At 35.8% G+C, this 71,231-nt stretch overlaps 2 protein-coding genes across 6 annotated transcripts; one reads left to right on the top strand and one right to left on the bottom strand.

The window, feature by feature from the left end:
• Positions 1 to 9,160: 9,160 nt before the first annotated feature.
• Positions 9,161 to 14,887, top strand: LOC123553146 (uncharacterized). 2 transcript variants are annotated; one of them, XM_045342893.2, is made up of 4 exons: positions 9,161 to 10,215; positions 11,188 to 11,270; positions 11,744 to 11,831; positions 12,592 to 14,887. In XM_045342893.2, the coding sequence occupies exons 1-4, from the start codon at positions 9,813 to 9,815 to the stop codon at positions 12,819 to 12,821; spliced, it is 804 nt and encodes a 267-aa protein (XP_045198828.2). In that variant the 5' UTR covers positions 9,161 to 9,812; the 3' UTR covers positions 12,822 to 14,887. The 2 variants fall into 2 exon arrangements, with proteins under 2 accessions (XP_045198828.2, XP_045198827.2); XM_045342892.2 differs by having other exon boundaries at positions 12,580 to 14,885.
• Positions 14,888 to 19,374: 4,487 nt separating this feature from the next.
• On the bottom strand, positions 19,375 to 60,683 carry LOC123552608 (WD repeat-containing protein 3-like). Of its 4 annotated transcripts, none has more exons than XM_053540162.1 (25): positions 60,586 to 60,683; positions 52,322 to 52,511; positions 51,350 to 51,559; positions 50,551 to 50,669; positions 49,962 to 50,040; positions 48,700 to 48,798; positions 47,629 to 47,709; positions 46,771 to 46,872; positions 46,114 to 46,211; positions 42,393 to 42,525; positions 41,287 to 41,477; positions 39,662 to 39,755; positions 38,957 to 39,058; positions 38,230 to 38,315; positions 37,189 to 37,330; positions 34,250 to 34,407; positions 32,242 to 32,353; positions 30,667 to 30,801; positions 30,193 to 30,243; positions 28,634 to 28,699; positions 26,369 to 26,461; positions 24,475 to 24,569; positions 20,680 to 20,808; positions 19,938 to 20,031; positions 19,375 to 19,563 (listed from the first exon to the last, which is right to left on the bottom strand). In XM_053540162.1, exons 2-25 carry the CDS (start codon positions 52,490 to 52,492, stop codon positions 19,411 to 19,413), a joined length of 2,793 nt encoding a protein of 930 aa, XP_053396137.1. In that variant the 5' UTR covers positions 52,493 to 52,511; positions 60,586 to 60,683; the 3' UTR covers positions 19,375 to 19,410. The 4 variants fall into 4 exon arrangements, with proteins under 4 accessions (XP_053396137.1, XP_053396138.1, XP_053396135.1 ...); XM_053540163.1 differs by having other exon boundaries at positions 60,622 to 60,683; XM_053540160.1 differs by having other exon boundaries at positions 60,541 to 60,678.
• Positions 60,684 to 71,231: the final 10,548 nt, after the last annotated feature.

Here is a 71,231-nt window from a genome sequence, read left to right as displayed (position 1 = left end):
CGAAAACCCCGTTTTTATACATAGTTGTTTAAAACTTAGGGAAAATGCGTTACCATGGAAACACGAGCCCCGCGACATATACATTTTAAGCTTATATTAGACAGCTAACGCGCATACTAGTAAAAGTATCAATTATGCAGACTTCTACGGATATCAATGAAACCAAAATGTTAAATATCCGTATTTTCCTTCTTCTTTCAATATAAAATACCTTTGGAGGGTCCTGTTCTTCAAACCTGGATAAAAATTGAACTTGAAGGGACAGAGATAAACGAAATTGAGATTGTAGCTGTTAAAACATCATATTACACGAAATACAAAAAATGCTGCGGTTCAACTAATTTGAATTTACCCTGGTAACAAGGTAACCTACCCCCTTAAGTAGTCGTGCACATTTCAATTTACGCCGAAAAGGTCTATTTATCATTACACCATGAATGTATTGGGAGAAATTCCCATGTCGTGCGATAGTCACAATATAATGCATTTGTTTATAATGCCACTGTCACATTTGGCTTATGAATATTAAAGGTAGTTCCAGTTTTTCCGATATTTTTTCAAAGTTTAAATATTAATTAATAGACCTTTTTACCCAAGCTTCGGTAACTATGCAAATTACACGGATGTTTTGATTTTAACGCGCATGCGCTCTTTACGTGTGGCAAAAGAAACAAACTCTCAATGATAAGAAAACCTACACAAAATCATCATTTTATTACGAATTGTTTTGCCACTATAAGGTTGATTTCAATCAAGTAATTTATTATACAGTATGCTTTGATTAAAGCTAGAACAACTGATACGGGGACTGGAATGCGACATTTATCTTATCTTATGCTGTCGTCCAATCGAAGCGTATGCCGTATGTTATTCTGCTAGCTATTACCAACACACTTACGCCTTACAGTTTAACTCGTCCTTTCAATGAAAATCTGGGAAAGCATTTGTTGAATTTTTTGTTGAAAACAAAAGTTCTGCCATGAAATTATTGCCTGCATCTGTTTTTAAATGGAAACTATCTACATTAATGTTACTTTTCGCTCTGTGAAAATGGCTAAATCTAGGCTTGTCTTACCCAGAGAGAAAGATGTCCTTTTTACATGATATTTGCCTTGTTGATTCAGAGTATTTTGAACAATAAAATTAGGACATATTTTAATGAAAATAGCAAGTCGAAACTTTAAATTGTTGCCTGAAAATATTTGTTTATGATATTGCTTTGTTCTTCATCATTTAAATGCGTGTTAAACCTAGATGGTTTTCTGCAGTTTTATCTAAAAGTTCGGAATACTAAATGTAACTTCGTTGTCGGCCTTTTAAAAAAAAAATCATTGTTATTTTAATTTTAAATACATTGTATTTTGCACACATCAGTTTTAAGATTAAATTGATTAAACTAATTTTTGGAGTTTAAACAACAATTTCGTTTGAAACATTTTCTGCGTTCAAGAAGAATGTTTCTTTCTGTATGTAGAAATCTGACATTATAAACAATAATTATAATTATGGCTCTACAAGATTAAGAAAAGTGTCAGCTTTCTGTTTTCTTACATTTTATTTATTCAAATCCAACAGAAATCGGTCCTTTGATAAAGGTTTGAAGTTACGTGGTAAACTATTTCTTCAGGGAAGTGAGCTCGAGTTAATTCATAATAATTAAGCATGTCACCACATGCCGTCGCATTCTGTTTTTCCTTCAGAATCCCTTTAGATCAATCTCTGATCATCTAATTATCGCCACTTAAAGGCCTAGATTTTGGCAGTGGGCCAAGGGATTTCTGTCTTCACCAGCACAATTGGGGGCTAATGACCATCACAGTATGGTTCCAATAAACAAGGGTCATTGTTTATTGGAGAGACAGTCTACCTTACAAGTGTATGAATTAGTGAGAAGGGAAACAATGTAATTTATTTTAAATTAATGAATAATTTATACATTTAAAGTTATGCTATTTTTTGCATTTTTATGTAAAGAAAAATATTGTTGATCAAACACAATAATAAAATTATCAGAAACTTATTTTCACAATAATGAAATAACGAGAAACTTACTTAAAGAAATATGCAAGTTTTTATTTTTTCAAATTATGTCTGGAGAATTGTGATATTTCAGAAAAATGTAACTTTTACTCATTTAAAGCTTGCAGAGTACTGTAAATAACATTTGTCTAAAATTGAAAACAGAATGTGCATTTCAAAGTTACAAAGCAAAGCATGAAAAAAAGTCACTTTTGGCAACATACTGAAAATGAAAATCAAGTATAGATGGAACACATTGATTTTATATTATATGGTTTGTCAGCACAAAGAAGTTTTCACTATACTTGTGTTTTATGATCATTATTATTTTCAGTATTATTACTGTATCTTTTATCATCCTATATGTAATATAATAATAATGATAATAATAATAATAACAATAATTGTGATTATTTTTTATTATTATTATAATCATTACTATAACATTAAAGTAATAGTTATTATCATCTATATAATATCAAAATAATAATTATTTTTATTATCATTCCACATTCACTGAAGAAAAATTAATTTCTTTCAACTCCACTGCACACATCTTCATGGTCTAGTTGGGGTCCCTGCTGTGCTAATTGCCCTCTAATCTGTTACTGTTACATAATCGCTGATAAGCAGCAGATAAGATGGGAGTTGTATATTGGATTTGGGGGGGGGGGGGGGGGGGGGGGACACTTATATAGTAGTGAATCTAGGCCTTTAACATGTGACTGGTAAACCCTTTGAACAAAAAGTGTTATAGCTCCATGATTAACATGAGGTAATATGCTAATTACACGCTAATCGATAGTGGCGAAAACAAAATATCGATCGCTAACGACTGGTCGATATTTACAGGTATGGACGACAGCTACCTAGTCCATTTCCACACATCGTACTAATATAAGACTTGTTCCTTACATTTAAAAATGTCATATTTTTCATTATTATACCTCACATAAATGTCCAATGCAAATTTCCGCTTAGTTTAACTTGAATAATATATCATATTCTCCAGTAATTTTATATCTCATGCGCAAAGTCGTCATTTTCAGTTTCTGCGCATGTGATATGATCAATAATTTCATATCACCTGCGCAAAGGCGCTATTTTGTTTTACTGCGCATGTGATATTATTTTTTCATATCTCCCGTTGAGAGATTGATACTTTTGCACTGAGTAAAAGACTGAGACGTTAACTTTTCAGAAGATGTGCAAAAAATTTCGAAAACAACTTTTCATCAAATGTTGAATCGAAACTATTTTCATCGGATTGGAAATGATCTACTGACTAAGAAATTAAGTGCTCTGTAGGACCACATTCGTCACAGATCGCATTTGTAACAGGTGTTACAAATGCGATCGCATATGTAACAGGTGTTACAAATGGGATCACATATGTAACAGAAATCAAGCACATTTGTAACAATTTTTGAGACAAATGTGATCGATGCCGACTTTTGATGTGACATCTGATCACATTTGTCACATGTCATTTTCAATCGGAAAAATGAACAAAAAAGTGCATTTTTACATCTGAAACACATTTGTAACATGTTTTAGCTCACATGTACGAAGTGACAAAGTGAGCTATTGTGATCATCCTTTGTACGTCGTCCTTCGTCGACCGTCCGTCCATTCACATTTTTCTGTGAATACGTAGAGACAACATTTATTATTTGATTTTGACAAAACTTGCACAGAACGTGTATATATCTATGATATCTCGGTTCCTTTCAAAAACAAGCCATATAACCTTATTCGTCTTGGGGTTATTGCCCCAGAGATGGCAATAAATACTGATTTTAGCCTTGTGGACGTGATAGAGACCACATTTTTTGTTTTATTTTTACTAAACTTGCACACAACTTATATAGCTATAAGATCTCGGTTCCTTTCAAAAACAACCGTATTGCACCATTTTACTTGGAGTTACGGCCCCTGAATTGGCAAAAAATGCTGATTTTATCCTTGTCAACACAAACATAAACTTGGAAAGAATACCGTTATCATGACTGGTCTGTTCATAGTAGCATGGTGCTACATGTACATGTCACTTATGAATTTCCCATATCGGTTTTGGTTTGTAAGGTTTCATTTTTACTGAATGCATGAATATATGAATATGTATGATTAAAGGGGAAGATGCACACCACATGCAATCCCTGTTCAACTTTTATAGGTTGTATTGCTTCAACAACAAATAAACTGCACTAAAAACAAGATCAAGGCAGTCTCAACATAGAAAGTCCTGTAAAAGCTTGTTTTCGTAATACACCGGGTATATGTACATTTATGTATACTTTTAAATAGTGACTAGCTTGACTATTCGAAGACTGCTCAATGTTATTGTTCTGATCCTGATGTCGTCGACGTGCCCGGGTTCGCTGCAAGATAGGTTTTTCGTTTTCGTTTTGTTTATCTTTGTCAATTCGCATTGCTTTGAACATCAAAAATAAAAAAAAACTTATACTGACGGCAATGGATACATCAGATGAAATATGTCCTATTCAAAACCCCGACGTGAACTTTATTGGATTATATTTACTAAGAGAGTTTTCTTGCCTGGCCTGGTGTCTGCATTCGTTTGGAAACACTCTTATTTTGTATCTCTATAGGAGCCGCACAAGTAACTCCATCGGTAAGGGTGGTGCAGTGGACAGTATTGCAGATTACGAAACCGGCGGAGCCTGTTGAATTCCCAGTCAGGGCCGGAACTTCCAGAGATATTGTGTCTCTCATCCACCCAGTTAAGACTTTACGTATATCGGTGCGTTTTACCAGACCCGTAAACGATTGTATGTGTGTAAACTCGTATATAAGCCTGGGTATAATTTCAGTTAATATTAATTGGAGCAACTAACCATCGACTAGAGTGTCGAGGGATACACGTTCGAGACCGGGTGATAACTACACGTATCTGTTGTGATTTCCGCATATCGGTTGTACTGATTTTGATATTTTTGACATTTTTATCATCATAATCATCATCATCATCATCATCATCACATAATCATCATCATTATCTTGGACTGGTCCGTTGTAGGATCAATGGTAAGATTAACTGCCCTAAACTGTATTACCTAAATACTGTTGAAAACAGGCGCTCTGAATCCAACAAACAAACATAATATTCATCAAAACCATTCTACAGACTGCCAAAATTTTAGTCGTTTGCAGTAATAGGTGTAATATGATCACTACATATTGTCAATCAATGACAGTTATTTGTACCAAGATATTTGGAAATCTGACTAAAGCGAGTTATGATCCGGACACAAACGTATATATTACAGCAAAATAACAAAACAAATCTAAATTCAAAGCTGTGACCATGATCTTGGATATAGCAACATGGATCATGATCGCAACAAACCTTCTATCCTTGCTGATCATTTGTACCAAATAATTTGAAAATCTGACAATGCATGGTCAAGTTATACCAAGGACAAGAACCTATATATAACTGCAAGAACGCACAAACTCCGCTGTTTCACGGCGGGATTATAATAAACGAAGTCCAATTTCCTTACAAGCGAGCTTAGCGGGGGTGAGGGTAATAAAAGGTGTATTTTTTTTAAAATCTCATAGACATTAGTTCGCAGCATGCACAAAGTCGGGCCCTCCTAGACTTCAGGTTAACGACTCCGTCCATGACAAATTGTATATAATTTGTCCCACGACATAGCAACTTCCTGTTTGTCACCCAACTTGAGACAGCTCTGGATAACGAAAGATAGCTACAAATGTATGTCGCCACCGGGTTCAAACCAGTGACCTAAGCATGTGGGTCTACATTTCAGCTAGTCGAGGTAACAGTAGAAGTAGCTGAAGTTGTAATCATATTATAGTGGTAGTAGCAGTGGATGCAGAAATGATAATAAAAATTGAGCCAAGTCACGGGAAAATTGCCATTCGGACATTTTGTGAATTTCCGGAAACTGTATATTAAGGCCGACCTGAATAAGGGTCAGAAAACTTAATATTCAGGTAGAATAAGCCTACTTTGAAATAACAGCGAACGGTGTGGGCTATGATCAGACTGCGCAGATGCACAGGCTGATCTGGACCAACACTGGTTGCAAAGCCTCGAAGATTCGACGACGACGCTAACTTGTGATGGTGCTTATGGTAGTCATTTAATGATGTTGCGATAACAACCAACCGATTGAACATTTGCAGTATAAAACTCAACATGATACATATGTGCCTCTCATGTCAACCCCCATGTTGGACAAACACATTCGTAACACATTTTCTCTGTTACGAATGAGATCGCATACGTACGAAATCTGATACAAATGCGATCTGTTACGAATGTGGTCCTACAGTGCTCACACGTTTAGAAATAATCAAGTTATCGCCGTTTTTCGAATGTTACTGCTAACGATTTCAGCAGTGTCACAATGTTGAAATATGCACATAAATATAGGGGTCAGCGATATGCAAACGCTTTGACTAAACCTATCAAAAATGTCTTATTACACAGCAGAGTTTCCACCTGAGTAATCACTCCTTAATTCTGTTTTCATTATTTGGTAAGTAATTACTTTTTAACATAAGATAAATCATTTAAATCATTATGCTGATTTTCCAGTAAATGGGTTGATCTTATGTCATTTCGGTATAACAAAATAAATATTGCATTCCTGAGAGGGTGAATAGGAAAAATGTTCACCCCTCGAAATATGAATATAGACCTCGGCTGGCGCCTCGGTCGATATTCATATTTATTACATGACTGTATTTTACTGTTTCTCTGATTGGCTGAAAACGGTTCGAAAAGTAATAAGTACATATCATATCAACTTATCTTGGGTTATAAATAGTACGAAAATAAAAACAGCTCGGTGAATATAACTATTTTCGGGTTGATAAATCCTGATATCAACCTATGAAAAAGTCGATAATTGTATAATCTCATGGTGAACATTTTTCATATCACCCTCTCATGAATGCAATATTTATATATTATATCTATTTTCCCCACAACTTCAAATAGTTGTTGTATATATTTTTCTCCGACCTGAATGATATCTACACATTGGGGGTCGCGGCTCCATGTCACTGAGGTTGCTGTTTTAAAGGCCTAGATTCACTACTATATAAGTGTCCCCCACCTCCAAAAAATCCAATATACAACTCCCATCTTATCTGCTGCTTATCAGCGATTATGTAACAGTAACTGATTAGAGGGCAATTAGCACAGCAGTGACCCCAACTAGACCATGAAGATGTGTGCAGTGGAGTTGAAAGAAATTATTTTTTCTTCAGTGAATGTGGAATGATAATAATAATTATTATTATTTTGATATTATATAGATGATAATAACTATTACTTTAATGTTATAATAAAATAATAATAATCATAATCACTATTATTAATATTATATTACATATAGGATGATAAAAGATACAGTAATAATATTGATTTCAATTCTAGACAAATGTTATTTACAGTATTCTGCAAGCTTTAGATGAGAGAAAGTCACATTTTTCTAAAATATCACAATTCTCCAGACAGAATTTGAAAAAATAAAAATTTGCATATTTCTTTTAGTAAGTTTCTCATTATTTCATTGTGAACATAAGTTTCTGATTATTTTATTATTGTGTTTTATCATAGAAATGCAAAAAAAAAATCTAGTATAACTTTAAAAGTTATCATTTATTCATTAATTTAAAATAAATTACATTGTTTCCCCTTCTCACTAATTGATACACTTGAAAGGTAGACTGTCTCTCCAATAAACAATGACCCTTGTTTATTGGAGCCATACTGTGATGGTCATTAGCCCCCAACTGTGCTGGTGAAGACAGAAATCCCTTGGCCCACTGCCAAAATCTAGGCCTTTAAGTGATCTACATGAAATCGTTACGTAACTATTATGCAAATGACATGATAAAACATAGGACACCGTGGTAATAAAGATCCTTTCAGGGGTCTCCCCTAATTAGAGCGGATCATAAAATTTACTGAAGCATATAAGATGGCTTTGATGTGATGTACTTTAATGCATTCGGTCATCAATGCCATAATATAAGAACGCACTCGGATTAATATATCACGTGGCGAAGCAGTTTTGTGAATCAAAAATAAACATTTAACGAGGTAACTAGTATTTTAAGTTCTATAAGAGTATATTTTGGAACTTTAATGGACATTTTCATTTAAAACTATAAAAGTGCTAGTTACAAAATATCTAAATTCGTAAGACATGAATCAAATCCAGGACTATATAACTACACACTGAAGGAAAACACCTAATATAAATCTCTATTTTATTTCTTATGTTTACATGCTAGATCATTTTCATATCGAAAATGTATCGTGAGCAGAAGTCGTTATCCGTAATTTGATAGAATAGTTCTGATAAACTTGAATACCGCAAAAAATAGAACAGATAAAGAATGTAAATGTAGAACATCCCTCCCCGCTACACGCACCCTCTCTATTAAATCTGACCGCGTCCGAACTAATTCGATAGTGTCATATAAAAACTTTCAAATTCGAAGAATCAATAGAAATAAAAAATAACAGTTTTAAAATGATTATTATTATATTTATGATTTTTATTTATTCATTTTATTTTTTTCTTTGAATTCGGAATGAATTGATCAGTATGATTGGATAAAAAAATCAAAGGCTGAACTTTGTTATTTTCAACTGCGACATTTAATTATATTTTAAGTATCATGTAAGCTAACTGCGACAGGTTGTAAGTTATGTGAGATTATGTTAGGAAATAGAACAAAAACTTTATTAATTCATGAAAAAATACCTTTTTTCATTTTTCTTAACCTGAATTTGTCGAGAACAACCTTGCTGAAAAAATGTTTATTAATCCAAAAACATCAAAGATAATGCGCATTAGTTAAACTATATCAGCTGTGGGTTTGCAAAGTTCTACATATATTTTCCTTTGTCTTTCAGTGGATATTTACTATAAAACAAACTCATTATTGATCGAATATATTGAAATACAGTATAACTCTAACGTAATTTATATTGTGCAGTCATGTCGTTTTGCCCTACCTAGAGTGCGCATGCGCGAAAATTGTTTCCCGTTGCTAGGTTACATTTTACCAATTCAATAACTTATTTATTTCATATTAATAACAAAACATTCAGACCTCATTTTCAGCACTTTAGAGCATTTCAATGATATGAAAACCAGATATGGTCATTTAGTATATCATGTCTTCTTATCAAAAATAGAAAAATATTGACATGTTATGTTGAATATAAGAAAAATAATCTGTTCTGAGAAACATCACCCTCTAAAAATGCCCCCATGAAAACAGCCGTTTAACAGTTACACGTAGGTAGACATTTTTCGCAAAGAATAAAACTTATTCCAAGAAATTTACAATGAAAATGGTCTAGATCTATTCTCAATACTATAAGCAATAAACATAAGCCAAAAATTTAACTGTCACCTCCTCATGTCACTTATTATACCAGATTTCATCCATAGCATGGAACTACATTTTGGACTACTTCACATGTAACACTGAGTAGTCACTTCCGGTTTGGTGTAATCCGTCCTGCTAAGGAATTAGCACGGAGTAAAAAGGTCTATAGACTAGTAGTTGAAAGTATTGTTGAATCCACGAGATATGGTTACCTCCTTTTATGGTTCCAACTGTATAATTTATGAGCAGAATTGACATTAAGTGTTTCTCTAACCATGTGAAGTCTAATTTATATCTCTGTTTAACTCAAAAGTTTCTAAGGACATAAATTATCAAATGGAAGTGAATCAATTCGAACACTGCACATTGAATCATGCGTTGCTATGAAGCCTTATGTTTACAGTTTACGGTTGACAAGCGCGCTCTCATCAATCTGTTTCCATTCCAGTTCTAGGCACCAGACTCACAGGATCAACATGAAAACAACGCGATTATTTCTCATATTCGTGTTAGTAATATTTGTAAACTTTCTTCAAGGACTAAATGATATCAGTTACAGTCGTGTTCATGTTCTTGATGGAAACTATTGTCCTGACGGTAATGTGATCAAGGAAATCAAGTTCGCGTACAGGATGCAATGTTTGGTTCTTTGCTCGGAACAATCCACATGTAATGGCGTGTTTCTTCATCTTGATGAGACAAAATGTGTGGCTTGTTCAGCAAAGTATTTCGTAAAAAACGACACGCACAACTCGAACATTGGTTCTACATTCTACAAGCGCGGTGGTAAGTCGGGTTACACCTTTTTCAAATTTCATTTCTATTTTTAAGGGCAGAAGAAAAGACGTGCATTCTGTTTACATTTTTTATTTGTGTAAGAAAATAGTTCTAAAAATTTATAATGCTAGACTTTATTTTAACGTTCTAAAAATAGGATAATTCTCAACGAATGAATATTGTTGTAAACGGGGGTTACTTTACTTACATACAGAAACTTGTTCAGCGTCTATTTTACTGAAAGCGTGCCACAAGATATATCAGGCTAATGTGACTGTCATACATATAATGTCTATGTGACTGTCACACATATAAAGTCTATGTCACTGCTAAATATAAAATGTCTGTGTGTATGTCTCATATACTACCTCTATGTCACCGTAACAAAGATCAGATCTATGTCACTGTTGCATATATCATATATTTATCACTGTCGCACATATCAGTTCTATGTCACTGTCACCCGCGTTATGTATTTGTCACTATCATCCACGTTAAGCATTATGTCACTGTCACACATGTTAAATCTGTATCACCTTCACGGGCCATTATTGCAAGAGGTGTGCTATACTGACCAGAAGGCACGCCACAACCGTTTATTATCCTCTTAGTATGATGTGGAAAGAAACGAATATATGTATGCAAGTGCTCCCATTTCTTACATTCATTTTCTTTAACATATGTCAGTAATGTCGATTTAGATATTTTTCTGTAATGTCCAATTTGATTTTATTCTTTTTATACAACGCATCGTATAATACTAAGAAAGCCTACCACATATATTTACAGATAGTGTCAGGCACTTGATTTTTAAGACTGATTTGACAACAGAAGGTCCTCAAAGAGAGAGAACTTTATCTATTTTAATAAGCATATACACGTTCGCAGAAAATGCATCTATTATCAAATGTGCTATTAATTGATTCCTTAGAAATAATTGTATGGCTATCATAATCTATATCTTTATTGTCATCCTGACAGAAAAGTCGACTGAAACCGGAGACACTGGGCGGGTATCAGTGTTTTGGTTGATAAAGCAGGGCATGACCTGGGACGAAGCAAAGGTAACACGGATAGAAAGTTTTGTATATTCTCTGTTTATATGTTGATAGCATTCGTGTATAACGGGACGTAATTGAATATTTTTTCGCACCTTACAACGACAGTGCATAATTAGTTTTGATAACGTTAATTCCAACAAATATCAATAACGCTTATCTATAGGTTCGTCTTCTATTCCACTTTAGTTATGAATTATTTACTTTAAACTGTCTAATGAATAAGGTTGTCTGAAATCATTCTGGTAGCAACTAATGCAATTGCAAGCATGAAAGCATTCTATTCAAGAATTGCTTATGCATCAATAAAATGCTTTAGCATTGTAGTAAAAAGCTAATTCCTGTTAGAATAAAGTCAGTTGGCACAAAAGCGGGACTCTCTTATTTATGACAGAACTATGATTACAATAATTTAGAGTTCCTTTTAAAAGAAATAGCTTTACAGTTTTATAATTTATTTGATATTTACTTTTTATCAGAAGTCATGCGAGGAGCTAGGCGGCCAGTTGGCAACAGTAAAATCAAAAGAGGAGAACGATTACATAGCGCAAAATGTTCTTGCTGGATGTAAGTACTATTCATCAGAACAGATTTATGTCCCCCTAAAAAAGTAACAGGACGAAAGAACATGGTGCAAAATGCTATAGCTCGTTGCAAGAACTATACCCCTGAAACGATGTAGGTTATATATGTGTGAGCACTATTCACCGGAAAGGTTACATATGCCTGAAGGGAAATGGGGTAAAAGAACATAGTGAAAAAATGTTCATGTGTAAATACTATACATTTTACACGTCTAAAAAGCTAATACGATGAAAGACCATAATGCAAAATATTCTTACTAGTTGAAAGTACTAATAACCGGCAAATATTGTTTGTACTGTTAAAGCTAATACTGTGCAACAAATGTATTAGTCTTCATTTTATATAAACTAAAATCAAAAGAAATGGACACATGCAGTTCTAGGTTCAGTTCGTTACATTGAATTTATAGTGTTAACGTATTGCATTGTCTGCTTATGTAGTGGAGAGGATAACAATATTTTTGACCACTCATCTATTGATCCTAATATATAATTAGTGTCATTCTTTTAATGTTTAACAGCAACAAAATCATAAAACTTATTCTTATTCAATATTTTCTTTATGTTCCGACATGCTGCGTAAAAGCTTGAACATGAAAACTGAGTTTCCGTGTACTGTAAATTGACGTGTATCCAGTCAGATAATGAAACACTACAAAGTATATAAGAATTTAGAATTTAATTCTTCAACGCCTAAACTATTAATAAAAGTCTTTACCTTTTTCCTTTAGATGTATATTCAGGTGATGTCGAAGTGTGGACTAGTGGTACAGGACTTGGTGGAACAGAAAGCACGTTTAAGTGGTTGGATGGAACAAATGTATCAGTCGGATACACAAACTGGAAACCTGGTCAACCATACCATTCTATGGGACAAGTACCCGTATGTATCAAAATGGTACCAACGTCGAACTGCCAATGGAACGATGATGATTGCAATGATGAATTCTATAGCCTGTGTGAATTGGAATAAAATGAATACAATTTTTATTTCAACAAATTTTCAACGACCATTCAGACCTGATAAAAGTATATGTTTGGTTTGCCTTACTGTTTTCGAAAGCGTTGCTTAACATTAACTTATCATAGAATGTCTAAACGCTGGTGAAGTTATATGAAACGTTTTTGCACTAATTGTTTCGGTGTCAGGCGTAATACTTAATTATTTACCGATGGAAAAAGATCTACATCATACTTGTTTGCACCAAAATCATTTCAAAACCTCATCAATTGCTTAAAAGGTAACAAACATTGTCATCTTAAAAAACATCATCTCTATGATAAAACGTTCGATGGAAAATACGTAACAAAATAACAACGATGCAAAAATTATAAATGAAAACAAGTATTATGTAACACTATGTATTTTGTCAAAGAATTAATCGTTCGACAATTTGAAAAGAGAGAATACATGATTAATCGCACGTGTTGTAAAAAATGTTTTTAACATTGTTTTACTTATATTTCTATATTGACATTATAAATTCTAAGCTTATTAATATATCTCCTTTCCAACGTCAAGAAAAAATGAATGTATTTATTTATTTATTTAGGTTTTACGGCGCACCAACACAGTATGGGTTATATGGCGCTAAACAGGACTACAAAGTTTGGTTTCACATCTCATTTACATCGAAATAAAAACATGAGGTATGGAATCAAAATTTGCATAACTGCTGGAATCACAGTTACAGCAAAACCAAGTGTTGAGACCCTATTAGTCGCCTCTTACGATCGTGCAAGGGTAAGGCAGTGGTTCCAATTATTTTCATACATAGATCGTCCCAGAACCACATGGGCCAAAAAAAAAATAGTAATGGTTTGCTTATACTCATGTACACAGACCAAAAAAGACATTGCATTCATTATACTGAACTAGATATTGAATTTGAAAAAGAAAACTTAATAAAAGGTACTAGCGGTACTGAAAATGAAAATCTATAGATGTGCAAAGAGTAAATATCTTATAGAATTATGATAAAAAATCCAAAGACAACTACATGCTGATACGTGGTCCCCTATGCTCCTCCATTTATTATGCATATTACGAAGTTTAACATCTTTTATTTACAGCATTTTACGATATCTAATAATGTAAAGTCTAAAAATTACCAGGGCCATAGTTGTTCATGTGTGCTGCGTTCAACGAACAGAAAGTCTGCAATAATATACATGTTGTATTGATAAATCTCGTTTATATGCTTCCAAGAGTCGTCTAGAATTGATTACATAGCACAGAAAATATCCTATTCTAGTTCGATATCGAATTATATAGCCCTTGTGTGTTATTTGCTGAAATAAAGAGATTATCTTACTGATCTGTTCCATTATTCCCTTATAAGACATACTGCACATCTGAAACAGATCCACCATGCAGGATGTTGAAAACAAGTGGGTGTAACAAAGAGATAATTGGACATTTGATAAATTATGTAGAGATTTTGCAAAAACCAACTGAAATATATAAATTTTTGAGACAGACGCCACAGTAGTGTTCGGTCATCTGTTTTTCGATTTTCAAGTGCTACAAACAATTCGCTCAGTCCAGACTTGCTAAAAGTCAACGATGGTCGAGGAAAAACAAAATATCCGTGATTTGACGTTAACGTCAATCTATGACGCCGAGGAAAAGGACCAACTACTCAATGTGCAAACTTAATAAAAGCATTTCGCAAACAACTTTGAGACGTTGTTAACGTCGTTGAAATATTACCACCGTGTGCCGCGTTCGTGAAAGTTACTGTTTTCAAGGAGGCATAACTTCTGACTATATGATATAATCATGTCAAATTTGCAGAGAAATTAGTAGAAAGACAGCGAATTGTGATGGTGTATTCCTTGTTATACTTCATTAAAGTATCTAAATATATGATACAAAGTCTACGAATTTTTTAACAGCCCTCGTACAAATGAAATCTTGAAGTCTGTGAATAAATGTACTTGGTTTCGTGAATCATAATCTCAGATATTCATTTTTTATTTCAATTTATTTTATTTACTAGTTGATTTTTGAAAAAGTTTCATTTATTAATAATCTATTTCAAGGACAGCAAAATGTCCATTAGGCTACTGGAAAGTTGCAATATCAAATAAGTAAACTATATCTGAACGGTAAATTATCTAAATTGCCTTTAGAAAGGATACTTTAATTTTGTAATAGATGTAATAAATATTATACAGTGTTTTCTTTTTTCAGTAAAAATATTAAAACAATAAAACAGTTAAAGAAATGAACATGTACAAAAATTCAGTGTAAGTATGAAACATACTAACAGAATTACATCTAGACATGTTATCGTTCATGAAACTCGTACATAAAGGTCCATAAAGCACATTCGGATATTACAACTGCAACAGTTTGTTGAAGCATCTAATTTATTGAATATTTCACTATCGGAGAGAGGAGAGAAAAAATATTTTGTGTAGAAATTCCAAATATAATTAAATGAGGTAATATTGCTTCTTGAAGTCTACGTACAATACAGAGTTTTGCCTTGAAAAAATGTCTCATAATTTCTGAAAGATTTATTTTAGCACGTCTTCGACAGTGTCGGGTTCGACGCACTTCAGAAGCTCGCACCAGTGACCAAGTGCTTGAACATCAAACGGATAACTGGGGTACTTAGACATGCATTTTGTATAAGGAAAAGAACCTGGATACAAGAGTTTGATGCCGAAATCTGCTTTTCTCTCTTCAAACTCATCAAAAAATAATTTATCAGTATTATGCATCCGACTTCAGATTGTTATATATCACGTTAATATGTAAACCAAAAGACAAGTCTTTAAATTAGGTAACTAAGACCATCACCTTCTTTATTTCTTTGTTATGTATTTCTTAAAGACTATTAATTGCGCATTTTTCTCAGGTATTTCTTCAGTTTCTACATAGACGTGAAGAGTCAAGACTGAAGTTTTAATGAGGAGAAATTTTCCTTATATTGTTAATTTTTTTCTTGACTTCCAAACGACTTTAACTTATTTACTTTCTTTCTCCAAATATATTCATTGTTATAACCATGGCAGATTTCATAAAACTCATAAAATAGTGTATCAGTATTATGCATCCGACTTCAGATTGTTAAATATCACGCTAATGTGTAAACCAAACGACAAGTCTTTAAATTGAGTAAATTAAGACCAACACGGGTAATGTATTTCTCGAAACTAACGATCTGTTCTTATCGCTTAAAAACTACGTTATTAATTGCACATTTTTTTTCAGGTATTTCTTTAATTTCTACACAGACGTGAAGAATACTAAAGTTTTAACGAGGAGAACTTTTCCTTTTATAGTTCATTTGCTTGACTTCCAAATTTAAAGACACGACTTTAACTTATTTCCTTTCTTTCTTCAAATATCTTCATTGTCGATGTTATAACCATGGCAGATTTCAAGAGTTTTAACATAACTTTTTGTCCAATTCATTTCAATGTATTTCTGGTTTTCATTTATCAAATTACCGATACAACGCCCCGAAATTCTCTCATTTATTGAACTTAGCACCAGAGGCCTTAAGCTTTCCATAAAACTTTAATCATGAGGTCTCAGCAAATTTTTGGGTAGCATCAACGAACTGATGATTCATTTTTTCGACTACGATATTCAGTGGATCACCGAGATTTGTCTGATATTCCTCATTTTACAAGTCATTGATTCTGCTTGTATTATGTAAAGAAAATGAGCATATGGACATCCTTGTTGGATTGATCTTGATATGTAAAATACCTTACAGAAAAGCCATTTGTTTGAATAGAAACCATTGAGTGCTTAAGTAACATTTGATCACCACCTCTTAACTTGGTGCTGAAACCAAACCTATCTAGACAGAGGTCGATCCTATTCCATTCAATCGATTGATTTAACTTCAGTTTGCCTCCTTTATGTTCTTCCCTCTACATTACAACCGTCTAACCGGTGCGAATTAGGTAAGGTAATACGGGCTTTAAATGAGTAGACAAACATTTTGCCAAAACTTATAATTTACACTTAACAAGTTGATCCGTTTCAAGTTCAGTCGTTCATGCTCACCGTTTTTATACATTAAGGAAATAACATATTTTATTTGTAAAACATGAACACCTATTCTGTTTGGCATCTTGTTTTAACCATGATGAGAAGTGACCTAGATTTAAAACGTATATGTCAGTAAGAGTGGCCTGTCGCTTCATGTATCATGAAATAAGTAGCTAAATTGTATAGAAACAAAATGTTCAACGCTATGGTTCTGAAGCTATCACTATAAGCACATAATAAAAATATACAATGCGAGGAGAATGCAAAGTGCTAGCCAATTCCATCTACAGAAAATCATATCTAAATGCACAACACTTTTTAAACATAATGGATGACGACTTAAAAGGAAAACAAAATATGAATCCAGTGCAAAAGCCGTAGAATACAAATTTTAAATTTTACCTGCAAAAATAACAGCTGTATTTCATATATTGATATGTTTGATCCTTAATTGTAATACTTGTATAACGGACTCGGTTGCTAGGTTTTGATCGTTCAACTTGTGCCATGCAGTGGTTAACCATCAAAGAAAATGACTACACTAATCTGCACACTCAAAATAAAAACAAGAGTGCCGCCAAGCGGGGCAATATACGCCCAAAGGGTTACACCAGAGGATGGGATCAAAATTTAAACTTGACTGTTGAAGCCCAAAAGACAGGAACATCAAAAAGAAGAAATTCCAAAAAAATTCTTATCAGGTAAAGTTATGTCAAAATACATCTAAAAATTGGATGTACCATCCATGTTGTACCACAGAAAAGTGGTCTCGGTTTTTCCCTACGGCCAATAATAAAAAAGTTTCAAAATAAGCTATTTATAGTAACAAAAAAGGGAAGTAATACAAAAAAAATATTGTAAGAGAACAATAAAGGGATCTGCCAAATAAAAACAAGAGCACTGCAATGCAGAGCAATATACACAAAGCAAATCATATATGACCTTTGACCCTTAAGTGTGACCTTGACCTTGAAGCGAGTCATCCAAATCATGTGCTCTGCATGTCGCCTCAGTGTGGTGAACATTTGTACCAAGTTTTTTTGAAATCCTTCAAGCAGTTCAAGAGTTACAGAGCAGACACAGAAAAGTCATATATGACCTTTCACTCCTAAGTGTGACCTTGACCTTGAAGCTAGTCATCCGAAACAAGCGTTTTGCACGTCGTCTTAGTGTGATGAACATTTGTGCCAAGTTTCTTTGAAATCCTTCAAGCAGTTCAAGAGCGGACACAGCAAAGTCATATATGACCTTTCACTCCTAAGTGTGACCTTGACCTTGAAGCTAGTCATCCGAAACAAGCGCTCTGCACGTCGTCTCAGTGTGGTGAACATTTGTGCCAAGTTTCTTTGAAATCCTTCAAGCAGTTCAAGAGTTACAGAGCGGACACCAAACACACTCATATGACCTTTGACCCCCAAGTGTGACCTTGACCTTGAAGTTATTCATCCGAAACAAGCGCTCTGCATGTCGTCTGCCTTTGGTGAACATTTGTGTCAGGTTTCTTTGAAATCTTTCAAGGGGTTCAAGAGTTACAGAGCGGACACGAAATTGCTAACGGACGAACGGACAGCGCAGATGTGTCTGTGTTGAACATTTCAAGGTAATGCTTTTTGTAGTAAAAATATATTCAGGCACGTGTTTGTTGAGTTTTCATATCTCGTCTTTGAGGGAATGCAAGTTTAATCTGACTTTTATCAGTTTCAAACATCAACAAGAGCTGTTGCAAGCACCTCCATGCTGAGTTGTCCCATTTTCAGTTTCGTGATCCATGTGACCCTGACCTACTAACCTACAAGACATTAAGGATAATCTTCTTCATAAGTCCCATGTTGCTATTGTTTAAAAATACCGAGTCAAATGGTTCTCAAGTTAAGACCTGAAATGGTTTTCAAGATTCAGGCCCCTGTGAACTTAACCTTCGACCTACTGACCCAAAATCAATGGGGTTCATCTATTTCGTAAGCAAATCAAGCTATCAAGTTTGAAGGTTCCGTGTCTAGTGAGTCTAAAAGTATTGAATGGAGACCGTTTTCATGTTTCAGATTCCTTTTTACCGTGACCTTTGACCTACTGACCCCAGAAACAGTTGGGTCATCTACTTCAAAAGCCGTAAAGTTTTTCAATCAATTGGTTCTCAAGTTATTCAGAAGAAACCGTTTACAAGGTTCAGGCACCTTTGACTTACTGACCCAAAACAATAGTTTTCTACCACTTCATATATTAAACCATGCTACCAAGTTATGTTCTGAGTCAAGTGATTCTCATCTTATTGGGATGGAATTGTTTACTCTACCGACAGAAGGACTGATGACTCGACCGATGGGTGAAAAGCAATATTGCCCCTCTTCATCGAATGGGGCATAATAATCTTACATAACTTAAGTCAAGAAGTGGTTATGCTTCTAAAAAAAATTCACAGTATTTTCTAAAACATTTCATGCCTAACAAAGATGTTTCACTCCCAAACGGGTTTTCCTTACATACTGCTTCATGTCAGAAACACAAGTCGTTGCATTTTAGCTTTATTGTTAAACATTTTGATACATTAAGTTTTAATTGTCAGTATAGCCTTTTTCTTCTTTTTCTTCTTCTTTTCTTTAAATCTATCTGTTGCATCCATGAAAAACATTGTTTCCTCGGATTGTTCAATGTCACGCTGAAGAAACTGAAGTCCTGTCAGGTTGAATCCCACACGGTCCTGAAAAATTTAAAACGAATGCCATACAATCTAAATAAAGGAAGAGCTGTTTGTTAAACAAATATGACTTCCCCGCCCCAAGACAGCTTTTCATGTTATTTTTTGTACTAAGCATTCTGTGACCTTCACAAAGATCGTCTACTGTACATCAACAAGCCTAATCGTTTTCCAGTTTATGATCATAACACTGTAACACTGACTTTAAAGCTACTGACATAAACATTTAGGGTCAACTAGTAACCACAGACAATCATCCTATGAAGTTTTACAGCAGACTGGCATGACATTAAAGGAATGCATAAAAACAGTTCACGATCATTTCTGTTGGGATCATTTATGTTTCAAAGTCCTTTGTAGCACTAACAGATACATACCCTAAGAGTAGTCAGTTTCTCTACAGTAATCTTTCGTAATCTATCAACCACTGGCAGTAATTCTTGGCACGCTGTTATCTGACCATGATGTACTCTGGAAAAGTCATACAATATACAACTGAAATTAAACTTGTGTATCTTTTACTCTTTTCATCATATAAATTTCTATATCCATCTTAGAAACATGCTAAACAATAGATGCCCACGGGCAACATGTCGAGCCCGCCCTTTGACCCCAAACTGTGACCTTGACCTTTGAGATAGGAACCTGGAGTTTGCACATGACATTTTGTCTGATAGAGTTAAACATGCATGTCAAAGTTACGGTCCGGACAAACAAATCCGGACAGACACCCTCACAGATGCATGCACATAAACTGAACCGCCATTGTGACAACTATGTCAAGCACACTGCCAGCGCGTTACTTATTTCACAGATAAATGTGTGAATATTATGGTTTACTTTATGGAAAAATGTTACATTTCTGAATTGCTATGAAACGTAAAATACTGCCTTCTGCATGATGATGGTTCCCTTTCAGCAGCATATGCAATAGATTGTTTTAATCTAAACTCCAATATTTCACTTTCTTTAAATCATGTTTCTTTTGAGACAAGTTAAGAAACAATGTCATTTAGAACAGCAAAAAGATTGGACCAAAAATCATGTTCAAATATTCCATTATAAAACCTACAACCCTTGCAGTTTAGCAAATGTCATGCATAAACTAAGCACACTTACCTAAGTAGAAAGAACAGGCATCTACAATTCAGTTCAATATCCCAACCATTAGTGATGAACTCATCTAGCAGTTTCAGTAAGTCTATCACATACTGGAACGGTAGTACTAACAGTGCTTCTTCTAACTCACTTAAATACAAAACAAATGAGGCAACATGCACCTGAATCAATGTAATAATTGGTTACATTTACTAGATATCTGGTAACTGTGGCAAGGTGCACCTTAATTCATGTAACAATCGCTTACATTTACTAGATATCTGGTAAATGTGGCAAGGTGCACCTGAATCAATGTAACAATCACTTACATTTACTAGATACCTGGTAAATCTGGATGTGTGCACCTGAATCAATGTAATAACTACTGATATTAACTAGATACCTTGTAAATGTGGATATATGCACCTGAATCAATGTAACAATTGGTTATATTTACTCCATACTTAGTAAATGTGGCAATATGCACCTGAATCAATGTAATAACTACTGATATTAACTAGATACCTTGTAAATGTGGATATATGCACCTGAATCAATGTAACAATTGTTTACATTTACTAGATATCCAGTAAATTTGACAGAATGCACCTGAATCAATGTAACAACTGCTGATATTAACGAGATATCTGGTAAATGTGAAAATGTTTACCTGAATCAATGTAGCAATAACATACATCTACACCATAAAATTTATCATGATCGATCACAAACAGAAACCTTATTAAAGTCAATACTGACTACTTTAAAAGCCTTGCGTTTACATTTTAGGGCCACTTGAATATCTGAAGATGTCTTATCCAATTTAGACTAACTTACATTGCAGAGATGTAACTTTACAAAAGGTGCCAAGGTCACAAAAAACAAGTTTTAGCAAATTTCAAGTAAGACAACTTCATTTTACCCACAGAAATTGAGAATGAATTCTCTATAATAAACTGAGATTTTCCCAAAATAAAATCTGGGTGATGGTCGAATATGTTTATATGTAGGAGTCCTCAATGTAATTTTTAAAAGAAAGACATCAGCTGCCTGATAACTTTTGAGATGGGTTGTTGTGATCAATTGATTAAAGTAATTTGATTTGTTAAACTGAAACACTGTAATATTTCATTAAGAGTGCCAAACTGTCACAAAATAATTATGCAGTTTACAGCAAATCACTTTTTGACTCCAACTCACTGAGCAGACTGATTGTCAACTTTCAGAGTTCAACTTATTCAAGGGCCACAACTCCTTAACAACAAAGACTATCCTGCTCATTACTGAATTTGGTCAAGAAAATATGCTAAAAACATTCTGACAAAGTTCAAGCTTAAGTTATTAATCAGAAACTGATTTGTCATAATTTTATAGTGATTCAGGGGCCATGACTCAAAACTGACATGGACTATCCAGTTGGTTATTTAACTTGTCAGAGATATTTTGCCCATTAATATTGTGATGAAGTTTAGTGAACATATGAAAAATAACTACTCAGATTAGAGTGCTGAGACTGTCAATTTTGCAATGTGGTTAATTCAAGGGCAATAACTCTGGAGATATTGATCTAAACAGGCTGGTAATCTAATTTGACCAAGATTGTAGAGATACAAATTTTGTGTAAATTACATTTAGTTCTGAGAAAAATTACTCTGGAAATCAAGCAGACACTGTCAATTTGAACCAATTAAAACAGACGTATATAAGTAGTGACAACTTTCTTATTTCTAGATGAAACATATCCTGTAAATACTCATTTTCCTAGCTTGATCATTTGTAATTTGATGAGCATTTACTTCATAATCTGTTTAAAATGGTTTCTAATTTTTTTTTTTTGCAGACAGCAAATCAGTAAAAATAAGTCGAAGCTGAAGCATGTTTACTTGGAAATACAAAGAATGAATTATTTTTTCTGGTGGTCAAGTATGTATAAGCCTCTGCCTTTAATGCACACATTTAGCAATGTGTCTGTTGTCCACCACGGTTTTCACAATCACGAACACCAGAAGAAAAATGATTTAATCCTATTATGAATATATTATGATCTCAATTCTGTGAAAAGCTATGGGGAACAGTGATCATCCACATCTAAGGCATGCTGATTTCAGAGTCATACCAGAGTCATACCAGAGTCATACCAACAAGACCTGTTACAAAACAACTATACCACATTTTACCTCATCTAATTTGTACAAATTATACAAATTTACAGAAAATAACATGTGATACTAGAATGAATTAGAAAATGCTTTTGTAAAAAAGCGCATGTCTCCCCCAATGCAAAGTCCTATAGGCACGAAGTCAATAGGGGTCAGGAGCGAAAGTCAAAGAGACACTGATGGTTGGCTGCAATAGGGATCATCTACTTAATTGGCATGTCCAGTCATCCCGCTAAATTTCAACACTAGTGGCCTAGTGGTTCTCAAGTCACTGTTCAGGCTCCTGTGACCTTGACCTTTGGTCAAGTGACCTCAAAATAAATAGGGGTCATCTACTCTGCATGTCCAATCATCCTATTAAGTTTCAACATTGTAGGTCAAGTGGTTCTCAAGTTATTTCCAAAAAATGATTTTACATGAACAGGCCACTGTGTCCTTGACCTTTATTAGACTGACCCCAAAATCAATAGGGGTCATCTACTCTGCATGTTCAATCACCCTATGAAGTTTCAACATTCTGGGTCAAGTGGTTCTCAAGTTATTGATCGGAACTGGTTATCAATGTTCAGGCCCCTATGACCTTGACCTTTAACGGAGTGACCCCAAAAACAATAAGGGTCATTTACTCTGCATGAACAATCATCCTATGAAGTTTCAACATTCTGGGTCGAGAGGTTCTCAAGTTATTGATTGGAAATGGTTTTCCATGTTCAGGCCCCTGTGGCCTTGACCTTTAACAGAGTGACCCTAAAATCGTTAGGGTTCATCTACTCTGCATGACCAATCATCCTATGAAGTTTCATCATTCTGGGTCAAGTGGTTCTCAAGTTACTGACCGGAAATGGTTTTCAATGTTCTGGCCCGTGACCTTGACCTTTTACAGAGTGACCCCAAAATCGTTAGGGGTCATCTACTCTTTATGACCAAATATCCTATTAAGTTTCAACATTCTGGGTCAAGTGGTTCTCAAGTTACCGACCGGAAATGTTCAGGCCCCTGTGACCTTGACCTTTAATGGAGTGACCCCAAAATTGATAGGGGTCATCTACTTTGCATGTACAATCATCCTATGAAGTTTCAACATTCTGGGTCAAGTGGTTCTCTAGTTATTGATCAGAAATGGTTTTCAATGTTCAGGCCCCTGTGACCTTGACCTTTGACGGAGTGACCCCAAAAACAATAGGGGTCGTCTATTCTTTCTGACCAATCATCCTATGAAGTTTCAACATTCTGGGTCAAGTGGTTCTCTAGTTATTGATCGGAAATGGTTTTCAATGTTCAGGCCCCTGTGACCTTGACCTTTGACGGAGTGACCCCAAAAACAATAGGGGTCATCTACTCTTCATGACTAATCATCCTATGAAGTTTCAACATTCTCGGTCAATTGGTTCTAGTTATTGATCGGAAATGGTTTTCAATGTTCAGGCCCCTGTGACCTTGACCTTTGATGGAGTGACCCCAAAAACAATAGGGGTCGTCTACTCCAGCAGCCCTACAGCCCTATGAAGTTTGAAGGTTCTAGGTCAAATGGTTCTCCAGTTATTGCTCGGAAATGAAGTGTGACGTACATACGGACGGACGGACGGAGGGACGGACGGACGGACGGACAGGGCAAAAACAATATGTCTCCTGGGGGAGACATAAATATAAAACATACCTGGATTTGACTTTTTTAATTACTGTTTGCACATATTTTTCAGGTGTGTTCACACTGAAGGCAACCATTAGTGGATGGGGTTCTGGTTCTCGTTTCTGAAATGTTCAGTTTTCTGTTTAATATATAAATTTGCAGTTTTTAGACCAACACCATGACAGATTATTTTTTGTAGACTACATTCTGCAACCACACTTCCCCCCTACAAAAATCAAGAGGGCCATGAAGGCACTGTACCGCTCACCTGACCTATTGACCAAAAGATCATCAAGATAGTTTCATTAAGATATGGTCATAAATGTGGCCTCTAAAGTGTTAACTAACTTTTCCTCTGATTTGACCTGGTGACCTAGTTTTTAAACCCATATGACTCAGATTCGAACTTGACCTAAAGATCATTAAGATTAACATTCTGACTAAGTTTCATGAAGATACAGTCATAAATGTGGCCTCTAGAGTGTTAACTAACTTTTCCTTTGATTTGACCTGATGACCTAGTTTTTAACCCCATATGACTCAGATTCGAACTTGACCTAAAGATCAACAAGATTAACATTCTGACTAAGTTTCATTAAAATATAGTCAAAAATGTGGCCTCTAGAGTGTTAACAAGCTTTTCCTTTGATTTGATCTGGTGACCTAGTTTTTGATCCCACATGACCCAGATTCAAACTTGACCTAAAGATCAACAAGGTTAACATTCTAAGTTTCATGAAGATATAGTCATAAATGTGGCCTCTATAGAGTGTTAACAAGCTTTTCCTTTGATTTCACCCAGTGACCTAGTTTTTGACCCCACCTGACCCAGATTTGAACATGACCTATAGATCATCAAGATTAACATTTTGACGAAGTTTCATTAAGATATGGTCATGAATGTGGCCTCTAGAGTGTTAACTAGCTTTTTCTTTGATTTGACCTGGTGACCTAGTTTTTTACCCTACATGACCAAGATTCAAACTGGACATTAAGATCACCATGAGTAACATTCTGACCAAGTTTCATGAAGATACATTCATAATGTGGCCTCTACAGTGTTAACAAGCTTTTCCTTTGATTTGACCTGGTGACCTAGTTTTTGATCCCAGATGACCAAATATCAAACTCATCCAAGATTTTATTGAGGGTAACATTCTGACCAAGTTTCATTAAGATTGGGCCAAAATTGTGACCTCTACAGTGATAACAAGCTTTTTCTTTGATTTGACCTGGTGACCTAGTTTTTAACCCCAGATGACCCAATACCAAACTTGTCCAAGATTTTATTGAGGGTAACATTCTGACCAAGTTTCATTAACATTGGGTCAAAATTGTGACCTCTAGAGTGTTAACAAGCTTTTCCTTTGATTTGACCTAGTGACCTAGTTTTTGACCCCAGATAACACAATATCGAACTCATCCAAGATTTTATTTAGGGTAACATTCTGACCAAGTTTCATTTAGATTGGGCCAAAATTGTGACCTCTAGAGTGTTAACAAGCTTTTTCTTTGATTTTACCTGGTGACCTAGTTTTTGACCCCAGATGACCCAATATCAAAATCGTCCAAGATTTTTATGAGGGTAACATTCTGACCAAGTTTAATTAAGATTAGGTAAAAATTGTGACCTCTAGAGCGTTAACAGTCAAATTGTTGACGACGGACGACGGACACAGGGCGATCACAAAAGCTCACCTTGAGCACTTTGTGCTCAGGTGAGCTAAAAATCATGCAGGCCACTTCAAAAGTATATCAAAAGCATCCGAGGTTTGAGGTTTAAGGAAAATCAATTTTCAAAACAACAGAAACTGGACAAGGTATGCCTTAAATAACATACTGTCTTCCCTTTCAAATAATTTTATCATATCTGATTTTGAAAACAGGGAAGGATGCATGTGTATCTTTTATACAAAAGTACCTGTTTCTTTGACTGCTGGCATTCCAATCTATAAATAGACCATTTGTACTTTTCTTCCCTATATAGTTCTATAGCTTCCATAATCCTTTCAGCCTGAAATATACAAGTTTTGCTAAGAATCATTACTCTTATACAGTACAAAAGATTCTAAGGTTCCAAGGCATGTCTAAATGTTAGGTTATGAAAAGCTGTACACTTGCCTTTTTTTCAGATAAGATTACAAGTGATTTATAATAAGAGCTGTCACAGGAGACAGCGCGCTTGACTATTTTGATGCTGGATAGTGAAACTGGGCACATCTGAGGAAGATGGAGCTGTCACTGGAGTGTTTAATGACTCCAATGGTGGGTGGAGATATCAAATCCATTTAGTAATTTGTTTTAATCAAATTCATTAAGTAATGACAAAGATATAGTGAAAATGCATCAAAATTAACCTTAGATTCTAAGTAAAAGGAGGCATAATTCATGAAAAATTGATGCTAGAGTTATGCATCTTGTGTCATATGATGTGGGTGATAAGGTGGAACAACTATTTTAAGTTTGAATCAAATCCATTTAGTAATAACTGAGATAGAGTGAAAGTGCACCAAAACTTTAACCTGAAATACTAACTAAAAAAGGGAGATAATTCATAAAATATTGGTGCAAGAGTTAAGGCTCTTGTGTCATATGATGTGAGTGATGATGAGGAATAAGTATTTTAAGTTTCAATCCAATCCATTTAGTAATAATAAAGATAAGAGTGAAAGTGCATCAAAACTTGAAACCTGAAATTCTAAGTAAAAAGGGGGGGATAAGTCATGAAATATTGGTGTGAGAGTTATGGCCCTTGTGCTATATGATGTGGCTGATGATGAGGAATAACTATTTTAAGTTTTAAACAAATCCATCAAGCAATTACAGAGATAAGGAGAAAAAAGAGAAAGTGTAAAAAAAACTTTAACCAAGGTGGGGACGCGGAAGGACGCCGACGCCGGGTTGAGTAGGATAGCTCTCCATAAACTTTGTATAGTTGAGCTAAAAATCAAGGGACCTCCCTGGCCAAGTGGTTAAGGTTGCTGACTTTGAATCACTTGCCCTCCCTGATGTGGGTTTGAGTCTCTCTTGGGGTTGAATTCTTCATGCCACGATGTCATCCAACTGGCTTACCAAAGGTCTGTAATTCTACCCAGCTGCCCGCTTGTGTTGAAATAATACACTTCATGCAAAGAAGATATTTAAAAGTATTTCTAATTCTAGCTCTAGCAATGCTTCATTAATATTCAATGAAATTTTGTTGTGGACCTTAATATAATAATATTGAAACAAATCAACTTTCATGAATCCATCATTTGTAGAGGACCTTAAAATACAAAACAAATTGATGAAGATATATCAAGCAATTCATCAAAAAGAGCCATTTTAGGGCATTTTATTCCTAGCACTAGCCACCCCTTACACATGCACGATTTGGGAGAGGACCTTATCATGAGGTTACAGACCAACTTTGACGGAGATACATCCAGAGGTTCATGAGAAGAAGTTGTTTACAGGTACTCCTATTTTTAGCTTTAATGGCCTTTAAAAGGGGCCTATCATCCCCATTGAACAAATTCATGACAGGTCCTTATAATATTGCTGCACAACAAATTTGATGAAGATCCATCAAATGTTTCATGAGAAGAAGTTTTTTAAAGGTTTCCTATTTTTACCTGTAGCCATCCCTGAAAGGACCAGACATCCCAATTTAAACAAATGTGGGAGATCTTGTATGAAGCTACATACCAAGTTTGATATACAGTAGATACAGCCAGCAATTCATGAGAAGAAGTCATTTAAAGGCATTTCTAGTTTTAGCTCTAGTGGCCCCTAATGTGTGGGCAAAAAAGTATACTGATTAGTGTAGTTTTACTGTGTTCTTCGGTTACTGCACGGTGAATATTTTCAGTTTCAATGTCACTGTGACCTTGACATTTGTTCTGCTTATCTACAAAACTTTAAGGGTAATCTACTGATAGGCAATCATCCTACCAGGTTCAACCACAGTAAGCCAAAGTGTGCTCTGTTTTTATAGGAAACAAATGGTCTACTGACCAACCCACTGACAAACTGACTGACCAAGTGACCAAACTGACTGATACGAGAAAAACAACTACCCACCTTTATTGAAGATGAGCATGACAAGTGATCCATGGGTTTACAATCTACACCTCATTTTAGATGCACACAGACCTGATAATCAAGCCTATTTGATATACATTGTTTGAAGGACAGACAAACTTACAGCTTTAACAGTTTCCACAGACTTCTTCCCAGCTAAACCTGTCTCTGTGTTCGTCTCTCCTGGTACCTACAACATTGAAATTGTTTTACATTCAGAAAGAAATATTCACCTAAACAAAGTTTGTCTCTATAAACAGCTGTCTTTAGATGTCAAATACACCTGACTACATTTTTTCTTAACTGACCCTCACATTCTTTTTACACTGAAATCTTGAAAACTTTTTTAATTTTTCAATTCTTAAGGAAATTAATGCAATATTTTTTAGTTGGCTGAATCAGATATAAACAACATTTCAAATAAATTCTTATACTTAAGAAAATAATACTGTCATTTTTTTGTATATCATGCAACAAACACCTACAAATGAGCCGCATCATGAGAAAACCAACATAGTGCTTTTGCAACCAGCATGGATCCATGTCAGCCTGCGCATCTGTGCAGTCTGGTCAGGATCCATGCTGTTCGCTAACTGTTCTCTAATTGCAATAGGCTTTGAAAGCGAACAGCATGGATCCTGACCAGACTGTGCTGATGCACAGGTTGGTCTAGATCCGTGCTGGTCACAAATGCACTATGTTGGTTTTCTCATGGTGTGGCTGATTAATGATTTACACTCTACAATGAATGATATTATTCAATTTCAGTTAACATAATGGAAACTGAACAATTATTCCATTATCTTCATACAGCTAAGGTGATTTTGTTTGTTTGTTTTGGGTTTAACGCCGTTTTTCACCAGTATTTCAGTCAAGTAATGGTGGGCAGTTAACCTAACCAGTGTTTCTGGATTCTGTACCAGTACGAACCTGTTCTCTGCAAGTAACTGCCAACTTCCCCACATGAATTGTCAGAGGTGGAGGACGAATGATTTCAGACACAAGCTCTTTTATCAAATCGTCACGGAGAACACACGCCTCGCCCAGGGATCGAACTCACGACCCCGCGGTCCGTAGACCAAGGCTCTCCCTACTGAGCTCAGTGGACGGGCTTGCCAAGGTGATACAATGATATGCATCTAAATGACTAAAGAAACTTGAATCAAATATCAAATCACTGTTCATTTTGGGATATATTATTTCTATTCTATCACAACATCTGAAAAAATGACTGTTTTGCTTCCTATTCATTGCCAGCACACCACTTCCTTGTTTGACATTCTTACATTATTTACCGTGATGTACAAACAATGATTTTATCCTACCTTCATGCAAAATAAAGGCAAAAATCAAATAAATTTTGCTTTATCAGGTCAGTGACTTGATAAAGCTTGGCGGACTACTTTTTAAATTTTGTTTACAACAACACCATCTTGTTTTTGTGAATAACTGCTATGCAGTGCTGAAAATCAAATTAATGCAATTATTTTTATAAACGTGCCTCCCTCGACTTTTATATTTTCCTCGACTCACTTAATAAATTTAAATTTATAAGACAGTAACCTAATATTCTCTATTTATTGCATAAGAATGTCATACTTACTTTATTTTATAGGAAAAACAAACATGGTCTTGTTAGAATTTTACTAAACAGTTGTCCACAAATGATGCTACAGAACTTACCACAGCTTCTCCTCCCTGGCCAACAGAATCCTCAAACTCTTTTTCCCTCTCCTGAATGAAACAAATATATATTTACCGGTATATACATAATGAATACCATATATGTACTGTGAAATCAATGAACCTTGTGGGCATAGCATTTTATGGTATCTACTTAAACAGTTTTTTCACAATGATTAAAAGTAGTGATAAAATAAGTAGAAATATTATTTGTTTTGGCAATTTAATTTTGTGGATTGACACAACCCTTAAAATTAGTCACTCGTCAAAAATAACAATTTCATATTATCTTAATGTAATGAGTGCTTATATATAACAGACTTTTTCTTTAGAGTGAAATCCTACACCCACTTCTCATACTTATGATAATATATTTCTTAAAACAGCTGATGCTGATAAATTAATTAAATGTACAAATTTATTTCTTTGAAATAACCATAAGAAAATCAGAATAATTATGTTTGTGTGACTAACCATTTCTCGTTCTTCCTGAAGTACCAAGGGCTCATGTGTTTTCTGCCAGAGTCTGAGAGACTTATCGTGTGATCCTGTGGCAAGAATATTACCACTTGGGCTGACACTCAAACACCAGACCTCTGCATGGTGACTCTGAAACATGATCATGTAAAAATATCATCTTTATCCTTTACCCTGCAAAATTTCTAAAATAGACTGGTCTATCAATTCAATATGTACAGTACCAATTATTATCTTAAAGGTTGTTCACTGAAAATTTACTAACTGAATAGCAAAAACAGTGCAGACCAAGATCAGCCTGAACCGCTTGATTAGCATTGGTTGAAAGGGCAGAATCACTTGCCACCAGGAAGCTAAAGATTCCAACTTCCAACTTTACTTCAAAGACTCCATCTGTTTCAAATTATTTGGTACTTCAAATAGGCTTTAATACAGTTATCCAACAAACAAAGGTATTTTAAATACATAATTCTTTTTACTAGTGTGAATGTACACGTATATTGTACACAGTAACTTATCTACATGATATTGAGTGAATCAAATTTTTATAATCATGCAAAGGCTACATGTCCTCAAAAGAGTTTTTGAACAAAATGCCTGTATGCATATCTTAAGCAATTTAAAGTCAATGTCACCATGCTAGAATGCTAGTTCATATTAAAATTGTTTGTGCAACCTTTTCTTGGTTGTTGTAAAAAGTAGCATTAAAACTTATTGTTGCTAGGCACTGCTTCTGTGTCTATAAAAGTTGGATTCTACGTTCTGGTAAAAATAATTATTGAATCACCCAAGTTACATAATGATTTCCCTTTAAAAAGTTAAAAAGTAACCCTACAAATTCATGGTTGCATGCACATTTAATTAAGAAATAGTAAGTTCCCAAACGTGGTTTATCGTAGAATAACCCGAGTTTTGAGTTCTTATGTGTAAGAATATACCACGAAGGCTACGCATAAGAACTCAAAACTCGGGTTATTCTACGATAAATCACACTTGGGAACTTATTATTTCGATTCTAACACGACATACTAGTATCAAAAATGTTAGAAAAAAGTGGTAACTACTTTTTACGGCCGTACTACGCACCTGGATCCGATGACGTCATTGCACGCGAGTGGTATACTGCAGAATAACCAGAGATAGATTTTGCTCTATATGTATATAGGTTATTTGCTGATCGTGTTAGAATCAATATTAAGACAAGCATATATCAATTTATCAACTGACCTCTTTTGTGATTATCAGAATATGTCAGCTGATCTCTAATGTGTACAACAGCATATTTCAATTGACCTCTTGTGATTATCAGCATATTTCAGTTGATGTTTTATGTGATTATCAGCAGATTTCAACTGACCTCAAATGTGATAATTAGTACATGTAAACTTACATCTATTATATCTGACCTTTGACATGATTATCAGCATATTTAAACTGACCTCTTGTAATTATCTGCATATTTCAGTCAGTGTCTAATGTGATTATAAACATATTTCAACTTACCTCAAAAGTAATAATCAGCATATTTCAACTTACCTCAAATATGATAATCAGCACATTTTGTTAACTTACCTCTAATGTGACTATATGCTCGAAGTTGTCAGCATCCCATTGTTTAATCTTCCTGTCTTTACCACCAGTGAAGAACATGTGGGTTTTAGCAATAAACTGTATACACATTATACTGGAAAACAAATCAAGACTATCTTGGTTATTCCTAGTGGTAACATGGCGCATCATGTATATTTCAATTAATCTATCTCTGTACACCCGTATGCTAAAATCATTACAATTTCAAACATTCTCATAAAAAACGAAAACAGCTTAAATCAAACAAGTGAATGAATTATTGACATGCAATATACAGAGTTCCCCATCAAAAGGGGACTAATTATCTAAACTGCAGTATAACGTAATTATCTGATATGTGTCAGCAATGTATAATACAATATTATGCAATATACACAATACTATACTACACAAAATGTTTGGTGTTGAATTTCTATGTTTGAAAATCTATAACTGTTAATTAATTATAAACATTAATCAATAAAAATAAATATATCTAGTTGCACATATAATTTTTCAATTGGTGGGAAATCCAGGAAAAAAGAGGACAGCAATACTAGACAATTCAAAAGTCTTGTCACTATATAAAATGAGTCAAACAAGAGCTGTCCATAAGACAGTGCACTCGACTTTTCTCAGTGCTTGACTCTGAATTAGAGCTTTGCCAGTAAAACAAATCCAAGTTAAAAAGGAACACAATTCTGTCAAAATTCAAATCAGAGTTATGGGAATTGTGTCTCCTGGTGTAGACTTTGATAGCAAATAACTATTTTGAGTTTCAAGTCGAAAGCTTTAATAGTAACAGAGATATTTGACTTTATCAACATTTTTTAAAAAACATTCCAAGTTAAAAAGGGGCATAATTCTGTCAAAATTCAATCAGAGTTATGGGAATTGTGTCTCCTGGTGTAGACTTTAATTGTAAATAACTATTTTGAGTTTCAAGTCAAAAGCTTTAATAGTAACAGAGATATTTGACTTTATCAAAAATTTTAACAAAAAATTCTAAGTTAAAAAGGGGCATAATTCTGTCAAAATTCAAATCAGAGTTATGGGGATTGTTTCTCCTGGTGTAGACTTTGATGGTAAATAAGTATTTTAAGTTTCAAGTCAAAAGCTTTGATAGTAACAGAGATATTTGACTTTATCAAAATTTGAACAAAAAATTCTAAGTTAAAAAGGGGCATAATTCTGTCAAAATTCAATCAGAGTTGTGGGGATTGTTTCTTCTGGTGTAGACTTTGATGGTAAATAAGTATTTTAAGTTTCAAGTCAATAGCTTTGACAGTAACAGAGATAGATGACATTATCAAAAACTTTAACCAAAAATACTAAGTTAAAAAGGGGCATAATTCTGTCAAAATTCAAACCAGAGTTATGGGGATTGTTTCTCCTGGTGTAGACTTTGATAGTAAATATCTATTTTAAGTTTCAAGTCAATAGCATTGATAGTAACAAAGATATTTGACTTTATCAAAAACTTTAACCAACTCCGACGCCGACGCCAACGCTGGGGCGAGTGCAATAGCTCTACATTTTCTTCGAAAAGTCGAGCTAAAAAGGAACATAAAGCTTGACACATTGTCTCAGTATGGCCAATACTGGTACCAAGTATTATCAAAAGCTTTTGAAGGATGGCAGAGTTCTTGAGCACACTCAAAATAGACTCAATTAGTACTGTGATAACCTTTGACTTCCAAGTGTAACACTGGCTGTGCTTGATATATTATCTTGTAAAGAAGAACACCTGTGCCAAGTATTGTTAAAATCCCTTGATAGATGGCAGATTTATGAAACATAATGCAGACACGGTTAATATGATGTAAGCCTCTGACCTCAATGTGCGACTTTGACTTTCCAGTTAGGATTCTGGAACTTGCATGTTGTGTAAAGTTGTCAATAACCTATACTTCGTCTTTACAAAATGTACCTAATATCTCTTAATCAAGCCAGAAACCAGGAAATTATTTCTGTTTGTTTTAGTGAGAAGGAAATGAGCTGGTTCCCTTACCTGTCATCATGAGCAAAGATGGATTTGTGGCAGTCACCAAAGTCTAAACCCCAGATCTTAACATTTCTGTCAGCCGAGCCGGAAACAAGTAGTGTACTGTCAGCCGAAATATCCATACACAAGACAGGCAGCTTGTGGCCATACAGTGACAGGAAAAACTGAAATGTGATACAAAATATTGCCGACAAATCTGTTTTGTTTTTTGCTGGGTTTAATGCCACAACCGACACAATTATAGGTCATAAGGCGACTTTCCAACTTTGGATGGTGGAGGAAGAACCCAGGTGCTCCTCCGTGCATTGTTTCGTCATGGCAGGGCACCTTTGTTGAACCAAGACCTTCCATAAGCCAGCTGGGTGGCTCCCTCACATGAAGAATTCAACTCCCCAATCAAGACTCCAACCCAGATGTGTGAGGGGCAAGTGATGTGAAGTCAACAACCTTAACCACCCAGCTATGTAGACGCAAAATAAATCTGTGGAAAATGTTTAGATTCAGTTGTAGATAGATAATAAACTTTACAATATGATGTCATCTAAGCAGGGACAGGTTATAAAACTAAATTTGGAAACAACTCATAAACACCAAACATGTGATTGGATGTTTCTAATCACCTGCTTCACTTTAAGGATATTAATATAAGAATATAACAAACGTTGTCAGGCACTTTCACACTGCAAAACCTTGACATAAAACTTAAAACAGGTATCTATAAAATCATACTGATGAGATCTGAAAGTCTTGTAAGAACACTGAGCCAAACCTTGCCAAATCCTGTGACAACCAACTGATTTAATTCATCAATGAAGGTGTTTTCCTTGCACTTCAACTGATCAGTATCTTGGTATCATTGTATATTAACACACAAGTTCATGAGAAAATGGCCAATTATGATTCAGTTGCTAGTTACTTCATTGTTTTACCAAACACTATTACAATATCAGGTGTCAGTGACCTTGACCTTTGGGGAACCTGACAACAAGAGGACCATGATGGTCCTGAATCGCTCACCTGTCCCCACATGACCCAGTTTTGAACTGAGTATGATGTCGTTTTTTTCTATTATTTGACATAGTGACCTAGTATTTGAGCTCATGTGACCCAGTTTTGAACTTGACCTAGATGTCGAGATAAAAATTCTGACCAAGTTTCATGAAGATCCATTGAAAAATATGGCCTCTAGAGAGGTCACAAGGTTTTTCTATTATCTGACCTAACGACCTAGTTTTTGAAGGCACTTGACCCAGTTTCGAACTTGACCTAGATACCATCAAGGTGAACATTCTCACCAATTTTCATGAAGATCTCATGAAAAGTACGGCCTCTAGAGAGGTCACAAGGTTTTTCTATTAATTGACCTAATGACCTAGTTTTTAAAGGCACATGACCCAGTTTCGAACTTGGTCTAGATATCATCAAGGTGAACATTCTGACCAATTTTCATGAAGATCCATTGAAAAATATGGCCTCTAGAGAGGTCACAAGGTTTTTCTATTTTTAGACCAAATGACCTAGTTTTTGACCATACGTCATCCACTTTCGAACTTGACCAAGATATCATCAAGGTGAACATTCTGACTAATTTTCATGAAGATCCATTGAAAATTAAGGCCTCTAGAGAGGTCACAAGGTTTTTCTATTTTTAGACCTAATGACCTAGTTTTGGACCGCACGTGACCCAGTTTCAAACTCACCTAGATATCATCAAGGTGAACATTCTCACTAATTTTCATGAAGATCCATTGAAAAATATGGCCTCTAGAGAGGTCACAAGGTTTTTCTATTTTTTGACCTACTGACCTAGTTTTTAAAAGCACGTGACCCAGTTTCAAACTTGACCTAGATATCATCAAGATGAACATTCTAACTAATTTTCATGAAGATCCATTTAAAAATATGGCCTCTAGGGAGGTCACAAGGTTTTTCTATTTTTAGACCTACTGACCTAGTTTTTGATCGCACGTGACCCACTTTCGAACATGACCTAGATATCACCAAGATAAACATTCTGACTAATTTTCATGAAGATCCATTGAAAAATATGGCCTCTAGGGAGGTCACAAGGTTTTTCTATTTTTAGACCTAATGACCTAGTTTTGGACCGTACGTGACCCAGTTTCAAACTCGACCTAGATATCATCAAGATGAACATTCTGAGCAATTTTCATGAAGATCCATTGAAAAATATGGCCTCTAGAGAGGTCACAAGGTTTTTCTATTTTTAGACCTACTGACCTAGTTTTGGATAGCACGTGACCCAGTTTCGAACTTGACCTAGATATCATCAAGATGAACATTCAGACCAACTTTCATACAGATCCCATGAAAACTATGGCCTCTAGAGAGGTCACAAGGTTTTGCTATTATTTGACCTACTGACCTAGTTTTTGATGGCACGTGACCCAGTTTCAAACTTGACCTAGATATCATCAAGGTGAACAACCTGACCAATTTTCATGAAGATCTTGTGAAAAATATGGCCTCTAGAGAGGTCACAAGGTTTTTCTATTTTTCGATCTACTGACCTAGTTTTTGACTGCACGTGACCCAGTTTCGAACTTGACCTAGATATCATCAAGATGAACATTCTGACCAATTTTCAGAAAGACCCCATGAAAAATGTGACCTCTAGAGTGGTTACAAGCAAAAGTTTACGCCCGGATGACGGACGCTGCGCGATCACAAAAGCTCACCTTGTCACTTTGTGACTGGTGAGCTAAAAAAACAAAGGATGTCTACATTTCTCCAAGACAAAATAATGCTGCCAGGCATGCTCAAATTATGGACATTAGTTCAGAAAATAATAGTGAAACTGGGAAGCATACTAAAAATCTTTAACTTGAAATCAATGGCACTGAGGCCAGTACTCCTTATTCTTCAAACTGATGAGCTAAACAAGGAATGATTATTAACATTTCTCAAAGCCCAATGAAACTCACCTTTAATGTATCCATGAAGAAAACCTTGACAGTACTATCTAATAATGAGACTGCAAGAAGTCTCTGGTCTGGACTACACTTTACACATAAAACATCTTCATCCATCTGTAAGGTACGTACATGCTGCAATGTCAACTGTTTGCTGAAAAAACACAAGTAAACAATATAATATCAGAGTGTTATTTTGTGCTAATTCAAGTCTGTTCAATTTCAAATGAAGGAATTTGTAATCATGACTAGATTTAAACCTATTCTCAGACAAATATAGCAAACATGTAGCTTGTTTTCTTCAGGTGCATGACAACTCTAAATTACCAACAGATGACAAACATTCATTCTATTTTCAGATGAAACATTACACTTCTTAGCTCAAGGTTACAAAGCAGATTTAAAACTGCAACATCTGACTGGTCTCCAACTTAAGCCAGTCTGGCAATCTGAGACTGGTCTCTAAACTGAGTTTTACCATCTTGGAGCTCAGTCTGGCAATCTGAGACTGGTCTCCAAACTGAGTTTTACCATCTTGGAGCTCAGTCTGACAATCTGAGACTGGTCTCCAAACTGAGTTTTACCATCTTGGAGCTCAGTCTGGCAATCTGAGACTGGTCTCCAAACTGAGTTTTACCATCTTGGAGCCTAGTCTGGCAATCTGAGACTGGTCTCCAAACTGAGTTTTACCATCTTGGAGCTCAGTCTGGCAATCTGAGCCTGGTCTCCAAACTGAGTTTTACCATCTTGGAGCCTAGTCTGGCAATCTGAGACTGGTCTCCAAACTGAGTTTTACCATCTTGGAGCCTAGTCTGGAAATCTGAGACTGGTCTCCAAACTGAGTTTTACCATCTTGGAGCCTTGTCTGGCAATCTGAGACTGGTCTCCAAACTGAATTTTACCATCTTGGAGCTCAGTCTGGCAATCTGAGACTGGTCTCCAAACTGAGTTTTGCCATTTCAAAGCCCGGCCTGGCAATCTGAGACTGGTCTCCAAACTGAGTTTTGCCATTTCAAAGCCCGGCCTGGCAATCTGGAAGATTCCAATTCTTACCTACTCTCTGGATTCTGTTCATCTGCAACCAGTTCAAAGTTCCAGAATTTGACCAACTTGTCTGCACCTCCAGAGACTATACCTCTCTGAAAGAAGATTCTGATGCTTTTATTTTACAGCCAATACTTTCTGACAATAAGGACATCACAACATCTAACACTGGTTAAAATCATTTATAATCAAGGCAGACTATATGTAGAGGACATTTGTTAGTTCAGTATAAGACTAAGATATAACCAAGTGACCACCAGATAATATAGAAGATATTTGTTTGTTCTGAGTGTGAATATTTCATAGAGAAGTGAGACAATTTTCCCATGTTCACTCCCACATATTCCATATTCACTCAAAACTAACAGTTTCTTTTGTTTTATGCTTATTTGAGTTGAAATACACATTTTGCAACAAATTTTAATCTTAATGGGGGAAACGAAAATGACCTCAGATGTCTTGTAATGTAACAAAAACAAAAAATCATTTTATTTTATCATTTGCATCATAATGTTTTGAAATTCTCATGAAATAATGTTATTTCAATCAAGAAATATACAAAAAAGAACAAAGAGTGGCTACAATTTTCATCCCATTTTACCCTAAAATTTAGAACTAAATATTGAACAAATTAATTTCCCAAGAAATTCCAAATTTGCCTTACCTTACCTATTTATTATAATAACAAGTTTACTGTAGTTGAAACACAAAACTACCAGTATGGTAACCCTCATACCTTATCAGGAGACATGCAGATAGACCAGAGAGAGCCTGAATGTGCCTCCACTTGTTCCAGCATTGATCCACTTCCTATATCAAATATCTGCAGCTTACCACTCTGTAATGACAACAAAAATCTTGTCTTAATGACCTGAACACACTTGGAGGGCAACATATATTTGGATATAAACTTACAAATGGCAACCTGTCACAGCAGAATATTTCTGATCAAATATTGAGAATATAATTGAGCCGTGTCATGAGAAAACCAACATAGTGGCTTTGCGCATCCGCGCAGTCTGGTCAGGATCCATGCTGTTCGCTTTCAAAGCCTATTGGAATTAGAGATACTGTTAGCGAACAGCATAGATCCTGACCAGACTGCGTGGATGCGCAAGCTGGTCTGGATCCATGCTGGTCGCAAAGCCACTATGTTGGTTTCCTCATGGCACGGCTCAATTATTATGAATAAACACAAGTAATGGTTTCTTATATCATCTTATTAATTAATTCAGACAGCATTTGAGCAACACATAAAAGAAAACAATTTATCTAGCTAAGACTGTTTTTCTGTGTTTATAATTACAAAATAAAAGTGGTGCATACAGTCATATAACTTATACCTATGGGACTAACCTGTACAGCAGGTGGCATAAGGCTGTCGGATAAAAAGAGAACATGTCTATTCTCAGACAGTAACATATTCTGTGACAGTACTTACCTTGGTACCGAGAATTATATGTCTGTCACCTGGAGCAAACATAGAACACAGTGCATAGTCACACGGCATAGTCCTGATACACTGTAATGACGACCTGAAAATATATACATGTATTATACAAATATGTAACTTCTAAATACATAGATTGAAGTACAGGATATGTCTTACAAATGTTACGTTATATTAAAATAACAAATAACTTCTATACATGCCCATTTTGTTTCGCGACCTCAGTATTATTAAATCTACCTGTAATCACTACAATCTTAACATAAAACAAGATCTCCGCCAAGCGGGGCAATATACACCCGAAGGGTTACATCATAGGATGGGAGCAAAATTTAAAGAACTTGACTGTTGTAGCCCAAAGGACTGGAACAACAAAAGGAAAACTTCAAAAAACAAATCTAAGTCCACCAAAAGAAATATTCAAAATCCACAAAAAAAATCCTTATCAGGTACTGGTATGTAAAAATACACCTAAAAATTGGAGGTACCATCCATGTCGTACCACAGAAAAGTGGTCTTGGTTTTTCCCTACGGCCAATAATAACAAAGTTTCAAAATAAGCTATTTATAGTAATATAAAAGGGAAGTAATTCAAAACAAAATTATTGTAAGTGAACAAAAAAGAGATCTGCCAAATAAAAACAAGAGCACTGCAATGCAGAGCAATATACACAAAGCAAAGTCATATATGACCTTTGACCCTTAAGTGTGACCTTGACCTTGAAGCGAGTCATCCGGAACATGTGCTCTGCACGTTGTCTCAGTGTGGTGAACATTTCTGCCAAGTTTCTTTGAAATCCTTCCAGCAGTTCAAGAGTTACAGAGCAGACACGAAACAAACTGATATGACTTTTGACCCCTAAGTGTGACCTTGACCTTGAAGCGAGTCATCTGGAACATGCGCTCAGCACGTCATCTTGGTGTGGTGAACATTTGTGTCAAGTTTCTGTGAAATCCTTCAAGGGGTTCGAGTTACAGAGCAGACACGAAACAAACTGATATGACCTTTGACTCCTAAGTGTGACCTTGACCTTGAAGCGAGACATCCAAAACATGCGCTCTGCATGTCGTCTCAGTGTGGTGAACATTTGTGTCAGGTTTCCTTGAAATCCTTCAAGGGGTTCAAGAGTTACAGAGTGGACATAAAATTGCTAACAGACAGATGGACGGACGGACACCAGCGTCATAACATAATACGTCCCTTCGGGCATATAAAAACTAGCCTGAGGGATCACCTGTAACCTGACTTCACTTTCACCACTTGCATTGTGTCCTAATACTATGTTAATAGGTTTCTGACATAGAACTTTTGGCAGATTTCTCTGAAGCAATGCCGTACTAAGGTAATGAATAGGCATAGAGTGTAACAGCCTCCTAAGAAATTCCATGTAATCATCTCACACACTAAGAAGTAGTTTATATTAAACTTTGTGGGGAAAAAAATGAACAGCTCAAAAATTAAATCTATGAAATATTACATTCTATCATACCAGAGGTCTCCCATGACACAGTCCTCTCTTGGGACTATGCCGGATCTCTAATGAATAAGAATGTCTTATAAAAGTGGACTAAATGTAATTCAATAACATATATCAATTCTACACAATAGTACTTACCTATTCCAGACTTTGACAGATTCGGCACTTGCTGACATTAATGCTGTATTGTCAGAACTAAAACTTATAGTTCTCACATCACTCTGGTGTCCATAGTGACTGATCAAGCCCATACCGGTGGCAGGATTTTTCTGATCATTGGTATCTACTGTACAGAATCCAAATGTATTGTTGTTAAATAGGGTTAGCACCTGTAAACAGTATCCAAATGTATTGTTGTTAAACAGGGTTAGCACCTGCAAACAGTATCCAAATGTATTGTTGTTAAATAGGGTTAGCACCTGCAAACAGTATCCAAATGTATTGTTGTTAAACAAGGTTGCACCTGCAAACAGTATCCAAATGTATTGTTGTTAAATAGGGTTAGCACCTGCAAACAGTATCCAAATGTATTGTTGTTAAATAGGGTTAGCACCTGCAAACAGAATCCAAATGTATTGTTGTTAAATAGGGTTAGCACCTGCAAACAGTATCCAAATGTATTGTTGTTAAACAAGGTTGCACCTGCAAACAGTATCCAAATGTATTGTTGTTAAACAGGGTTAGCACCTGCAAACAGAATCCAAATGTATTGTTGTTAAATAGGGTTAGCACCTGCAAACAGTATCCAAATGTATTGTTGTTAAACAAGGTTGCACCTGTAAACAGTATCCAAATGTATTGTTGTTAAATAGGGACAGCACCTGCAAAAAATATCTAAATGTATTATTGTTAAATTTGGCCAACACTGTAAACAGTACCAAAATAAATTCTTGATAAACAGGGTTAGCTTCTACAACAGTTTTAAAACATAGGTCTGTGTAGGATGTTAAAACTAAGATATATACATGTATAATAAGCAAAATTGGATATATAGAAACTTCTTGTCTAGGTAATAAACTTCCGTTGACTGTTTCCTTACCACAATTCTGAATATTAAGTATAGCAAAGATATATAATTCTCAAACAAATATAACAATATTCATTTAACCTAACTCCTGAAGTGCAAAAGTACTGAAAAATATCTATACTGATTTTTCTTACAGAATAAGTCCTTCTTGATCTACAAAGCAATTATATATATGCACCAAAAGTTGACATAGTACAGGTGTTATATATATGGATACCTTTACTGTATTTTTGCCACTGTGTATGAGATCTGCTGATGATATTTTTGATGCCATTTTAACTGCAGTGACCTTGCTGATCTCATCTTCAAGCTTCAGCTCCACACTGATACTGGTGTCGTCTGCTGACTCCCTGCATGTTTTCAAAACAATACAATTAAAACAGTAACCCTACTTATCACCAACACACTTTCTGCTACAATGTTCATAAGCATGACTGTTGCACATTTCATTACCTCTCAAGATCAGACTGAAATCACACTCTGTGAAATCAAAACAAGAGGACCATGATGGTCCTGAATCGCTCACCTGTCTCCACATGACCCAATTTTCATGAAGATCCATTGAAAAATATGGCTTCTAGAGAGGTCACAAGGTTTTTCTATTATTTGACCTAATGACCTAGTTTTTAAAGGCACATGACCCAGTTTTGAACTTGACCTAAATATTATCAAGGTGAACATTCTCACCAATTTTCATGAAGATCTCATGAAGAGTATGGCCTCTAGAGAGGTCACAAGGTTTTTCTATTTTTATACCTACTGACCTAGTTCTGACCACAAGTGACCCAGTTTCAAACTTTATCTAGTTACTGGTATCGTCAAGGTGAACATTCAGACAAATTTTCATGAAGATCCATTGAAAAATATGGCCTCTAGAGTGGTCAAAAGGTTTTTCTATTTTTAGACCTACTGACCTAGTTTTTGACCGCAGTTGACCCAGTTTCGAACTTGACCTAGATATCATCAAGATGAATATTCAGACCAACTTTCATACAGATCCCATGAAAAATATGGCCTCTAGTGAGGTCACAAAGTTTTTTTATTATTTGACCTACTGACCTAGTTTTAAATGGAACGTGACCCAGTTTCAAATTTGACCTAGATATTATCAAGGTAAACATTCTGACCAATTTTCATGAAGATCCATTGAAAAGTATGGCCTCTAGAGAGGTCACAAAGTTTTTCTATTTTTAGACATACTGACCTAGTTTTTGACTGCAGTTGACCCAGTTTCGAACTTGACCTAGATATCATCAAGATGAACATTCAGACCAACTTTCATACAGATCCCATGAAAAATATGGGTTCTAGAGAGGTCACAAGGTTTTTCTATTATTTGACCTACTGACCTAGTTTTTGATGGCACATGACCCAGTTTCAAACTTGACCTAGATATCATTAAGGTAAAAATTCTGACCAATTTTCATGAAGATCCATTGAAAAGTACAGCCTCTAGAGAGGTCACAAGGTTTTTCTATTTTTAGACCTACTGACCTAGTTTTTGACCGCAGCTAACCCAGTTTCGAAACTGACCTAGATATCATCAAGATGAACATTCAAACTAACTTTCATACAGATCCCATGAAAAATATGGCCTCTAGAGAGGTCACAAGGTTTTTCTATTATTTGACCTACTGACCTAGTTTTTGAGGGCACATGACCCAGTTTCGAACTTGACCTAGATATCATCAAGGTAAACATTCTGACCAATTTTCATGAAGATCCATTGAAAAGTATGGCCTCTAGAGAGGTCTCAAGGTTTTTCTATTTTTAGACCTACTGACCTAGTTTTTGACCGCAGTTGACCCAGTTTCGAACTTGACCTAGATATCATCAAGATGAACATTCAGACCAACTTTCATACAGATCCCATGAAAAATATGGCCTCTAGAGAGGTCACAAGGTTTTTCTATTAATCGACCTACTGACCTAGTTTTTGATGGCACATGACCCAGTTTCAAACTTGACCTAGATATCATTAAGGTAAAAATTCTGACCAATTTTCATGAAGATCCATTGAAAAGTACAGCCTCTAGAGAGGTCACAAGGTTTTTCTATTTTTAGACCTACTGACCTAGTTTTTGACCGCAGCTAACCCAGTTTCGAAACTGACCTAGATATCATCAAGATGAACATTCAAACTAACTTTCATACAGATCCCATGAAAAATATGGCCTCTAGAGAGGTCACAAGGTTTTTCTATTATTTGACCTACTGACCTAGTTTTTGAGGGCACATGACCCAGTTTCGAACTTGACCTAGATATCATGAAGGTAAACATTCTGACCAATTTTCATGAAGATCCATTGAAAAGTATGGCCTCTAAAGAGGTCACAAGGTTTTTCTATTTTTAGACCTACTGACCTAGTTTTCGACCGTACGTGACCCAGTTTCGAACTTGACCTAGATATCATCAAGATAAACATTCTTACCAACTTTCACAAAGATCCCATGAAAAATGTGACCTCTAAAGTGGTCACAAGCAAAAGTTTACGGACGGACACACGCACGCATGACGGACGATGGACGCCACGCAATCACAAAAGCTCACCTTGTCACTTTGTGACATGTGAGCTAAAAATTCATGGGGGACTATTTTTTGTGGATTTCATGTTTGAATCATTCCGTGAAATTAAATTCCAATGATAACACAAATTTTCTGTTCATCCTAGCTTTAAAACCTGAAATCCACAATTCCATATCCCCATGAAATAATCCTTGAAAAAAAAAACAACACAAAATTAAATGCTGGAAAATTAGATAATTTTACAGTATTTTACTTTGTTTTGTTCTTTGCTTTCAAAGGGTCTTATAGATTTTATTTCACTTATTGTGAAATGTGAAATGGTTGATTTCCCCACTAAAATGGATCATAGGTCTTCAGAAAAATCAGTTTTGCAACTAAATCATCGTATATGCTAGACACTACAAATGCACTTAATTGTTTAAAAATAAATAATAAAAGACAACTTTTTTTACAGGGAAGGGATGTATAACATCTTTGGTCAACTTCAGATACTGCAAAATCATTAATATTCACGGCAAACTAAATTTTTGTTGATTTTATAGCTGCATCAATCCACAAAAATAAATCTCCGTGAACATGTAAAATTCCCTTTTATTTATCTTGAGAATTTTTTTAGTTCACACTTGCGAAATAATAATTTTGACCACAAAATTAAATACTTTCACAGAATATTAAGTATATGTTGATCTTGTCTGATGTTTAAGATTATCTATTGGCATTCCAGTTTTAAATGTTGAGGAAGATCCTAAGAGCATCTCTTAGCATTTTTTCAGGTACTGGCCCGTAAGGCTCAAACAAACAGGGATGAGGGGAAAAAGTTATTTGGAGCCAAACAGCTTATACCCACAGCCATGAAGGCAAAACACCATTTCAATTCTAAGGCCTATCAGATCTAATGAACCAGCAAAGGAGCCATCTGGTCTGGTTGTGTACCGATTGTGTACTGGTTGTGTACTGTTTGACAGTTTACTGAATACTTATTTTAATTTTTCTCTTGCTATTGCAAAAAAAGTCTAAACTAAAGCTTATGTGTGTATAAATTTCATTGTGAATGTATTTTTTGCTGTTTTGTAGAAAAACATGGGAGAAGAGATGATATTTGGCAGAGTAAATCTCAATTACAGTACGAGTAGTAATACCTGGTCACAGCAGTGTGATTCTGATGTGATTCTGCAGTGAGTAAATGTGACAGGGTATATCTCTCTTAGAAGATACACAACACCTACTTTTCTCTTTATTTTATGTCAGTTTTGAAGTAATTCTTTTAAATAAGGATTTTGAACTCTGAAATGGGCCTAGTTATGTGTGTCGGCTTTGTGAGATTGTCCATTTTATATAGAACATATAGGGAATAATATTCAGGTCTGTATGACCTTCTAATATACAGATAAACTGAAGATAGTTGTTATACCCAGCCTTTTTCTTCTCCTTTTTATGTCGTTTTGCAAGTTTTTTCTTCAGCTCATCTGCACCTGGCAGTTTGAAGACTTCTAACATTCTATCGTTCCCCTGTAAATGTACATAAACCATTAGTGCCAAGCAAAAACGTGATCTCAAATCATTTTCATTTCTGGTGAGTTGCTATCTAAGACTACCCTATTCAAACTGGTATCAAATAACATATCCTTTAAAAGCCCTATTTGCTTACTGAAGATATATTCATATACTTGTTTCTTTCATACCAAATAAAAGCATACCCTAACTTCATTTACACCACCTCATATCACTCAACCTCTGAAAGTTTGATCCAGCAGACAATTTACCTAAGCTTTTCTAGAACATACCGATGTGGACATGGGCAGAGCCAACTCTATATGCCACACATTCAAAGCAGGAACATAAAGTAATTTAGCACTAGTTTAATGGTATGGAATGTTAAGTAGGTCAATAATATTCATGTTAAATTCTCAATCTTAAATCATAAAGTGTTATATTAATTTGCTTACTGTTGGAATATTACTTATTCCTTTTTATTCCTAACACTGAACTGCCAACTGCATACAACTGAAACTGTTGTTTCTAAAAATGAATTTTAAATAACAAGGAAAGAGAAATAAATTATAATTACATGACATATCAATGTAGTTTGTTGTAGATCAGTTGCCATGGATATCAGTCTATCTCTCCCTGATCTCATCACAGATCCCTGTTTCTTACACTCTATAAGATTCTGTAATTTAAAATAAAGTTTGGTAAAGACTAGGAAAAAACAAATTCTATCATGAGATGCCATTTTTTTTATACAAAATTGTAAGTCTAGTGTTTTAATTTTCTGTCATACATTTCTTTCAAATTCTGTATCATTTTTTTTAGGAACAAAGAAACCATCATTAGAGACTCTAACCCTTGACCTGAGTGTTCGGAGAATGGAATGACAACATGGCATTGTAAAGATAAAAAATTTCATTATCACAGGCTCTACACAATGCCTTACAAGTGTCAATTTTGCCATTTTTTCTTAATAATTGTTACAGATAAATAGACAAACAGATAAAAGACACACCCATTCACTTTTGGCACTGAGCCATTAAAAATATCTTGAATACATTAAAACTTACGGTTCTGTGCTTCTAAAGCATATTTTTACACATTTTATTAGCTATCACAATAGCAGTTTTTAGAGACATGTGGAAGTTGTAAATAAAACGTCTCTTCATAGGTGGACTGATTGCTGTTATACTAGTATTTCCTAGTCCTTAGAGACCATTCTGTCCCTTTAATACATCTGTTACAGAATTCTGATGAAGCCAGTACTAGTGGGCTTCAGAGGTGCTGCACATTTCATTACCTCTCATGAACACATTCCAACAGAGTCAGGTATTATTTTGCGTTGTTGTGTTGTAAGTTTCCAAAACATCTTAAAGATTTCACTTTGTTGCCATAAAACATTGAATTAATTTCAATTAAAGCAGATAACAAATCCTACCAGTTCTTCCTCCTCAGTACCATCACCATCTTCAGTATCCATCCTCGATTTCTTTGCCATAGGTTCTGTTAGATCAGCGTCCTGAAATCAATATAACTGTACTATGTACATAGTGGATATTTGTTTGTTTTAATGTAAGATGGAAATATCTCTTATGACTTAAAGAAATTAACAGAAATTGAAGTGGATAGAATTTTATGATGAAAAATCCCTAGTGCCCGAGTTGGGATTCGAATCCCAATCGCATGGGGTGCGAGTCCAATGCTCTACACTAAGCCAAAGAGTTGACTCCCTGACACAGTTGTCAGAGATTGGTCTTAAACATAAGCCGCCACAATATATCTTTCAATAGTGAACACCAGCTGCAATATTTTAACAAGTGGAATATTTAAGATATGGTGTTCATGAGTGAAAGATATTTTTACCTAAAGATATTGATATTTTTCACTGCAAAAATTTCAGATATATTTTACTCTAGTATTTCTATAATTCACTGAAAAACATGTAATAAAGTAAGTTCTTTCCCCCTACTTATGATCAAACCCGCTTGTAAAGACTAAAAATAGTCTTAATTTACTGGCGATCTTTACAGTTAAGTGGTCTCAGTCCACAGGTGGCCTTTTCTAGAGGTTTGACAGTTTGTAACTTTAAGCGAGATTGTGGAGCAAGCTTGAGGCTTCTCACATTTTGGGTCCATTTCTTGAGAAGCACAAGACCTGAAGCCTAACAAGTTGGTGCAATCTATACACCACTCCTGCCATAGTCGAACCGAACACCATTCAAATTAGACTGCGCTCTGGTAGTAAGACCTTTGTGTCATTTGACTGTGAATTTAACTAAATATAAAGTTTTCTTGCTGCAGAAACTATTCCACTATTCCACACTTTTTTCACAAGTCAATACCTAAACAAAGGCATGTACAGGTAAAAACTGTACAAGAGAATACCAGGTAAAGACACACATCTGAACTACAAACAATGATTTTATTTAATGACAAATCACTGTTTGGGATATATTAATCCTAAAGTAATCTGACAAAAAGCGCTGTACAATCTAGCTGTTAAAGCGTACCATTTGGTCGGTATATGTTAGATCCCAGACTCGAAGTTCACTGTCAGCCGACCCAGTCACAAGTCTAGTATCATCCCTCAACAAGACAAAATCATACACCTGAAATACAATTGGTATATACATATAAAATAACTTACCAGATACAAAAAAAAAAAGAATTTATAGGAACTTTTCACATCTTTCTGATCCAATAGCCTGATATTACAAAAATTCCTCTTACTGTCTTTTTGTTAAATGCATTTTGCCGCTTATGTATGAAACATTGTTTAGCGCATTGGTGCTTTTTTTTCACGCTGAAGTTACGTCAGTTCCGCTATTTATGTATTACCCTGATGAAGCCTTTCGGCGAAACGTCGGTATATTAATATTGTAATAGTTTTTCGTGTTTGGTGGTATTTTTCTACTATATAATACCAGATTCAGACATATACACTATGTTCAAACATTTTCTACATTTTGAAGTTTAAGTAAGTACATTTTTAACATAAGAGTTTTATAGATATTCTCACAACTTAAACAATACAAAATAACTATGCCCGCCAACTGATTCCTGGAAACCTGATCAGTTCTTGCACCATAGTAATGGTATGGTGTTGTGGATTTGCAAGTAAAATTTTCGACAAACATGGATTTGTCATTTTCTGGTTTTGGTCCCCCACTTTACCTCTGTGGCACATATTTTCAGATATCAAAAAAACACTAAGTTTCATGCAACTGAACATGTTTTAACCCTTATCCTGCTAAATTTCTATAATGGACTGGTTTGTCATTCAATTTTGGCAGTACCACTTATTATTCAAAGGTGAGTTCAATGAAAATTTACAGACTAAATAGCGAACAGTGCAGACCATGATCAGACTGCGCAGAATCAATTGCCACCTTCAGGCTAAAGGTTAAAGGATTCTGACAACTGCAACCTGATCAGGATATATATTAAGCAATCCAAGTTTTCTTGGTATGACTATAGGTAAGCTTTCAAAAGGCAAGATCGAACCTAGCATAAAGATATAAAACATGTTTTAAGAGGCAAGATTAGACTATAAAACATGTGAACTTACACAACCAAAAGTATCCAAAAATTTGGTCTGAAATGAACAAAGCTTTACAGTTTCTGCAGTGAAGACATGGACAGACACCACCAAAAGTTATCAATACACATGGACAGACACAACCAAAAGTCAATAGACAACATCTAGTATGACTAAATGTTACAGACTGATAATGCCTAACACCATAAAAAGTGACCAAAACTAAAACCATACCTCACTTCTATGTTCCACCAATGTTTTGAAGCAATGTTGTGTATCAAGATCCCAGAACTTCACAAACGTATCTTTGGAACTGAAACATTCAACTTGTATGAATAAAACTTATTACAACTACTTACATTGCAGTATAAATACAAATTTTCTTGTTAAATAAATTTTATATAAATTCACCTTAAAAGAATGTCACTTACAGATTGAAATATCCCTCAAAATACTGTTAACATAACTGACGAAATACAAAACTAATTGAACGAAAAAGTGGAGCTGAAGTTCAATGAAGCTGAAGCAGATATTTTCTACACAAACTATACACAGAGATTATGTATATGTACTAACATATTCAACTCTCAACTACTTTCTACGAAAACTGTAAAATAATTTAATTTGGTAGGTATAAATTTCAATATTTTGCCCAAAACAGCTATTTCTTTGGTATAATAATTTGTGCATTTCCACTTATTAAGATAAAAGAATGAGAAATTACTTGTTTATTGGGATATTAATATCTTGGACTGACACAACCATAAAATCCACAAAAATTAGTTTCCTACAAATATATATGATTTTACATTAAATACAATACCTGGTAACAAGAATATTTCTGTCTTTCAGGAATATGGCCTGGGTTACAGCACCTTTATGTCCTTTCATTCTGTACAAACCACATTCATTGACAATGTCCCACACAATTACATCTGTGTCCTACAAAATCAGTTTGCAATCTTTAATCTTATAAATCAAAGCTTCAATACTGTACCGTGTATAGAAGTTATTTTTCAAATTCTAGAAAGTAGCAAATTCTGTGGAGTAAGTTCATATTCTTTGACCCGTCTTGTCTGTGTGTTCCAAGTACCTTATTCTTTTTATATCATTCTTTGAGCTTTTAAGTCAATCATGAATCTTCTGCTGTATATTAATTACTGTCAAAGTTGTATCATCGGATTGCAAATTACAACTAAAAATGGGTGGGTCCTTTTTGGCATTTCTATTTACATTTTGGAAAGATCAATATCCTGACATTTATTTTGATTTTCTGATACTCACTGGAAGCAAACCACTCATTTTTGCAGCAAGATACCATAAAAAATGTAAATTTATGTAAGAACTGAATGCTATTTTTGGGCATTTATATGGGTATAAAACACACTGGGACTTCTTGCAAATCATCCAAGAATCGCTAGCGCATAAATGCACAAAATAATAGCATTTAATTCTTAAATGCATACAAAGTGTATACTAGTATTTTGTTTATAATCTGAATATAAAGTACTCTAAAAGTGTTTATTTAAAGGAAAGTATAAGGCAGTTCTGAATACAAAAAGTACAAGCCTGAAACCTCAAACTTGCGAAGACTACATCGTAATATATTATCTCAAAATTACCTTTCCACCTGACACTAATCTAAGTCCCTGATGATCATAATGTAGCGCAGTTACTGCTGACTTGTGCCCACTGAATGTTATCGTTTTCTCTCCGTTCTGTAAGTTGAACACGCAAACTTTTCCGTCACTGTATCCTACAGCCAGATGTTGTTTGTCTGGAGATCCTGCTAGTTTTGTCACTTCATGCTTTTCACCTTTCAGGGTAAAATACTGTAATGTAGCAAAATAAATAATTAAATAATGGTGCAAGTTACGTACCTGTTTTATAATGAAACTCTAGGCAGAATAATCTTATTAAGAAGGGTTTTCCCTGAGATATTTTGTCAGGGACTAAATTTTTAGGGTTCAACTTACATGTAATAAGCACTTTAATATGATCTTTACGTATTACATCATGTATGACATGTCATACACTCCAGTTTTATACATGGAATTCCCCATAAAATGAATCAAAACAAATTTTACAGATTTTGTTAGCTTCCTGTTTTATGTCATTTTCAATCCTGTCAAGAAACAAATGATTTAACAGTTAAAGATTTGTAATTTTTGTTGTCACAAATTTTTGTTGGGCTGTATTGAAGAAAGACAAAAGGGAGGTAATCTTAATCCTGGAAATTTGTATTTACATTGCAGAGCTGCAATAAATGGAATTTTCAACAAATAAGCCGCAGTTGCCTAAATGAAATCTGTTTGAACATTTTTTAATAAAGTCATGTCAACTGTTGAATAATGATGTACTGAAAATTATCTGAAAGCTTCTTAACTTGTATCTTTTTATCATTTTGACCTTACTGGCTACTCAAGTGTAATAACACGAAACATGTAGTATTTCCTTTCAAACAGACTAATAGCAACTCTATTAATAGTAACAAGCAACCTTAATGAGCAGAAAAAAATTCCAATATGAAAAGAAGAAAGATTTTTGATTTTACATAATAAGACTTCCAAAGCTTATGGCAGAACTGCACCCACCTTATCTCCAGTGCGTATATCCCAAACAATAACATCTTCACATGCTCCTGTTGCGCAGTATTTACCATGGTTTCCAACGATATGTAGAAAGATGATGTTAGACTTATTTCCAGCTATCACACCGAATACTTCACCAGCAGCGTAACGAAGATACTGCTTTGTTAATCCCATTGTTTTATTTGAACATCAACTGCATTAAAAATACATTTCATAACGTAACCAAAGTAAAGCTTGATGTCAACTGGCCCATAACAAGACATGTACGCATGGGCCTAATGAACCATATTTGTCATAAATATCAAACTGTGATGAAAAACATGTAAATTTATGTGCTAAGAAACACACTCGCAATCTTGTTTTGGAGTGTACGCTGACTTTTGAGCATGCACTTTGTGCTCAGACAAGCTATATAAGCTGCCTTGACTAGATTTTTGCCGCAGAACGAAGAGAATATGGTACAGATTTTAAACTGTCAGTAAAGTAGGAGTTATTTGCATTGATTTTACAGTAATTTTCAACTTATAGACATTATTTTGCTGTGTTTCATCAGTTTGCCGTAATTTTACAATTTCCCCAGCTGTATTATGATCATGTGACTGAAAGTAGCCATTTGATGGGGATTTGATGCTGGCGAAACTGGAACAGTATAAAGGGAGATAAAATTTAATGTTGCCATATTTTAGTTACGGATGCAGGGGGAATACGAATATGCGATTGCATCTCAAATCAGCGGAAGTCAGTATGTTTTCTTCCTCCTTTATCGCTCAGATTTTACAAATGGCCGAAATAAAATTTTTCCAACAGTTATATTATTTTATTTTAAGAATTTTGTAAAATATATGGTGACCTAAGTGTACAAAATAACTTACCTGTTTGCACAGCGATTTGCAGATTGTTTTAAATGTCAAATTCATTGAAATTTAGTTGCATTGCGTAAATGTTCAGTAAACCATAAAATGTCCATACCATGATGTGAATATCCACACAATGATTGTTAGTCCTCTTCTAAAACCAAAGTAACGTGCGTCTCATGATTTATGGTTCATTAGGCCTATATATAAATGTCTTATTATGGGTCAATTGAACTAGCCTGGTTCAAACGAACCAGCCTGGTTGAAAAAGGCCATCTCCCTGACCTGTACAGATAAGCAGCAAATATCTCTTGGCAAAAATAGAAAAGAAAGTGAAAATCAGATTTTGCTACACATGCAGCCTGTATTCTATGGGTTGTCACTTGTCAAGGCATCCAGTAATGATTTTATCATTTAAGCAGATCTACCGGGTGATATTTTGTTAAAAAATTCATTTCTATGAATTAGAAATCATTTAAATTTTTAGTCAAAATAATTCGACATTCAGATTGTTTTATATTTGTGATACGCCAATCTAAACGTCAAAACTTTGAAGGACCAAAATAATTATTATTATTTGATAATTTTTACATAAATCAATGAGGAATTGAATCCCCTTTCAATACATGTAAGTTTAAATTTAGGAAGTGGCTATTCTTACGGTCACGTAGGAATAGCTCGCAGGCTATTCTTACGGCTCTCCCGTAAGAATAGCGAAAAGCCCACAGATGTCTATTCCTACGGCTCTCCCGTACGTAATATGATTACTTCCATTTGTAACTTAAACAAACAATTTCAATACAACGAATTTATCGTAAGTGTAAAAAATTATGTAACTGAAATTTGTCTTCTAAATAAATCGGAAATAATACGACGAATCTATCGTAAGTGTAAAATAATTATCAAACTGAAATTTGTCTTCTAAATAAATAGGAAAACGATTGTTGGTTGTACAGCTGTAGATGTAAATACATACGTTATTAATACTGAAATACTCAAAATATTACCAAGTGTTTTCAAATAAATCAGTTATTATATATTACTGATCAATGATTTGTGTATACATGGAATTTTTCCACATCAGTACAAATCTCTTACCACTTTAAACATGTTTATTGCACTTTAAATTTAGTTTTATACTTCACGTTTGTCACACATCAGCCTGACGTGTTTGCATCAATTCAGACTTGGCATTTTATTTGTAACACTATGACCAAATCAGTTGAAAATGTATCAGTTGAATGACTTCAGTACAATGTATTGTTATACAAAACTGCCGTAGGAATAACCACTTGCGGGCTTTTCAATATTCTTACGGGAGAGCCATAAGAATAGCCTGCGAGGCTATTCCTATGGGACTGTAAGAATAGCCACTTCCTTAAATTTATTTGAATTTATGGCCAATTTGTGAAATAATCGGCATTTAAACCTATATCATGTAAAGCGTCCGCAGCAATGAAAACTTCATCGGAAGTTGCTTCAACTATTTTGGTCTTTCAAGTGTTTGATGCGAGTTGGGATATTGCCCATATGAATAAAATATCTCAATATTTCCTAGGATCGCGTCAAATTAGTTGGAGAATTTGAGAATTACAGCAAGTCATTTAGTAAACTTTACTAACTAAAATTTAAATCGAATGAAATTGTTACTTTCTACTTAGCAATACTGATATCCCCCCCCCTTTTATTCTTTAACATTTTCATTATGTGGTCTAATATTTTCGACTTTCGAGATTAGGTCATTATCAAAATGAATATGTTAGAGCTAATTGAAAAACGAAACTTAATTCATGTAGTTATAGTACGTGAAATATTTTTGGACTATTAGAAACATTCAACATTTTTTCAAAGTCTGCATGATTGATACAGTGCCATCAATAAGTTTGTAATGGTCAGTGTTTATTGAGTGTTTTTTGTATAAATAGAATAACACTGTTTTCTGTTTGAGGGGTTGCAGCGGATGTATTTATTTGCATTTTACGTTTCATTACGTATAAGTAATATTATACAGTTATAAATTATAATACAATATCCAAAAGGACAATAATGAATGTTCATTCAAAACTGATGTATTGATGATAATTCAGTAAAATATGTTTAATACACATTTTCTTACTAATTATGAAACTAAGCAACTGCATATTGATAAATATTTACATGCCGTATGTTTTACACTATTACTGTTGTTTATGTATACTTAAAATAATATCATGGACTAGAGTAGGTCCGGCATTTATCGGACACCTTCGGACGTAACGGGCCACATATGGATTAGCAACTGATCTACGCTTCGTTCCATAACATCCCGTACCTAAACCGTGCTTTCCGAAAGCAATTTCCCGTCTTTTTCTAACCTATTTGGGGATCTAAGTCAGTCATTAAGGCAAAAATGATGCTTTCTGGAAACATCTTGAATCGGACAGGAGAGCTTTGTATCGGACACATAAGTCGGGGATCATCGGTCATATATATTCAATAAGGGGATCATCGGACATTTTTAAGTTTTTTAAAAAATACAAGATCTGTGTTTTTTAGTGAAACATATAAACAGGAAATATATGTCAGTTACATTTTTTTATTTGTGTCGCGTTTCTTTGGACATTTTTTCGGATGAACCAAACATAAACAGGCAATATATGTCAGTTACATTTTATTTGTGTTGCGTTTCTTTGGACATTTTTTCGGCTGTTCTTTTTTAATTTTTCTTTTCATTTCTCGAGCAACTTTTCTTTGCTCTTTTTCGAGTTCTAGTCTTATTTTATTTTCCTTTTCTTGCATTTTTTGTTCGTAAATATCATCAGATGTCAAAAGCCTGTGACTTGTTAATTTTTTCCTATTGACCCTCTTTTCAGTGTTTGTTGTAGCTGGGGTTGGTAGTTCAAAAATACTGTCCACTGACGCTGACCATGTCACAGATGGTGGTTCATTGGCGGCTTCAACGCCATGTTCCTCTTGTTGAACAATTTCTAACTGGCCACTGGCAATTAAGTCCAATAATACTTTTGGATCCTCTAGGTCTAAAAAGAAACAAAATAAAGGCATTTCAAAAATGTTAAACATTGTTCGGGAAAAAAATAACAACTTGTCGTTAACTTTAAATAATTTCTTTATATTGATAGTGTTACATTCTGCTTTAATTTGTAATAATATTTTTCAATTTCAATATTATCATAAACATATTGATAAAAAGTCATTATTAAAGTGCTTACCCAAAACATTTTGATTCTCCTCTGTAACAACAAGATCTTCTGGAAACATTTCAACTTGGACAACTTCTTCAATACTCTGCTGAACAGGACTAGTCTGTTCTGTGTGTATAGAAATACTCGGGCCAGGACTCATTTCTGACGTTACTTGGACACCACTCGACTCCTGCTAGACAGCAAGTTGAAATATAATAAACTTAACATTGGAGACTAAAACCGCACAGGATGGCAATTCAAAACTATACTTTATGGGTGTAGTGAATAGTAAAATATGTTACTTTTGAACTATGATACTGATTAATGCCGATATGTAATTTCGTTAATCAGCTTTAGGTTGCATGCTATTTTAGAAAGGTTTACATATTAATTTAGAATTTTCGGGATGATATAGCAATTTTAAACTTTTTTATACATGTATTATTTAAAAACGAAAAATAAAGAAATAATTACTGAAACAATGTGATTAGGTGATTCAACTGGATTCGTGGCTTCTTGCACTTGTTGCACAGACACCGAGGGAATTCTGTCGAACGGGGTGGAAGGTGCAAATGCACTTTCTGGGATCCGAGAAGGATTGAATGGATGTATCCCACAGACATCAAACCCTTTAATTATGTTTTCAGCAGTCAGAGTTTTGATATAGGCTGTTTTGAATAGCCTAGGCCATTCCCATTTTGTAACTATGTTGTTAGGTGAATCACTCATAAAATCAGTACATGTTTTGTTGTACTCACGTTCAAAGGGGCCAAATACTGTTTGATCTAAGGGATTGAGATACTGAGTGGTGTGGGGAGGAAGTGCAAATAAAGCTATACTATTTTCCCTGGCTAAATCTATTAGATCTAGAGTCTCGTGCGAACTGTGGCTATCAAGAAGTATGAGTTGGGGCCTTTCGGGACCACAGTGTTTCAGAAAATGGTCCTTGAACCATGTGACCCCAAGGATGTCCTCCATCCAGGCCTTCTTTTGATAAGTATATTTTGTCCCCAAAGGACCATCTTTCACGTTATACGCTCGCACAGCCTTTTCAGTTTGGCCCTTAACAATTACAAGAGGGGGGATGTCTCTCCCCGCAGCATTAATGCAAGCCAGTACTGTCACACCATCTCGACAGTTCCCTACACGACCAGGGACATTTTTCTGACCGGATTGAGCCAGAACTCTTGCAGGTTTGTGTGTTAGGGAGACATTGGTCTCATCAATGTTCCATACACGGTGGGGAGCAGAATGTAGACCAAGATCATTCAGAGCCCTTCCTAAATCGGAGAAATAATTCTTTGTTACTAGTGGATTTAGCATCCTAGCTCTAACCGAGTTTAAGGGGGTTGGGGATCTAAGTGATAAATCTGGGTGACGTTTCTTGAAGCCGTCTACCCAGTCTTTACCCGGAATACCGTTTCTGAACGGCGTCTTAATTTTCATAGCTAGGGCCAGACGTGACACTTTCATGCAAAGCTGGGCTCGTGTGATACCGAAGCCCTGCTTTGCTGCGGACTTGATTTTTTGTGCAATTTCATTTTCTACCTCCAGGGGAAAGACAGGCTGTTTCCCGGGAGTGCTGCCTTCAGGTACTCTCCCTGAAATCCTGTCGGCTATAGTTGACTTTGGAACAGAAAAATCCTTTGCAGCCTGTCTTATACTTAATTGTTTGGATTTTACCAAACTGACGGCTTTATCGAGATCTTTCGAGTCGTACTGGCATTTGATGCCTTTACTTTTGTGTGGCATGATCTGTAAACACAACGACGGACCGGTTCAGTATGACACGAAGTTTAAAATATGAGCTCTGCTCTGTGAAAACTCATATTTTCTTCTTTTTTTTTAAAGAAATACTCAGACAAAACGTTTTGATAATAATAATAATAATAATTATAATAATAATAATAATAAAGATAATAATGATATCATTATCAATATTACTACTACTACTACCACCACCACTACTACTACTATTGTTGTTTGTGTCGTTGTTCTTGTTGTAATATAGAAACAAATGAAGTGATTTATTCAGCCAGAGCTGCTTTAATGGGCAAATACTTTTTATCATTTCTTACAACATCTATTGTCTTATGAACAATTTATAACAGTTCATTTTTTCTTACAAAGACTCTTCTCTAACACAAGCACACAACTTAAACAAGTAGGAATCGTTAACTTTCTTTGCATAATTATTTGCAACCCAAACGATACTAAAATCTTCGTAAGTTTTTGAGGTGCAACAACAGTCCCAAACAATAACCATTTAAAAGTAACTTTCATGAGTTTTCTGCTTCAGGTACTTCAGTATGTCATAAATGTAATGGTGGTCATAGATGTATTCGTGTTCATACAATTTTTGAATGAAGTTTTCTACTTGATTTTGTAAATTTAGGGGTTTTGTCCGGCCAAATACTTCTCTTTCTCTCAAGACTACAGGCATCATCAGGGGTCTACTCATTGTATCCTAAAAGAAAAAAGATGACTGGAAAAAGATAACTGGAAGTTCTTAAAATGTTTTAAACTGTGCTCGGCTATGCATTAAGGTTAGGCTATGTTAAGTTTTAATGTTTTCTCAAAGCAGAGCCCAATAATTTTAAAATATGATTAAAATCCTCGTGAATTTTTTACTTAAATGTTAAATGCTTTTACTTAGAACCATATTCAACCTTTAATCGGATCTATAATTCATGCTGTCCGATGATACCCTTGAGTAAGATATAAGTGCGTTTTCCATGGGGGTAGTATCGGACAGTTTTATTTTTCAAATGTTTATAAATTCTTCTAACGTTTCCATTGTTTTTTGTTATAAAATGCAAAATAAATATATATTTCATTATCAGGAAATAAATTCGATTAAATTTTAATTGTTACACATTCAAACTTAGTAATGAAACTGTGATACCGAAGTTTCACGTTTTCTGATGTTTAGCAGTGATGTCAGAAAGGAAGTGACATCACCGTGAGTCCTTTTATTTAACCAATCAAAATACCGACAAAAGTTAACGTCACTATGGCCGAGTTCCTTTTGTATACACCCTGTAACTCTAGTGAGCGTAAATAACTTGCAGAGAGGTGCGTGTAGACAGGAAAGTTTCTGAAATCAGTGCCAGAGCGAATATGTCCGATGAAAGACTCTGTCCGATGAAAGGCGGACCTACTCTAGCTCTTAAACATTCAATATTAGAAATCATAAATTGTCATTTATCTCAATGTAAATTGATTTTACACTTTATCATTTCTTATTTCTTTTGTGTTCAATAGATATGTTTGTCTATGATGTTCATATAATTTCTTTACTTAGTCCAAATAATTGTACTCGAGAGTTGAATATCGTTATATTATTTTGACTTGTCGATATCCGCCTCCGAGTACAAACCAGAAAAGGTAAAGAATGTGGTAGCACTGTCCTCTTCTTTGCGTAAGTAACACCCAATGGAATCCGTTGGGCGGGAATTATGTTATAATAATGCAACGGATAAAAAAAAGGTATACATACATAGAAAGCCTGTAATTTTTCCTTTTCAATGATGTATATATTACCGAGATTTCTTAAGAAAAATTCAAACTATGGCAGTTAAAAAAATGCCAAGGTTTAACACGAGTGTACTACATATTGGAAAATGGCCGATCACCGGTAAACACATTACTACACGAAGCGTTTTCATTGGTCATGCCTCCGACCGCCATTACATGAAGACGATTGAAACGTTAGAGGTTTAAATTTTTTACAACAGAAATTCTTGATAAATATGTCCTGTTCTTATGTTTTTTATTTACTATTTATGATTTAAAACAACAGGTAAGCAGTTAGGGCTAAAGAAAAATCATGACTACTGATAATTTGTAATTTCAATTGACCACAGTTTCCACCACAGTTTTGATTGTTTCTGGTTGAGACCTCTAGGTAGACAACGTAAAATATCAAAATGTAAAATCGGTCTGCCCGAGGTCTCATTATTTAGACTATTTCTTTACTATGATGTGAATTGTATGCTTCTCATCTTATGGTGGAATAAAAGATATATCTATCTATCTACTTAGCATTATTGATATCCCCCCCCCCCCACCCCACCTTTATTAATTCAATTTTTATTAAATTACCTTTGTCTGGTCAAATAATAGGTTATCCGACAACTAGACAAATTACAACTATCTATAATACACCGATAAAAATAATTCTTACAAGTTATCATTAAATAGATGATTACATATTATGTAAAGCAAATACTTGACACGATAACTTTAAGCAATTAGTCGATCAAACCAGTATATAAACGAAAAATAGCTAAATTAAGTCGGAGCAAATTCACATGTTGTTCACTTCCGGTGTAAACAAACATTATTTACGAAATGAAGAAATAATTCGGAATGGTACACGGAAAGGTAAGTTTTATTTACCGTCGCTTGGTGAAAACAATTAACATAAGCTCTATAGAGCTTTTCTGCGATCCTATATTAAGAACAGTTAAAACCAATTATACCTCACCCCCAGCAATTTGCTGGTACCCATTTACAGCTGGGTCTACTGAGGCAATCGTGATAAAGTGCCTTGCCCAAGGACACACCGCAATATCGAACCAGAGGCCTTCACCTCCGTAGGAAAGCGTCTTAGCCATCTCGACCAATGCGTCCAACGCAATTGTAATCATTTAAATCAAATTTTGTTTTTTTACAATTCACGTATTTTTTTTTGCCTTTTATTTATTATATCTTTTTGGGGGTGGGTTCAAGTCAAGTCAAGTAATATTTATTTAACATAACATCACGACTAGGACATTAAGCAACTTATAAGTTATAAAATACATGCTGAATAGCGGATTGAATTAAAAACTAGAATGACAATAAAGTAAATTAGTAAAAAAAAAACCAGTATGTCGCCACCATGATACTTTTTGTAACTCCACATGATGAGCAAGCACACTTCTCTCCCTGCCAAGTATTGATTAGTGAAAGTGAAAGTGAAATTTAACTCATCAGGAAGCTGATTCCATAACTTGGCGGCAGCATAGGTCTACCGGGACGATTTCTTACCGTACCTTTCTGTTCTAGGATGTGGTATCTCAACAGTATTTGTATTTCTAAAATTGTAAATAACATGTCTATAATTTACAAGATCATATAAATATTCTGGAGGCATTTTATTTAAAATTTTGTATGTTTCTAGGACATTTACTTCATAACTTTTAAAGAAATAAGCCCAGGTGTCTCTAGTAATTGTTCATAACTAGTAGAGTGGTCTTCATAGATAAATCTTAATGCCCTTTCTTGTATTTTCTCTATTTTTCTGGTGTTACATTCACTAGTAAAATACCAGCGCAGAGGGCAGTATTTGAAATTTGACATAACAAAGGAATAGTATACAGTTTATCTACCAAGTCTAATGAGATGTTTACCTAATCTTTTCAGAACATTTAGTTGTCTGGAGACTTTTCTATATAAAGTAGACACATGTGAATTAAAATTGTGAACAAAAAGTCTAGATTTACACCAAATAACTTTACTTCATCTTCACATGATATTTCTATATTATGAAATTTTAATTCAGTTTTCTGCTGATGATTTTTTTTGCCAAGAGCTATTGCCTGAAACTTATCTGGATAAGCTTTCACTTGATTTTTGGAGAACCAATCTATAAGTATTAAACTGTCATTTTCCAGAGTACTAATTAAATCTGCTAGACAGGAACTTGAATAAGAATGTGAACGTTGTCATCAGCAAAGTAGTATAACTGACTTTGGTCAATAAAGTATAAGATGCCATTAATAAATATGTTAAACAGAATAGGTGCAAGTATGGAGCCCTGCGGAACACCTTTAACAGTATTCTGGTAATCACTACATATATTTCCAATTTTCGCACACTGCTTTCTATCAGATAGGTAACTTTCAACATGTTCAATAAGTCTAAATGACAGATCAGAGACACCATAATGTTTCATTTTCAAATACAATAGATCATGAGGTAGGCAGTCAAAAGCCTTCGAGAGATCCTTCAGAATTGCTGCTAGATACTGATTATTGTCTAGGAAATATTTCAAATCATCAATTATTTTCAAAAGAGCTGCATGTATTGCATCCATAGCCTGGTCTAAATGCGCTAAGGAAAGGGTTAAAACAGACATATTTAAACTGTTGATGGATGGCTCTCTCAAACACCTTTGACATCACAGGTAAAAGACTGACAGATCTATAATTAATTTTGTCTAAATTACTATTTTTCTTGTGTATAGGAATAACTTGAGCTTTTTTCATATTGTCTGGAAAAGTAGACTCCCCAAAACATCTATCATATCTGTCAATGGTTCTGCAATGACAGGGGAAGCAACTGTAACATGTTCACTGAAATTTTGTTACAACCGGTTGCCTTCTTTATACATATATTTTTATTTCATTGTTTACAAAGGCTACTGAGACAGGCATACAATCTAGCTCATTGATATTACTGGTTGATTTAAATCGCATTCTTTCTAAGTAAATGAGCATAATCTCTTTTGAAATGGTAGCACAGCTATAATTTTTTTTTTTTTGTAAAAATAGGAAGTATGTATTGACCAGAAAGTCTCGTATGTAGCTATGCATTGTCGAAATATGTTTGAGATCAATAGATTGTGCTTTTATATGAAACAGATCGCTTCTAGAATAAGGTGATTACTGAAGATGATAAAGATGATAACACGGAATGAACTGTATTTAAATGAATTTGTTTTGTTAGGTTTAACGTCGCACCGACACAATTATCTATAGGTCATATGGCGACATTCCAGCTTTGATGGTGGAGGAAGACCCCAGTACGTGCCCCTCCGTGCATTATTTCATCACGAGCAGGCACCTGGGTAGAACCACCGACCTTCCCTAAGCCAGCTGAATAGCTTCATCACGTGAAGAATTCAACGCCCCGAGTGATTATTTAGATGAAGGTAAAGGTAAATATAAGCTTTATCTAGAGGCACTGACCTCCAATTAAAGGCTAAAATGATCTTTCTTTAAAATTGTAGATTGGTCATGTTATGAACATCTAATAATACGAGTTTTTGTTTCTGAACTATCTTAAAAAATAAAATGACAAATCCAGAAAAAAGATGCCCGAGACGGATTCGAACCCGGGTCGCCGCGGCAATGTAAACTTTCATTCGCGGTCATAATCAATAAACCACGAAGGATGCGTATGTAACCACCTTTTAACTAAGGATACATATGTATTTATAATTTAGACAGTTAACCTCGTGTTTACAAAGCGTTACAAACGCTTTTCAATTTTCAGTGTAAAAATTATTACAAACAACTAATTCTCATGTTTCCTTAAAATGTAGTCTGTCAGTAATAAAGCTTTCTTAAGAAATATAGCATTTATTTCCTACTACCTGATTTTTTTTCTCTTCTTTTGTTTCCGTTCGATGGATCTGGAGGCCAGTGCTTTTCACGTCGCATAAAATTAACAGACGACATGTTGTCCAGTAACAGATACTTACCTGGGCTTATTTTGCCATCTGGTACAACCCTTTAAATACTGAGTGCCAAGCAATGGAGCTACCAATACCATTTTTCACGTCTTTGATAGACGCATCCGGGAATTGAAGCCCCAACCTCCCGCCCTCAAAACGGACACTCTACCATTGAGCTATTGAGGCGGTAATGCATAAATCTATATCCTAAATTTTATGAATAAAAATACAATACAATTACGTCAGTGTCTAAATCTATGCATGTAAACAGACACGTTGCTACGTTTGTCAAATATCCGTATCTTTATAAAATCTAAATATTTCTTGAAGAAACTTCTTAAAGTGTTTTGTATTGTCTCATACCATGATGTGGCTTCTGCAGACGTTAATTGTATTGTCATTCTTGCATAAAAACATGACACGACGACTAAATTTTCAGATGCGATGACATTACGATTCTGGTTCATTTTTTATTTACCATTCTGTTAATCATCAATACCAAAGTCATAGTACTGAACTCTCAGACAGGGTGTGCACCGTGAGTAGTTGATCTTCTGGTGTCATAGATTGACGATTACGTTGAATCACGGATTTGGTGTTTTCTCTCTCAACCTTCGCTGTCTTCTACTAAAGCTTGGTCATCTGCTGATTGTTTGTACCACTTGAAGACCAAGACTGAGCATTGTTATGGTGTCTGCTTCATTAGTTTATAACTGTCATTTGTTGTTTGCCAAAATATCTACATAACTTATGAATTGTCTGATTATCTATGCGGGCAGATGGCGACATTACATGTGTTATAAACAACAACATTCACTTACTAGTAGTTTAGACGTTAATTACTTCCATTTTCCATATCTGAATTATGCTATACTTTCGGTGCATGTCGCGTTGACGTGTTGCTGCTCTTTGGCGTATTTTCAGGTAATCAAGTTTACAGTCAGTGCGAATATTAGCTATCGAATTCAAATCATAACAGACGATAACGCGACTGCGCCGGTTACGCGTATCTATGGCAATTAAAACGTTCTACGCGCTTCGCCTATTAGCGAAAATGTTACCAAAAAAAATATATGTCCAAAGTACACAAACATTGCGAATTGCAATCATATATTTCGCATTGCACTGTACATAATAGGTCGTTTTTGACTGCAAAAGTCTACGTTATTTTTGAACATCCCTCATGCAGCGTAAAGGACCTTTTTAAATTGTTAACGGGTATATCGCTAAACTGTGTTATAATTGTAGCGGTCTGAATTTTGACATCTCAGGCGCTTATTGAAATAAAAATAAAATCCACCAAGAATAAAATACCAACCCTTCTGTTATCACTAACATTTTTTTCTCAGTCGACAAAACATTACATTGAGGAAGGATTGCGTCCGGAGACAATGTCCTCTGAAACAGCATTAGAGCCGTATAGAATCAGCTACTGACCATGTACATTTGTAGAACTTAAACATATGAGCCGTGCCATGAGAAAACCAACATAGTGGCTTTGCGACCAGCATGGATCCAGACCAGCCTGCGCATCCGCGCAGTCTGGTCAGGATCTATGCTGTTCGCTAACAGTATCTCTAATTCCAATAGGCTTTGAAAGCGACCAGCATGGATCCAGACCAGCCTGCGCGGCGGATGCGCAGGCTGGTCTGGATCCATGCTGGTCGCTTTCAAAGCCACTATGTTGGTTTTCTCATGACACGGCTCATTGTTATCATCATCAGTGAGCGGTTCTGTCGCCCGGTCTCTCCCAGACATTAGCTTTTTATATGAATATTACTGATACCATGTTTTGCAAGCGAATTCAGATTGATGTTTGTACAAGGACACTGTATAAAAAAGGATACCATATGAAAATGATAATAGTATATACAGAAATAATATGAGACAAAACAATACTAATTTACCTGATGTCCCATCAATGTAAAGCGCTTTTGCGATTGAAGACTACGTGTTTTGCATGATCGAGGCATCTTTGAAATATGGAAGTCTTGCATCTTACATCGCAAGGATGTCTTGGACAAGATTTATTAGGTTTTCTTCTTCTTACTTCTTCCAAATGAAGATCATTCTTGTCGGGCATATTTCCTACACAGAGACCTGTCTGTAGTCCATAAAAAATTGAACACTCTTTCATCTGTCGCGGATACGGAGACGGACTCGGACACAGAACGGTGAAATAGAATCAGCAAAATTAATTTTGACATGCGTTATTTTTCACAGACAATATTACGGACCGCGCATATATGGAATACCAGGCAAAACCTATACACGTCAGCTATATATACCATACAGGTGCGGCTTTAATTGTCATTAAAATGCGCAAAATAAAATATATCTAGTGTAAAATTGAACTCATATAACATATAACTTCTGTTTGTTCGCGAGGTGTTGTATTTTGAGGTTCGCCCCACTGCATGCATACGTTTGCGTACTTTCCTAAGGCGAGGAATGATATGCCCGCGCACGATTAAAACATTGATTGCATTTGACGAAAAGGCATCAGATGTGCATTTTTGCACAATAGCTCCCCAACGAGGTGTAGTTTCAGCCTGAGACCGTGAGGTCTCTGCCTTACGACCGCGGGTTTGAAACTTTGAATCTGTGAGGTGAAACAAATTCGTTAATCTCGCTGTATAAACCATTCCTTTTAAAACATATCCTCTTCTATTAGACTACTAGTATGTCTTTTAATAATTTCGTTCTTATTTCATGTGTATTTATTGTGAACTAGATATCTGTTTGGTCTCCTTCGATAAAAATAGACTCGCAATTATTTTTTTTATTCCCCTTAAACAAAGAAGGCGGCTTTACATAGATAAAGGACAACTTTTAAACTCCTAAATAAAGCCAATATGGAAAGCCGGCGAGCCATGCTATTGCCAAATGCTAAATGACAAATGTTTTATGCTAAATGCCACCTACTTAATGTTAAGTGCCAAATACTAAATGATGCTAAATGCTACATACCAAATGCTTTATGCAATATACTTAATGCTAAATGCCAAATGCTAAATGACAAGTAGCAAGTGTTACACTGTAGAAGGCCCTGCAGCCTGATTCTTGTTACACTGTAGAAGGCCCTGCAGCCTGATTCATGTTACACTGTAGAAGGCCCTGCAGCCTGATTCATGTTACACTGTAGAAGGCCCTGCAGCCTGATTCTTGTTACACTGTAGAAGGCCCTGCAGTCTGATTCTTGTTACACTGTAGAGGGCCCTGCAGCCTGATTCATGTTACACAGAAGAAGGCCCTGCAGCCTGATTCTTGTTACACTGTAAAAGGCCCTGCTGCCTGATTCATGTTACACTGAAGAAAGTCCTGCAGCCTGATTCTTGTTACACTGTAGAAGGCCCTGCAGCCTGATTCTTGTTACACTGTAGAGGGCCCTGCAGCCTGATTCTTGTTACACTGTAGAGGGCCCTGCAGCCTGATTCTTGTTACACTGTAGAAGGCCCTGCAGCCTGATTCTTGTTACACTGTAGAAAGCTAGCAGTCTGATTCTTGTTACACTGTAGAAGGCCATGCAGCCTGATTCTTGTTACACTGTAGAAGGCCCTGCAGCCTGATTCTTGTTACACTGTAGAAGGCCCTGCAGCCTGCTTCTTTTTACACTGTAGAAAGCCATGCAGTCTGATTCTTGTTACACTGTAGAAGGCCCTGCAGCCTGATTCTTGTTACAATGTAGAAGGCCCTGCAGCCTGATTCTTGTTACACTGTAGAAGGCCCTGCAGCCTGATTCTTGTTACACTGTAGAGGGCCCTGCAGCCTGATTCTTGTTACACTGTAGAGGGCCCTGCAGCCTGATTCTTGTTACACTGTAGAGGGCCCTGCAGCCTGATTCTTGTTACACTGTAGAGGGCCCTGCAGCCTGATTCTTGTTACACTGTAGAAGGCCCTGCAGCCTGATTCTTGTTACACTGTAGAAGGCCCTGCAGTCTGATTCTTGTTACACTGTAGAAGGCCCTGCAGCCTGATTCTTGTTACACTGTAGAAGGCCCTGCAGCCTGATTCTTGTTACACTGTAGAAGGCCCTGCAGCCTGATTCTTGTTACACTGTAGAAGGCCCTGCAGCCTGATTCATGTTACACTGTAGAAAGTCCTGCAGTCTGATTCATATTACACTGTAGAAGGCCATGCAGCCTGATTCTTGTTACACTGTAGAAGGCCCTGCAGGTTGATTTCTAGTTACACTGTAAAAGGCCCTGCAGCCTGATTCTTTTTACACTGTAGAAGGTCATGCAGCCTGATTCTTGTTACACTGTAGAAAGCCCTGCAGCCTGATTCTTTTTACACTGTAGAAGGCCCTGCAGTCTGATTCTTGTTACACTGTAGAGGGCCCTGCAGCCTGATTCTTGATACACTGTAAAAGGCCCTGCAGCCTGATTCTTTTTACACTGTAGAAGATCCTGCAGCCTGATTCATGTTACACTGTAGAAGGCCCTGCAGCCTGATTCTTGTTACACTGTAGAAGGCCCTGCAGCCTGATTCTTGTTACACTGTAGAAGGCCATGCAACCTGATTCTTGTTACACTGTAGAAGGCCATGCAGCCTGATTCTTGTTACACTGTAGAAGGCCATGCAACCTGATTCTTGTTACACTGTAGAAGGCCATGCAGCCTGATTCTTGTTACACTGTAGAAGGCCATGCAGCCTGATTCTTGTTACACTGTAGAAGGCCATGCAACCTGATTCATGTTACACTGTAGAAGGCCCTGCAGCCTGATTCTTGTTACACTGTAGAAGGCCCTGCAGCCTGATTCTTGTTACACTGTAGAAGGCCATGCAACCTGATTCTTGTTACACTGTAGAAGGCCATGCAGCCTGATTCTTGTTACACTGTAGAAGGCCATGCAACCTGATTCTTGTTACACTGTAGAAGGCCCTGCAGCCTGATTCTTGTTACACTGTAGAAGGCCCTGCAGCCTGATTCTTGTTACACTGTAGAAGGCCATGCAGCCTGATTCTTGTTACACTGTAGAAGGCCATGCAACCTGATTCTTGTTACACTGTAGAAGGCCATGCAACCTGATTCTTGTTACACCGTTGAAGGCCATGCAGTCTGATTCTTTTTACACTGTAGAAAGCCCTGCAGCCTGATTCTTGTTACAGGGTACGAGGCCCTGCAGCCTGATTCTTGTTACACTGTAGAAGGCCCTGCAGCCTGATTCTTGTTACACTGTAGAAGGCCATGCAGCCTGATTCTTGTTACAGGGTACGAGGCCCTGCAGCCTGATTCTTGTTACACTGTAGAAGGCCCTGCAGCCTGATTCTTGTTACAGTCTAGAAGGCCCTGCAGCCTGATTCTTGTTACACTGTAGAAGGCCCTGCAGCCTGATTCTTGTTACACTGTAGAAGGCCATGCAGCCTGATTCTTGTTACAGGGTACGAGGCCCTGCAGCCTGATTCTTGTTACACTGTAGAAGGCCCTGCAGCCTGATTCTTGTTACAGTCTAGAAGGCCCTGCAGCCTGATTCTTGTTACACTGTAGAAGGCCCTGCAGCCTGATTCTTGTTACACTGTAGAAAGCCATGCAGCCTGATTCTTGTTACACTGTAGAAGGCCCTGCAGCCTGATTATTGTTACACTGTAGAAGGCCCTGCAGCCTGATTCTTGTTACACTGTAGAAGGCCATGCAGCCTGATTCTTGTTACACTGTAGAAAGTCCTGCAGCCTGATTCTTGTTACACTGTAGAAGGCCATGCATCCTGATTCTTGTTACACTGTAGAAGGCCATGCAGCCTGATTCTTGTTACAGTCTAGAAGGCCCTGCACCCTGATTCTTGTTACACTATAGAAGGCCATGCAGCCTGATTCTTGTTACACTGTAGAAAGTCCTGCAGCTTGATTCTTGTTACACTGTAGAAGGCCATGCATCCTGATTCTTGTTACACTGTAGAATGCCCTGCAGCCTGATTCATGTTACACTGTAGAAAGCCATGCATCCTGATTCTTGTTACACTGTAGAAGGCCATGCAGCCTGATTCTTGTTACAGTCTAGAAGGCCCTGCACCCTGATTCTTGTTACACTGTAGAAGGCCCTGGAGCCTGATTCTTGTTACACTGTAGAAGACCATGCAGCCTGATTCTTGTTACACTGTAGAAGGCCCTGCAGCCTGATTCTTGTTACAGTCTAGAAGGCCCTGCACCCTGATTCTTGTTACACTGTAGAAGGCCCTGCAGCCTGATTCTTGTTACACTGTAGAAGGCCCTGCAGCCTGATTCTTGTTACACTGTAGAAAGCCATGCAATCTGATTCTTGTTACACTGTAGAAGGCCCTGCAGCCTGATTCTTGTTACAGGGTAGAAAGCCCTGCAGCCAGATTCTTGTTACAGGGTAGAAGCAGATTATTGTTACAGTGTAGAGGGACCTGGGATAGAAGGATCTGCAGCCAGATTCTTGTTACATGTTCAGAAGGCCCTGCAACCAGATTCACTTCAAAGGAATCTCCAGCCAGATTCACCTCAGAGGGATCTCCAGACAGATTCCTGTTACAGGGTAGAGGAACCTTCTGCCAGATTATTGTCACTGGGTAGAAAGACCTGTAGATAGATTCTTGTTGCACTCTGGAGGGACCTGCAGTCAGATTACTGTTAAAAGGTAGAAGGATCTGCAGCCAGATTCTTGTTACACTGTATAGGACTTGCAGCCAGATTATTTGTACAGAGTAGATGAACCTTCAGCAGGATTCTTGTAACATTGTAAAAATTATTGCAGCCAGATACTTGTTACATTGTAGAAGGGCCTGCAGCCAGATTCTTGTTACATGGTAGAGGGACCTGCAGCCAGATTCTTGTTACATGGTAGAGAGATCTACATCAAGTTTTTTCTTACACTGTGGAAGGACCTGCCGCACGTGCTTTGTAGAGGGACATGCAGCCAGATTCTTGTTACACTGCGGAGAGACATGCAAGCAGATTCTTGTAAGACTGTTGTTAGATTTTAGGGAAACATGCAGCCAAATTTTTGTTACACTGTAGATTGATCTGCTGCCAGATTATTGTTACAGTACAGAGTGACCTACAGACATGTTCATGTTACATTGTAGCATGTCCTGCAGCCAGATTTCTGTTACACAGCAGAGGGGCCTGTAGCCATATTCGTCTTGTAGAGAAAGGTGATATGCATCCACATTCTTAAATTGTAGAAGGACTGCAGCCAGATTCCTGTTATACTATAGAGGGACCTGCAGCCAGATTCTTGTTACAGTGTAGAGGGACCTGCAGCCGGATCATTGTTACACTGCAGAGGGACCTGCAGCCAGGTTATTGTTACAGTGTAGAATTTCCATTCGCGAGATTATTGTCATACTGTAGAAGGGCCTGTAGCGAGATTATTGTTACACTGTAGATAGTCCTGCAGCCAAATTCTTGTTACACTGTTGAGGGACCTGCAGCCAGATTATGGTTACACTGTAGAGGGACTTGCATCA

This window comes from Mercenaria mercenaria, chromosome 4 (assembly GCF_021730395.1).
Source record: "Mercenaria mercenaria strain notata chromosome 4, MADL_Memer_1, whole genome shotgun sequence".
NCBI lineage: Eukaryota > Metazoa > Mollusca > Bivalvia > Venerida > Veneridae > Mercenaria > Mercenaria mercenaria.
Note: the sequence above shows the minus strand (reverse complement) of the source record. Positions and strands in the feature narration are given on the sequence as shown.

Excerpts from the sequence above, each read along its gene's own strand:
- LOC123552608 (XM_053540162.1), bottom strand. The coding sequence starts at position 52,492 with ATGGGATTAACAAAGCAGTATCTTCGTTACGCTGCTGGTGAAGTATTC. Across the intron at positions 34,408-37,188 it reads TCTTCATGGATACATTAAAG|TTTTTCCTGTCACTGTATGG; the intron begins GTGAGTTTCATT and ends ATCACATTTCAG. Across the intron at positions 32,354-34,249 it reads ATCTTTGCTCATGATGACAG|TATAATGTGTATACAGTTTA; the intron begins GTAAGGGAACCA and ends TTTGTTTTCCAG.
- LOC123553146 (XM_045342892.2), top strand. The coding sequence starts at position 9,813 with ATGAAGCCTTATGTTTACAGTTTACGGTTGACAAGCGCGCTCTCATCA. Across the intron at positions 10,216-11,187 it reads TACATTCTACAAGCGCGGTG|AAAAGTCGACTGAAACCGGA; the intron begins GTAAGTCGGGTT and ends TCATCCTGACAG. Across the intron at positions 11,271-11,743 it reads TGACCTGGGACGAAGCAAAG|AAGTCATGCGAGGAGCTAGG; the intron begins GTAACACGGATA and ends ACTTTTTATCAG.